The sequence below is a fragment of the Amblyomma americanum genome, chromosome 9 (genome assembly GCF_052857255.1).
Source record: "Amblyomma americanum isolate KBUSLIRL-KWMA chromosome 9, ASM5285725v1, whole genome shotgun sequence".
Taxonomy (NCBI): domain Eukaryota; kingdom Metazoa; phylum Arthropoda; class Arachnida; order Ixodida; family Ixodidae; genus Amblyomma; species Amblyomma americanum.
This window is the reverse complement of record NC_135505.1, coordinates 66,031,403-66,103,491: the sequence shown is the minus strand read 5'-3', so window position 1 is coordinate 66,103,491 and position 72,089 is coordinate 66,031,403. Positions and strand designations below refer to the sequence as shown.

Below are 72,089 nucleotides of genomic sequence, written 5' to 3'. Positions count from 1 at the left end.
ATGGGACCGACAGGCGCAGCGCAGCGAAGAAGCGGACGAGTTCAAGCGGGACAACGAAGAAGCAGACGAAGTGCAGCTGGGTTTTTCGAACGACGCCTGTGAGTGTGCCCGTCGTGTCGCCGGACAACCAAGACCAACCGACCTGTGCTTCAAATAAACGCCTTGACAGATGATTAAAAAAATCGCAGTTATAAATAATGCTTTCAGAGTGAAAGCTCTGCTCTAGCTCTCATAGAAAGCTGAAGGTCCTGTGGCTATGAAATTTCACTTTCCAACAAGGAGAAGTGGAGGCTTGGCTGTGACGTCACGCCACGTGACTCGCTACGCCTCCCATGTTTCATGCTCTGTGGCTTATCCACAGCTGCCCGCGTTGAGCAGAAGGCGCTTGCTCATCTCGCAACTATCGAATCACGTGACTCGATGCGCCTCTTCACAGCTGCGTATGTGGAGCAGACGGCACTCTCGACACTACCAGTAACCATGTGACGCGCAGTTTGCTAAGTACAAACGTGGGGCGTGTGCTTACATTTTACTGTTTACCTTAATAAAACTTTCGCTCGTCTTACTAAGTTCAGCCGGTTTGAACGAGATAAATGTTTGTTTCCACGCGTTATTGTCAACACTTAGAACGCGGATGAGAACTTTGTGGGGCGTTCTTCACTGAAATTATTTTTATCGGTAATTCGGTCTTCCTTGTCGTAGCCGCGCGTAGGCCTACGAGCTGCTGTCGTGCTTCACCTGTTGCTGGATCTCGTACACATGATTTGACTTACGACGTGTCTTTGCGACGGCCCGCTGCAGCAGTTACGCTGTTCTGACTTCACTATGCCAAATATGTGTTGTGCATCCCGCTTTTGTACAAGTATTAAGGTGTGTATTTCGATAATCTGCAACGAACAAGACTTGTTTACTAGGTTATCTTTACTTTTTAAATCTATATGTTTATATTTGGCCCTATGCCAACAAACAATTTTTTCTATTTGATAAAGAAACAGTTATCTTAAGTGCAGTTAAGAGAAAACTTCGACTTGATAAATTTTTATATGTGGTGCATTAGAAACGAAAATTACTCATGATGGGTGATGTTTCTCTTTAGGTATGCGAGGCACATTAGTGCTCAGAGCATACCGTGATGGAAACTTCCTACCGCTGTGAAGCCTCAAGGGGAACAGACACGGCTCCTCTGCCATCTCCGCGCCTTCACCAAGGCCCAGTGCCATTGAAATTCCCCGACTGTCCGGCGTACTTGTCCATTGAGAAATAAAAGTCAGTGTGGAGAAACACTATAAACTCATTAGAAAGTTGGACCAAAAAGGTCTGGTGCAGCCAGTGATGTTTTTGATGATGTTGCCCAAAACTGAGCAGTAGATGAGCAGGTATATATCAAAGCTCAGTTACTGCCTCATCATGCCATTCCAGCTCAAAATTGTGGCAGACCTGACAAAAGAGCTTCTGACGAAAGAAAATGGCCAATATTTTAATAGCTGTGACTGCGTGCAGAATAATTAACTGGTGCAGAAGCACGTCCAGCGGTGTAACGCAAATATTCAACTTAAAAAAAATGCCAAGTGTTGAACGATAATATTGCTGACGGTAGCACAAAAAGAACAGAAAACTGTAAACTCTGAGCAACAAGTAAGAAGGTGGGCTCCATAATGAAATAAACTCAATTTTGGATTGCTGTACACCTGTCATTTGTGCCATAATTTCCAGGAAATCAAGATTGGCGCTTAAACAGCAACGAAAGACACCCTGAAAAATACAGGCTTGTCATCAGGCACATCAAGCTAAAAAGCGTCCAGAGGGTCCACAGAACCAGTCTTTGAAGTCATGTGCTCCTGGTGGTGTTATTCGTAGTAGAAATCGTGAAGGCCAATATTATACTCAAATATAGTGCAAAAAATGGGTGCAGATTCCTACGCGCTTTCAAGTCATGGTCGCATACCGACGACGCGCACCCGCCTCCACCCCGTGACGTCACGGAGCGAGGACTACGGCCTTGAAAGCCTAGAGGGTGGTGGGTGGACCCATGCCGCATGCGGTCATGAATGTGCAAAGGGGAAAGAGGGCGAGCATCAAGCGAAAGGGTCAGGGACTCCCGCGTGAAGAGGGTGTCATGAACGTTTTCATGTTGGGTTAATTTTTAGCCAAGCCTTGGGTTCGTGGTTGTGCCCAATCTCAAGAGGCTGATGTTGCCTGTAATTTAAGCTTCTTTCGTTAAGCGAAGTCTAGGGCAGACCTCGATGCATGATCGCCCTATATCTTTTGTTTGTGGAACCCTTAAATTAGGGCTCAAAAACATTGGACATCGGTCTAGGTGGACGTTGCGTGCTTAGCACGTAATTAAAGAAGGGCTAGGCTTTAACAAACCGAAATCCTTCAGTTGGTAGGTAAGGTTTTCGAGTGTTACCTCTGTTGCGATTGCTTGTTTTAGCGGACCGCTAAAGAGGATTCTCAGCTTGTGTTTTTATCGCGGGAATTCGATGTGTATGCTGCCAGCTTTGTTAGAATCCTCGAACTATACCCTGTTGCGGCAGATTTCCATATTCTATCCAATTAAACGTACCGGACCGCTCCTTTTTTTTTTTGAACTCACCTCCAAAAAGATGAGTCAGGCAACGCGTGAATTGCCTTGCAGCCAGCTTTGTTGCCGCTTGCTCCTCTGCCTTCGGTGGAGTGATACCTAGCCATCGGCGAAAGCAAAGAGTGCACGCGTATTTGTATTTCCGAAGAACTTATTTTGAGCTCTGCAGTATGCAACTGAAACTATTTATTAAAAAAAAACCTGAAAGAAAGTAAAAGCGACAGCGAATACACCACGCCACTGGCTGAAAGGAACTCCATGCTTAGGCAGACGCCTCCTTTTTTCGAAGGTGAGTTAAAAACAAAGGCGGCAGCCGGGGCGTTTGATTCGATTTAATAGGGAAATCAGCCACACAAGACCATAATTTGAAGAATGCTCATAGAGTGTTGATTGAGTTCCCGTGGGAAAAAGACGGTTTCAGATGCCTGTTCTGTGCACCTTTAAGTATTTTATATCGGACTTTCGTAACTTACAGTTTGCATTTGTATATTTCAGTTAATATATTTTTTCGGTTCATCATCTGCAGCTTTGATCACCTCTTCCTTCATCCCCGCCGAATAACCACGCTTGAAGAGGTTTAAATCTCTGCGGAGGAACGAAATGATCCGATATTTCTATCTACTAGGACGGTATTTACCCTAATAGGAGAAAAGTGTGGCGAGCCACCATCCGACCGAAGCAGGTGGCGTTCTGCATGCCGACGATAAAGACGACAGCGCGAAATGGAAGAACGAGCTGATGACAGCAATCTCTCTAAGTAAAAGGTGGCTCAGAAACAGACTCCTTATGGCGCCCTAAGGCACTCATTGTGACATCATGCGAGCGTGTTACTTTCTATCAATAAGCGTATTGGATGCTTACTGCTACGAAGAGTTGAAAGCCGAGCTTAAAAGTAGTAATGGGAGCATCTGACGCTCTCGTAATAAATTTTGTACATACGGGAACTTCCTAGAAGTTCTCAACAGGTCCTGCAATCACGCTTCGAAAGAAACAAAGCTTGTGTAGAATTAATCATCTGGAGAAGTTGTGTAAGTAGGTCTCGGAAGTTATCTGTGAGATACCTCTATCTTGCGGGCGCGGTCAAACGTGCCGATTCGTGAGGAAATGGGCGTAGCAAAAAAAAAAAAAACCGATAAGTTAGCAGTAATTTCCGGCCTCATTTGCCTCCGCACTGCAAAAGCTGCGAAAGCTGCAGCTGCAGACAAGATTTCCGAAAACTGAAGTTTCTGAGGCTCCGATGAGGAGAAAAAGACGAGCGTTTCAAGCTAGAGAAGTTCACTAAGCACGTCTCAGAAGTTATCTACGAGATACCGCTATCTTGTGAGCGCATATCAACAAGTCAAACGTGCCGATGAGTTAGAAAAGGGGCACAAAAATAAAACGTGATGTCTTGGCGAAGATTCTGGCACTTATCTGCCTCAGCATGCTAAAGCTGCGAGAAATCGTTCCCAAAACGTTAGTCACTGAGGCTAAGACAAGGACAAAAAGAGAAGTGGTTGAAGCTTCTCATATCTCTAAAAAGAGTGACAAGTGCTTCTCTTTGCTCTGATTTACACTTTGACAAAAACAGGTCGACTGCTTAGATTGCCTTGATCAGTCTTTCATTCATACCTCATACTGCGAAGCTTCAGCGCGTTTGAGGATTCATGCGTGCTTAGGGGTGCGTCAAGTGCGTGCCTCTCGTTTCCGTTTTTTGCTGCTGGGTTTATAAGTTTTCTGTTCACAGCAAGAACTACCAGTCGGAGGTGTTGGCTGTTGAGTGTGGATCTACTTATCCCGTATTCTCCAGGTTTTTTTAGAAAAATTTGGTTTCTCTGGAAATTACTTTGCACGCGGACGTCCTAGCAATTTAAAACTTGGTAGCCCAGCTTTGTGCAGAAATTTTCCATCGCCTTCGGCACGGATCCTTGAAATTGCCGCGTTGCTTTACCTGCTTTTGCCACCATGACAGCCAGAGACTTGCTCACACTTCATGACCACCTGAGCCTGGTGAGCCGAAATGAACTGGTTGTTTTCCGAACCACGGTTATGCGGAAGTTTTCAAGCGCGGGCATACTGCGCCACGGCAAGATGATTAGCGACATATGAAATTTCCTGGAGGATGACACTTCGTTCAATGAGCGTGGCATACTACCCGTGTGGCGGCTCTGTCGTCTGACTTCGCCAGCAGACTTGAAGTTTGACATCCCTCCATTCTTGGAGCGTCTTTCAGACTCTCTCGGCTTTCATGACTACAGCGTAGGGATGACGTGGGGCACAGCGGCTGGGACTCTCTACGCTTCACAGCTCACCAAGGACGATGAGACTGGACACATGGAGCACAAGGTTGTCTGTGTAGCTCTGTGGTCCGGACTCCCGTTACTGGCAGTTCGAGTGGAGGGCGCCAGCCTTGAAATTCGCTTTAAGGCCGCTCTGAAGACGGCGCTTGTCGGTGATTATTTCACAGTCCTGGATGGGTTTCACGACAGCCTAAATGCTGCGTTTGTTGCTGGACGCACGCATGTGGCACCGTTTGGCGACTATTGGAGCCGAGGACACCATCATTGTGGTGCGTTTCAAGAAGCGGCCGGTGACAGAGAGCAGCTCCCCGCTGACGAGGTTGGCCAAAAGTCGGTAAGCGATTTCCTTTTTTTTTCACTGCGAATAAAAGCTGCATTTTTTTCGGCCGGCGGCGTATTTTTCTAAAGCGCATATACCCATCTTGCTTTTGGGGAACTCATTTCGAGGGTTGCGACACCGTGGTTGCAATTCTAACGGAGGCTGCTTACTTGTTTTCGATAGACGACATGAGAGACCATAAATTATAGGAATCCGCTCGATTTGCACGACGGCATGGAATTAAAAATCAAGGTTAACACTTTAAACACGAAAGGAATTTAAAATGCTAGTGGCGTGCCGCTTATGTGGTCAAGTCAAATGAGGTCAACGTATGAAACGCTACACTCAAATGAGACGCAGTGGTATGTATATTTAAGTGTGGTGCAGGGATGTTTAAAATTTCCTTGCTAAGAGTGGGCGTCCACAATTAGCTTTAGGTACTGGTACTTGAGCATGAAAGCTGTTTTGCTCATGAGCTGCATTGGAACCGCATATATTTCATATCTCATTTCTTTCGCTTGTGCCTGGCCACTGCTCTTTAAGAGATATTCGCAGGGACATAACTGCTGTGCCGGGGTGTCTTTCATTCTTGAGCTTTTCGTTCTGCCTTCCTCTCACATAGCTTTCATTTGCTGGCGCACAAAAAGGTAAATATGTGTTACGAAATTTTAGGCTGCAAGGTAAGATTTATCGGATGTTTTTAATAAACACTGTCCCGCGCTTTCGGGGGATCTCCAGTACCAGCTTTATTTCTGCTCCTCTTTTTTGTTGACATGTGGAGCCGCTAATAATGTGTTTTACCCGCTTTTATTCGGTAAATGTTAAAAGTGGCAGTTGTAGTTTAATTATAATCTTTTCTGAACGGAGGACAAATTGTGAAATTAATAACCAGTTAAATAAATATGTACTAATTAAATAAATAAATAATGTTTTGGTTTGGACAGTGTCCCAAGATCTGTTCTATTATGCTGTAGCTTTAATGGGTTAATGCTGATATATGCGGTATTCTGAATAAATAACCAATCTGAATAAAAAAAATGCGGCGCGGACAGCTCACGTATAAAATGGCTGGTATTTATTGCCTTCGTCGTGGAATATTTCATTGCGTTGCTTTTTTTTCATGTTCGTTGAGTAGGAATCTCTAAGCGTACTTATTAGCTCTTCTGCTCTGGGAAGAGTCTTGATTTTTTTTTCTCCAGCTGCAGTTTCGCATGGGATCATCAAACCAGCGCTGTATTGAATCTACTCCGCAACCAAGAGAACAAAAGCGACCCCGCTCCAGGTAGCACCATCGACCTCTCTACGCACAAACGTCTGCAAGGTGGCATCCCAAAACAAGCAACCTTGGATTCAGTGCCATACTCTCATTTCGCACCGCGTACAACTCAGGAACCGCACAGTTTATAAAAGTCCATCATGGTGTTTCTGGGCCTGGCATGCCGAATGGCAATTTCTGCAAAAAAAATCAATAAACCGCAGGTTCGAAGCGCACATAAATTCATAGAATGACTTTCCGCCTTTCCTTCGCTGACCTGAAGTGGCAAGAATAAATAAATCACCGCTTTCTATAATAGCAAGGTGCCTGGCGCCTATAAGATATAATTTCTTTACCTTGGCCTCCATATTTTTTCTTCAGAAATAAACGCTTTTCTTTTTATTACATGCGGTGACACGTCATGGATCGAAGACTATTTTGTTTTGCAAACACATTTATGGATCTTTAAATAGTTACGCATTTTCACATCGAGGAGCGCAGTCAACGAGTCTCACGGGCGAATGAAGCTTTAGATTGTGAAAGTAATCAACTGCACTTTTATTGCACACATAGAAGCCAGCTTTAGAGAACATGTATCGTGTACATAATGTGTGGCCGCTCTGCGTTTCGGAGCTGTCAGCGTGACATGCAATCATGATTACTGCATGTATGTTTTCGGACCACCAGGTTACCATGGTAATTGTTTAGTTACTTCCCAATGCCGCTCTTAAGTACAGCTTTCGGAATTCTTTTCATTCTGAGGGTGTTAATGGATATAGCATTGTGGTTTCGAATACTGCCCTGTACACGCAACACATTCAAAAAAAGTAAATTTTTCTACGGAATTGTTAGCTCACCTTCCTTTGCTTTAAAACTTAATTCTTTCGGCATCCCCCTGCCTAACCTAATATAATTATCTCTCGTCGAATATTTTCTCTTCGGCTGATAATTCTAATTGCGCACTGATCACATATTTTCCTACTGTAATGTCGATGTTTTATTTGTTTCTTCTTTCTCGCCATTTCTTGAAGTTTTCGCTGCATGTGCCCTTTTCACGGCGATTTATATCGTATATAGGGCAGAACGCCTGTATAGAGCACGCTTTGGGTGTATTTACGTCTAAACAATGGCTGTGGTTTAGCTCAGGTTAAACCAGGAGTGACGCGATAGCTGCAGCTGGCCGAGTGGGACTCGCTCAGTCGAATTGCAAAGACAGTAAAGTAGCTCGTGTAGCGGCCTTGACGAATCAAATAGAAGAGGAAGAGGGAGTCACTCTCTTCCCAGACGCTTCGTTGCCCAAGTTTTCATAGAAAGCCACGCTGGCAGTTACGACTTGGGATGTGCTCGTAACCTGCGCCTCCATCGAGACGTCTTTTCCGGAGGTGGAAGAAGAGGGCGCGATAGAGCCAGCACTCGCGCAGCACAAAGTGGGACGAATTGTCACTGACTCGCATGAGGCGTATAAAGCTACAGAAAATTGTGGGTGGCTCTTGCGGCATTAGATATTCTAAAGAGTAAATGCGACGTACTTGAAAGGAAAGTTCATTTGATTTGAGCACCGGCTCACTCTGGGCTGGAGAGCAACGAACTTGCCCACCAGTTCGCCAGAGATGGAACAACGAGTAGAAGGAGGTGAGTCACAGACAATAAATACTATTAGGGACATTACGAACCATTACAAGACGGAGAGGTGACGTTACCCCGATCCTCACAAATGGCTTAGAAGAGAACAGCAAGCGATCTACAGGCAGATACAGGCAAGATCCTTCCAGCACCTTTACCTGCAACACAGGATGTACCCGGAAAGATGCGAGAAGGAATGTAATTTCTGCAAGACACAGTTAGGCACGTTCCAACACGTCATTGGAGTATGCGATTTCGTCAATGCGATCTCCCCACCTCTTATCTGCCTCACTATCCCAACCCATCCCTCATCATCCCTCTTCGAGCGATGGCAGACCATGCTAACCAGCCCCGCCCTAGAAGACCAGCTCGTGCTCAATTCCAGGGGCCAGGCGGCTAGGGAAGCATATGGGTCCCGTGAAGAGGGATCCACTTCCATCGGCGGCGTCTAGGAAGACGCCGTAATTAGCACGGCTCAATGAAGTTGTTTCTCTCTCTCTCGTCCTGGACGTGGATTCACTCTCTCTTCCTTCTCTCCTCTCCACTCCTCCCCCACTCAGTTTCGCCAGCGCGCCGCACAGCTGGCCGCTCCACCGCACCACGTGATCGACCACGTGATCAACCACGGCGCAGCCATGGTGAAGGCTCTAAATGCTATTGTAATACCAGCTGCGTGGTATGACGTCACTCCGCGCATGCGCACAGCTGGCGGAGTGATGGAGCCACAGCTCAGCACGCAGCCACGCTGACGTGGCGAAGCGGTTGGCAAAATGTAGCTCTCGCTACAAGATACGGGGTATAGAAATATCATTACTTTAAATATGGTCTGGATGTAAACACATTCATTTAGACTCATAGAATTCCATCGTCATTTTTAGCCTGCCTGGCCGTTCCTTCTTTGGGAGCTGCAGAAAAGACAGTTCGGTTGTTCTAGACATGTGTTTTGTCCTCTGTACAATCTTGGTTCTCGCTGTGTTGATCAGATATTATTTATTAATTCTTGCACGTTACTTGAAAAGATGAATCGTTTGCTTTTACTAGTCCTTTACATTTGTAAATTATTTGATCAATCAGAGCGATCTGCTTGCACTTGTGGGAGACTGCTGTGTGGATCGAAAAGAAAAAAAAACTACATTTCAATGGCGCTTTTACAAACAAATACGTTAAAGCTAGCAACGATATCTGTGACAGATGCGCTAAAAATGTAGCACCATTGGAACTAGTTTTAAAGGGATCTTTATCTACTGCTTTGAATGTTAGTGTAACCGGGCCTTGTCGTTCAGCGAAGATGTCAGCGGCAGGTATAAATGGATGCGCACCGGGCTGCCCGCTTGCAGGCAGCGTTCCGAAAGCATTCTTACTCTATTCCACTTTGCTTACGTTTGATTGCTCTGCTCTTCCTTTCCAGTGTGTGCTTGGAGAACGACGCCTGAGGCCATATAGCATTCCCTGTCCTTTATCTACTTGGTCCTTTATCAGTGGTCACTTAGATATACTCGCGGCATTCAGGGGTCTGCGGGAAGAGAACCGGCCTTTCAATGATTGACAACTGCACCTTAAGGCAGCCAGTGGCAAGATCCGTTTGCCTGCTGTGACAGAGCGTTACTATGCACCTCACCAGTGGCCACCATTTTCAACATATCGCAGCCAATGGCAGCCAATGGTGAGGTCGGGTCGCTTCCCAGAGGCGCTTCAAATCTGCGGATATAGCTCCGTGACCAATGGTACAGCATCAAATTAACAAGTGAACAATGGCACTGATATAATGCGGCCCCCGCTGTCTGATAAATGTATGATCACCTATATGACCAAAAACGACAAATCAATACGCTGCCTGTTGAGAAGGGAAAAACACCTTGCCCCAGTCTCCCAAGGCGACGAGAACGACTGGCTGATAAGCACGGTTCAATATAAGGGATCGCAATCATATTTTTTTGTACACAACACAGATCTCAGCGTGAGGCTCAAGACAGAAAGAAGGAATCTGGTATAAAATAGAAGAATGGGCACTTACGAACGTTGCCACGAAAGGTGATGGCAAGCTAAAAGGCACAGCGCCGAAGAAGGCAGCGCAATACTTTCCTTTCTCGAAAGAGACCGGTAACGTTGCTGAATTCTCACCAATATACCCCAAAGGAAGCTACAAATCGCGGATACTTGAGTGATTATACCGCGCATACACACCCAAAACACACCGCCACAAGTAATTGTCTTTCCTGTGCTCATTATGCAAGCGTCTTGCGGTGACAAACGCAGCTCATATGACGAAGCTAAGGACAGATCATGTACGAGAAACAAAGGAAAGACTACATGCTGGCATCAAGCCTGGTAAAAAATCTTCACGGAGCTATCTAAGAATTCCGTGTTATTTATGTGAATGAAATAATGAGGGCAATCTGACGAACTTTTCACTCGTTTAGGAGACAGAAAACAATCACTTTTCTTGGCCACTGGTCTTAGTCTCTAAAGAAATCAAGCACGTGTAAAAACAATCATCCTGCAAAGGCAACAAGTATGTCTCAAAATTTATCTACATTACACTTCTATATTGCGGGCGGTTATACAAGAGTCAAACGAACCACTCCTTTTCCCCGTGGCCCTTGAACAGAATTGATCCCCTCGGAGCTTTATTAATAGCGATAAGAGCCCCCATTTCAAACAAAGATATTATCTCAGAATAAAATGGGACAGAAAAATAAGCGATTATTGCCTATCTAATTTCTAAATGCAGTTACAAGTGTGTGAGCTAACCCTGACAGTTTGCCCCAAAGATCTTGATTTCTGTGGCCACGTTCAGACTTGAAATCAGTTTTGATGTCAGCAAGTATACGCGCACAGGATCTGTCATCAATGCTTCGCGAGTTGTCATCTTGCTGACTGTGCTTTGGGTCGTCGTGTTTCTGAGCCTTTAAGTCCCTCGCTCTTATTCGATACGATGAGTCTAAAATCTTCACTGTTGCGTGCTATTTGACTCTCTCTTAATTTGTCGCCTATAACATAGCTCATTTTTAATAGTCCGCAACAATGAATTTGCAACTCAGCGTCCTAGAGACATTGAATTTGGCAGCCCTTCCGCAGCAAATGCACCGTCTGTGCCACTGATCGACACGCCGCGATGGCTCAGTGGTTAGGGCGTTCGACTACTGATTCGGAGTTCCCGGCTTCGAACCCGACCACGGCGGTTGCGTTTTTATGGAGGAAAAACGCTAAGGCACCCGTGTGCTGTGCGATGTCAGTGCACGTTAAAGATCCCCAGGTGGTCGAAATTATTCCGGAGCCCTCCACTACGGCACCCACTTCTTCCTTTCCTCTTTCACTCCCTTCCTTATCCCTACCTTTACGGCGCGGTTCAGGTGTCCAACGATATATGAGACAGATACTGCACCATTTCCTTTCGCCAAACTCTAGTTATTATTATAACACTGATCACCAAAATCCTCTGCGTCTACAGCGATCACAACCAGGGACATGGCGACAATGCGTGACCGTATGGCCCACTTGAACCAAAGCTGGCTACCCCAGCTTTCAAGTGCGGACAGACTGGGGCCCGATAGGCTAATGAACGACATCAGCAATTTCATGCTGGACGTTATTTCAACGGAAAGCCTAATGCAGAGTGTCCCCCCGACCTAATGTTGGCTCATGCCGTGCATATTTTATAAGTGTGGCAGGCGTGTCTATTAATACAACTTCGAGCCTAAAGGTGGACTCACCCAACACTGTTCGAACGCTTTGCAGTCGTGCTACTCGTTGTTGAGTGCACAGTCAGGGACACGTGGAGTTTTCGGAGAGGTGTGTGCTATGCGCGACTGCTCAGCGAAGAGGAGTTTACGCCGCTCTTCGCACACAAGCTTGTCTTACGCTGTCCTGGGCGAGCAGCGTGACCACATCTCTAGTGAGGCCTAAACAGCTACGGAAATTTGGGCCCTGGACAATGGGATCCAGCCTCTGGAAGCTTATCACCAACCTTTGCTGAAGACAAAAGCTTTGTACTTGCTGCATCCATCGCCCTGTGGTCTGGACTACCGCTGCTTGGAGTTCTAGTGCACGGAACTACCACTGAACGTCGCTTTAGGGTTGTTCTGGACGCGGAGCTAGTCGGCGATTCTTTCATCCTGGTTTATGGTATTCAGAGAAACTTTGTTATTTGGACATCAATTCCGCCTTGGCTAGTGGCCTGCAATGAAGTCACCCGTGTCGCATGTAGGGACTTTTTTGTTGGTACCTGTCCACAAGGCTTGAATGTAACAGTTGCTAGTGTAGTCGCACGGCTGCTGCGCCAGGGCGTCTCGAATATTGAAAGATTGACTTGTACATTGCGCTTGCGTCAGATTGTCTGATCGTTGTTAAGAGATCTGTTGATGTAGGAAGCGAAAATAGGCCCACTTCACGTATATAGTTACCTAAAATGTATCGATCTTTTTGCTTTGGCGACCTGTAGGGATGCATGTATGAATAGTCAACCAACATTTGCACGTGATTGCTTTCTAGTTATGCCATTAAGAGGCAATAAGGCAACGTTAAAGAAATGAAGAATTAAATGAACTGTCTTGCTCAGAAGTGAGGCTGATGGAAGCTAGCCAAAGTGCCATGGTACTTTGTTTGAATGTGGCTAAGCAGTTAACTGTTTGAGGTATTCTTCATCGCAATATAAAATACTGGACACCCCAATTTTCTTGAAATGGTCATTTTTCAAACAGCGGGGCTTGTTTTCACAGAGTGCGCGGGTAGCGAAACATTTCTCAATACAGCACTTGTCATTTTTTTGGCTGATTTGATGCTTACTGCATTCAATTCAACCCAATTATTTATGTATTCAGCAACACCTCATGGTTGTGGGAAAGCGGCAAAACAGTAACAAAAAGGCAGGTGCGATGAAAACCGCGGTCCCGTTGCAAACATCAAAGGCGGTTACAGCAACCTCGCAGTTTGTAACACTGAACAGAAGTACAATTCAAGAATATGACAAAAATAAATAAATTTAAGACATGCACAGTAATCAAGGAATCTCACAATGCAGCTATTAAGACTTTATCGAGATATAACTTTTAAACACTCCTTTTCTAACAAACAGCTTCTTTTTTCATATGACGTGGTTTGCAGAAGTAAAATATGCAAAAAACTGCAGTCACAAATAGGAAGTACAAAAAGTAAAGAATACATAAGAAATTCATGGAAGATATTTTTCATGAAAAGTAAAATGAGCAGGCATTCATTCTAGTCATTGCCGTTTCAATTTTTTGTAGCCACCGCAGACGACAATCTAAAAAGAAGTGTACGATATTCCAGTCCCGCAGAGACCCGCTACAGCGTTCTAGACAGGCCTTTTTATTGGTCTCAGAGCACTGTCTTTTGCTTAAGAGGGGACTAGGCAATTAATAATATATTTAACATTTATGCCTGCAATACAACTGAGTTTAGAACAAAATGTGGAATTTTTCTTGGAATTTTACGCCTGGTTTCTATTTTATGCTAGCTGTAATATTTTCCGAGAAATTACATTTTTCTTCATGATTTAATTCAAGGTGGGTTATATCATTCTTGAGCATTTGATTCTCTGGCAAAGATGGTAATGTTCGACCAATAAAAACAATGTTAATATTTGCGGGTGCTGAACGAAGCCTAGAAGGTTTAACAACAGAAGTTAGATGTATGAGAAAGTTAAAAGGAAGCATGTTCTGTAGGCGCCTGCACGGTCGCACTTAATTCAAATACGCCTCTACTACCGCTTCACTTCTGCTCAAAAAAGCTTTCTTTTTTCTTCTATTATTTTATTCATTGCTGCCAGCCGCCTTTTGGTAGCTAAGGCAGGTGTGGTACTAACATACAGTACTGTACAATGCGATGCAGCAAAGCAAAACAACAATACCAATGAAAGTAGGAAGCGCAGATTCACCAAAAATAAACACGCTGCGTTTCTATAAATGCATGGTAGGAGCATGCGCAAGGGATGGTGAGTTTTTTAATATGCATCTCTGTTCCACTACATACCGAAAATACTGTTTCCATTTATGTACGACCCTAATGTACCAACTGTTTTCGTTCCCGCTCAAAAAGCTTTTTTTTTATGATTATAACGTGAGGATAGGACGCTGGCTATTTTTCACTGCATATGGGCCACTACATAACCGAAAAATCTTGTTCCGTGTATGTGAAACTCTAGCGTAAAACTTACCGATCTTGACGGTGGCTGTGTAGTGAGTAAGAAGATATACGCCACAGCGTTAGATGCGGGTGTAGATAGATAGATAAATTTAATGAAACGAAGGCAAAGAGTTCGGCCAGAAAGATTGATATCGCACTCGCTACTCTGCACTGGAGGAAGGAGAACAGGAGAAGAAAGAGGGTCGTGATGGGTGACGATGTGGTGGCGAGAGATGAGAGATGTGCACACACAATTGATAGCATCACGGAATGATTAAAAGCTATGTCTCAGGGTGATTTCGAAGCACGCGATCATCTCATCTGCTTATCCTGAGCTTTGCTCTATGCTCGACTTTTGTGGAAATCTACAGTGCATGGAAACTGTGAGCCCGCTAATTTGAAGCTGATGGTTCACTTCCCTTTGCAAAAACTGATACGTTTGGAATGCAGCGCATGATAACAATATTGTATATTAAACATATTTTGCATTAATAAATGCAATAAAAGTATGTAGCAAATAGATTCCTCAAATTTTATTTTTAGTATTCGAAACATATTCTTAAAATTTGACAAAAAACGTCATTTAAAGCTTGCTTCGAGCATGTTTAAAATACGTGACAAAATTATGTACGCGATTTTGGCACCTTGTCAGTGTACTGTACTTTCCTAAATATGAAATGAATTAGTCTGCAGTATACTTCACTTTCGACACAACGGACAGTCATTTCAATCATATTTGAAGCACACTTTTAGCTGTCGTAGAAAAATTTAGCCCTCCAAATTTCCTCAAAGAAAATGGCATTTCCGTTTTAGTAATTGATTTTAGGTGTACTTTCGTAAATACAAAATTAATTTGGCCAACGTATACTTCAATCTTAGCATGAGGCTGTCCGCGTATTTGCAGCACATTTAAAACTGCCGTTGAACAATCTAGTGCTCGAAATTGCGTTTTAGGAAATGACATTTGCAAGTTGCTATGTATTTGAACTTTACTGTTGTAAATACGAAATTAGTTTGTCCACAGTATACTTCAAATTTACTAAATGAGCACTTCGCGCAAGTATATCTGCGGCACACTTCTTGCTGTCGTGGAACAATCTAGTGCTCGAAATGATGTTTCGAGGAACTGTGAAAACTCGCTCCTTTTCTGTCGTCCTTTCATTTACGATAACTTCTAGCAGGAAGCCAATCCCCACTTATTTAAATTACAAGTGGACAGCGTGGTAGAATTATGCCGGCAAAGGCGCCATGCCCACCTCCGGGCCTGAACATGCCAGCGAAAAGGACCCTCCCCTAGGCGCCCATGTATTTGTTGGTTGACAGTTCGACTTCTCAGCCATGCCTGACGCAAGTTACGACAAGCAGTTTGGTTCTAGGTGGCCCCCAGATTGTTACGCGACCCATCCGACACTTGTGCGACAATTTGGGGGCTCACAGTCTTTGCACAAGAAACGCTTCACCGGGCAAGATATGTTTTCTCTCGGGCGCATATATATGAGACAAGTCAATTATTGCACTTGTCGGAGCAGTTTATGTTTGCTGAGGTGTATTTCTGCCAGCATTTGCTGTGTGGCGAAATCATTCCCGTTCAAGTCTCGTCACGCGACTTGCATTGTATTAGACTTTTTCATGATGGTATGACCCGTTCAGACATTAATTCTGCTTTTGACAAGTTAATCATTCCCATGCGGTAAATCCGACCAGTACACCTTTCCTTAAGGCCGTGAACATATTTTTAGTGTTTAAATAGTATATACTAGGGTATCTTAATATAATGTATTGTAATTTATTATAACGCATTTAATGTATATTTTAATATATTTTATTGTTTAATAAATATACTAAGCCTGCAGAAAATTTATTTTTGATGCGTTTGTAAGAATGTTCGATATATTGCTCCTAATATACTTAGAAAGCATTTGTATTGAAGGTTAAGCAAACGGGACAAACATGCATAACCAATATGAAAATAATACACGTTCGAAATGCATTTTAAGCACAGACGTTTTTCGCTAAGGGTGGGAGTGTCTTCTAGGGATTCGTGCGGAAACTCGCGGACCTTTAGCAACCTCAAGCAACTCTGCGCCCAAAAATTCATGCACAAAGAAGGGAAGGTAAAATATACACAGCGGGCACAAGCAGAAAATCTCTCACTTAATTTCACTGTTCTTCTTCATGGCGCAAACGTGATGAAATTTGTTACTCTACACAATTTACGCTCCCTCTGTACGCATTGCGCAATGTATTAAAGCTTTAATATCAATCTTTCCTCAATTTGTTTTAGGGTCTAAAGCAGGGGGCATCGCAATAACTTGAATTTTCTGAAAATAATGAAACTCGGACCACATGAGCGAAGGTATTGCGTGCCAAATCCCCAGTCATGAATAAAAAAAACGGAGCCAAATGCTCCGTAAGATGCGCATGGCAGTAGCATTACATTAAAATACTTTCAGTTAGCGGACAAAAACTCTCCGCCTCTCTTGAGCCCACACGTGAGCGAGTTCAGGCGGGATCCTCGCCTCCACATCGGGAAGAAAAACGCAAGGATTCTTTAAACGCTTGTGGACATTTCGCTAAACGGTGGGCGGTGATCAACGTGGTATTATTCCTGATCAGGAAAAGAGCTCCTATGGTGTGTCCTGAGCTACTAACCATGCAACAGCAAAAAAAGAAACTGTCGACACTGTACAACCACCAGTACTGGTCCGTGTTACACGTTCTCTATGCTCTCACAACCATATTTTCAATGACGTACTTACAAAGCGTCCTCCCATCGCGCATCTTTGGTGCTCTCGTTTGGCTCAGTGATGAGAATGCAGTTCTAGTATTTTGTGCAGCGATGAGATAGGGCTGTAGCAAAAAAAATATAACAAAGCTATCTGTCGTCTCTCGTGTGTCATTTGGTGCGCGTCTTCATATGAGCATCCTAAAACTAACGAGGGAGCGTCCACTTTATCTACTGTAATCTCGTTGTGAATGAAATCGAGAAAAACTCCAGACTATATTTTTTGTATATGGCACTTACTGTATTTTATTATTCTTGCTGCACATTCCTCCCGAACAATTTACACACGCAGCCTGACACGCCACCCTCTTTCGCGCCTTGTCGAAGCCTCGCGCATATTTACGGCGCCGCCGCCGATTCACGTGCCGAAACAACATTCGTCGCGGTTTGCAGTGAAAGTTCTCGTGGCGCGTGTGACGACCGGCACTGGTAAAGGTGCGCGCTACAAGCTACATGATGATCAAAGCATCGAACATTTGATCTACCTGGTTAGGTGAGCGCGGTCTTTAAATGCAGCAACGGCAAAAAAAATATTGCTTCTATTCACGGTCGGAATCAAGAAATTCTAATCTGGACAAAACAGATAACCGCCGGAGTGCACAGTCTGATCGTTTTGTCGAAGAAAAGAGTTGGCAAGCTGATTACTTGGCAGTTTGCCGCTTGTGGTGGCGCACCCGCTGCAGTGCAGTCTTCAACTGTTCTTTCAGATTCTGCCAGTGCTTTTTGCAATCTTTAACATTTCCTCGGATTCGATGTCTGGAATTCAGTTTCACTATTAAGGGTGGCCATGCCTCTTCGCGCTTTTTCTAGTCACGGAAAAATTTATTTTGTTGAACAGTGGCGCTCTTCGCTCGCCAACGAGATGAACTAAATACAATTTTTCATCGTCTGTCGAGTGGGGACTTTTCATACGTTTGACAGCAGGCTGGCTGTCAATGCTTGCGGACCGTTCACGTGCACACGAAAGCGCCCCGAGAATCCCGCTGTTTCGCCAGGTGTTTACGTCAGACGGCAGCCGTCGATTGGTCATTGCGAAGTAGTATAGACATCGCGACCGACTTCCGGCTCATGCCCCATCTCTTTCCCGGTCGGCGGCTAAAGTTCCCGCCCTGGTACCAAAGGCACCTACCATCTTCAATGAGTCTGGACTGTAGTTCAGTAGTCTCGATTCGTGCAAGCGCATCACGTCTGAAGGGAAGTCCAGATTTATCTTCGGTTATAATAACAGGAGATTCGGATTTAAGTCTGAACTTAGAGGCTGGCGTTTGTTCAAGCGAGCCCTGGTCCTCCGAATGTGGAGGGAACCTGCATGTACCGCCTTGCTTATGCCGAGGTACCCCTTTGCGACCCCAGCTAACTTTCAGTATTGCCATTTCGGGGGTTTTCGTGGAAACCGAGCCTTTTTGGCTCCCAAATACAATAGCGCAGTCAGCAGCTATTGTATAGCTGCTTGTAGAGCAGCTTTTGTGTGCCATGGGGATGAGGGGTTGAAGAAATAGGGGCTGATCACTGGTCGGTTGCCACCAGTGTTTCACATCACGTGGTTTTGGGCAGATTTTAGAAAGGGCGCAATGCCCTTTTTCCGAAGATCACTGAAGTGGAAGTCAATGACACTGTAGCAAGCCGAGGGAAGGATTAAATCTGTTACCCCACTGAAGTTTTAGAAGTCCTGGTAGAGAGTTTGGCGAATTCCCCCTTGAGCCCTGCGCTCAAATTGTTTTCTCTCTTCTGAGAACAGGATCCTCCATACAGTACTCCAGAGCACATTCCTCCAGTCCCCCTGGTGCAGTGGTCCTCCTCTGTGCTCTTTTGTGCTCCTGTTCTTCAGCATTGACTACCTTGGCAGTACAGTAGCAGGTGCTGGGACACAAAACTGCGGCCAAAAATCGCCGCCCACTATGTTTAACGGCTGTTTTAGGCCGTAATAAAGCAACCTTGTACCGAGATGTCCCATTACGTCCTGAACCGTTACCCCCTATGGCCCAACCCGGCAGCACTGAGTGCCGCTGCGGAGCACGTTTTGTTGGAATCTGTCAACGATGGCGCGTCCTGGGCAGCAGCTGGTACCTCGAGGATTTCTAAGATTGACTTATGGCTGTGTGCGAAGTCCGAGGCAGGCTGCTCAGCCAACGAAGAGCAAATTCTTCTGTATCTGCGATCATGCGGCATGGGATGCGATCGCCAGCTGAGCAAGGGCCACCGCTTCACAGATGAAGGCTACATTCAAAACATATTGTTCAATGAAATATCCCCGATCAGTGAGGCTGGCGTTTTCCGCTGTATATGCCTGCCATCCATGAAAGGTGGATACTACATCTTGCAAGCGATAGCACAGGAAATGACTGGGGACAACAGTTTTCACAGTCCCACCGCGGTGGCTCAGTAGTTACGGCGCTCGGCTGCTGACCCGAAAGACGCAGGTTCGATCCCGGCCGCGGCGGCAGAATTTCTATGAAGGCGAAATTCTAGAGGCCCGTGTACTGTGCGATGTCAGTGCACGTTAAAGAGCCCCAGGTGGTAGAAATTCCCGGAGCCCTTCACTACAGCGTCCCTCACAGCCCGAGTCGCTTTGGGACGTTAAACCCCACTATACCAAACCAAACCAAGTTTTCAAAAGCAATAGTTGTGCTCAAGCGTTTCCGGATAGCTACACGAGCTATAAAAGCACAAGCGTACTCGCAACATGGCAGCTCTGCTAGCATTTCTTTTTCTTTTTCCACAGCATACCGCTGCATAGGTTAATCAAGCATGCGCGTCCATAAAGACGTGCGCGAGAAGCGCTCATTAAGCCATTCTGGCGATACCACGCAGAGCTCTTCATCATGGATATGATGCGAACACACGCATAACGCATCTTCTGGTTCTTCTGCCTCCTAATACATGGTACATACACACATGGGGGCATTGGTCAAGGTGTAGTGGCATAAACAAGGACATTTCCATAGGAGATTACGACAAAATTTTAGCACCATGCGTGAATGCTCTCGTAGCTTCTTTTTCGTTGTCCGCTCCATCGCGCGTTGAAAGCGGCTCACAGCACTTGCCCATTTGGCCTTCTTGCTTGAGAAAGCAAAAAGCATGGTAACGAAGTGTTGGTGCCGCGGTAACATCCCAGGCCTTCCTGCCCATGAATAAAGCATTTCGTGATAGACTGCACACGCATTTAACCACAGTACCTCGTCCGTACCTGTGACAAAGTGATTCGCGCACAGTCTTGATGGTGCCCAATGGCGGCCAAGATTGTCGAGCTGGCGAACGGCTTTTATTGACGCTTCTGCCGCGTTCACACTTGGATATTCGGCGGCGAGAGCGAGCGGAATCCGCTTCCGCGGCAGAGATTCCGCCGAAATACCCAGCGGAAAGGCCGATCGGTCCAGGAACGAATTCTGCCGCCGGAAAAAAATCCGCCGAATATCGTCAGCCAATAGGAAGGCGAGTACCCGCGGCGACAAACATGGCGGCGCCCTTCGATGCAGGACGCCTCGCTTCGGACTGGATTCGTCGCTGTTACTGCATTTTTCAGCACGTTCACAGGCCATAAAAGAGACAGCGGTCTTTCGCTTTGTCTTATCTCGCCCATAAGAAAATGTTTGAGCGATAAATTTGCTTTAATTTTTATTTCGGGTGACGATTCTACCACATTTAGGCTTAAGAGGGCCGTCGAGTGGTTGACAACAATGGTTCCTGTCCTAACCACGACATGGCGCCACTGGGCGTTTAAAAAGTGAGAATGTTAGAAATGTCGTAACGTCCGACAAAATAGCTGCATTTAGCGTACGCAAGCATAAATAAGGTTTTGGTATATAGACAGCATCGATTAACCTCTTGCCACATCTGTATACGCCGTGAGCAGACGACAGACAGACGATGAGCGGCGATGCGGTGGCCGGGAAGTGTGAACGAGACAGCATTTCGGCGGCTGCGGATTCCGCTTCCTCTCGTCACCGAAGGTGCAAGTGTGAACGCGCCATTCGCGTCGAAGGCGGTCCCGGGAATGGTTCGGAAAGCGAAAAAATCCGAGTTTGCTTCCATTTACATAGTGGGCACTGCAACCGTATACAACACATGTCGTAGGCATTGCCAACTGCGTCGCACTGAACACCTGACGGCTGCAACAACGCATCCTGCGCAGGAAGCCGGTTTGTTTACACTTCCACGGCTGGTCTCGAGTGGCGCGCGCGACACTTTCAATATGTTTCGCGACACCGCCGCCAGGAGATATGCGCATGCGCAGTTGTGTCGTGAAAAAGGCGGATTGTCAAACCTGACGCTCTTATTTTTCTCTGCCCTCTACTTCAAGAAACGAAAAGTAAGTAGATAAGAAATAAATGTAATATATGACATACGACAGCCCTAGACGTCGTCAGGCTTCAACTGCCTCTTCCCCTTCCTCCCTCCCTCCCTCCCTCCCTCCCTCCCTCCCTCCCTCCCGCAACCTGTCGCCCCCGGACCGCGTAACAATTGCTCCGTAGAATACCCAACGCTCCTTTCACCTCTGTGTGCTGGGAAATGTCAACTTTCAATAGACCTCTCCCTGCATTCGACACCGGCGCACGTGTCTCATGTCTGGCTCGCAAAGCATGCGCCTTGTAACCGGCATGGGCAGCAGGAGCTCGTCACGTGCAATGCTCGTTTAGGAAAAAAGTTGGCGACTTTGCCCATCGGGCCTTTCCCGTTGCACGTCACGCTGTTTACACCAGGAATAGGTCCCTCCCTGCTGTAAATAAAGTGACGAAAGCTTTGGTTTACTTAACAACCTGTTTCGGCATAAGGTAAAACAATTCCAGAAATGCAATTCTGTCATGATGACAAGTTTCCGACAGGCCTCTTGTGACAACATGCGAAAAAATTGTGAGCGTTTTACGTGATCATGAATCCTTGACCCTGTCTAACCCTGGTACAAGCAAAGTGACGAAAGCTTTGGTTTACATAACAACTTGTTTCGGCATAAGTTAAAGCACAATTCCATAAATACAATTCTCTCATGATGTTTAGTTTCCTACAGACCTCTTGTGACAACAGGGGGAAAAATGTGAGCGTTGCACGTGATCACGAATCCTTGACGCTGTCTAACCCCGGTTTAAGCAAATTGAGGAAAATATTGGTTTACACAACAACCTCTATCATCATAAGTTAAAGCACAATTTCACAAATGCAATTCTGTCATGCTGTTTAGTTCCCGGCAGGCCTCTTGTGAGAACAGGGGGAAAAAAACCTGAGCGTTGCATGTCGTGACGGATTCTTGACACTGACTAACCCTTGTGTAAGCAAAGGGAGGAAAGCTTTGGTTTACACGACAACCCGTATCGTCAAAAGTTAAAGCACAATTCCATAAAATATAATTCTGTCACGATCTTTAGTTTCCGACAGGCCTCTTGTGACAACAGGGGCAAAAACTAGAGCGTTGCACGTGATCACGGATCCTTGACCCTGTCTAACCCTGGTGTAAGCAAAATGAGGAATGCTTTGGTTTGCACAATAAGCTGTATCGTTGTAAGTTAAAGCACAATTCCAGAAATACAATTCTGTGGCGAAGTTTAGTTTCCGACAGGTCTCTTGTGACAAAAAGGAAAGAACGTGAGCGTTCCACGTGATCCCGGATCCTTGACGCTGTCTTCATGCCGGCTTGTTCGCTGGTGTGCTATCTGGCTGGCATGCTTTAAATACAGCGCCACCGGAATGCTGAACCACATTACCAAAGTATGCGATACTATTGTTCAGTAATGTATAATTAATTTTTCACGCGACCACAGGAATAAAACCTGTTACAGGAAGAGTAACCTGCGAACTGGGAAAAGCTACAATGAAATAATACCAATTCGTTCGAGTACTGGCTATGAGGGACAGCGCACTGGAGCCTCTTCGAACTAATTCGACCACCTGGGGTAAATAGCCCGGGCCTTGTTGCATTTCGCGTCCGCTAAAATGCGGACATAGCGGCTGGGTTCTGAGCCGGAATGACATCACTCTGCGCTTTGTGCAAGATTTTGCAGCCCCCCTCTCTCTTTGACTGTGTTTGTGGGACAGTTTCTCTTTGATTTTTATTGCCCGTCCTAACGAAGGCATTGGTGAAGGCACTATCAGTTTTCATCATTTTATCATTCTCAATGTGGTATTTGTACTCGCATCGGCAGGACACTTAGTTTGTCTTTTTTTTATTTCGTCCTCTAACTTATGTCCCTTGACATCCTTTAACCTTGCTTATCGCGAACACTTTTTTACACGTTTTCATAGCGATTTGATGATGAAGATGAATCGTAAAAGCAAGCTGCTTTATGTAACTCACATCATCTCTTATACTGATAAAATACAATAATTATTCCTTAAATGAATACAGCACAGCCTCACCGGACATATGCAAACGCTATTCAAAGGAGGCTCTCAAGCCAGCGGCGTCAGCCGATAGATATGCATCACGGCTGATGCGGTTATTCTGTGGTTAATCCTCTTGAGCTACAGCCACTGGTGCCTTTACATTGGAGCTTGGCATGAATTCGCGTCTCTGTATGGCTTAGAATTCTTCGCTCACTGCACGCGCCAGCTGTAGAATGCCTGCTGTGACACAATCGCACATCAGTTGTGATGCCAGCGCTCGACTTGCTTTCCCACAACACAGCTTTGCGCTGCTTTTCGATTGTTATGATATGTTGCTACTAAAAAAATTCCAAGACAGTGAAGGCAACAGAGCCAATATGTACATCAAATAAAAATACGACAAAGTAGGCACAGCTGCTTGTGAACTGACTCCTAATACCTTTACTCGCGTCTGCATTAAATGTGTGTGCATGTTTTCTTGCGTGTTTGTTTGTATTTGTTATTTTCCCCTTTTTTGCAATTTAGATCTTAGTTTTCGCGCTCGCGTTTGTGCGCATCTGTGTGAATATGTGAGTGCTTCTGTGCGTGTATGTGTTTATTATTCCTACTTCTGTCCTTTTATTTTTCTGTTTGTTAATGTAAGCATGCTGCATCCACCTCTTCCTTTACAATTTCATTAACTCGTCTCATTCAAAGCACCAAGTCCTGTGAATAGCAGGGCTGGCATCTTCGGTGTCACTAAATCCTTACACTCTTGTCTACCTTGACTCCTCAGTCTGCCATCTTGCTGTGTTTTCTCCGACTATTCTGACCTTGCTTCTTGTGCTGTTGTCGCAACGTGATTAACCAACTTGCAGTAAAGAAACTTCTATCAGCTGTGACAACAGAAACATTGACAGACACAAAATATTAAAAGCACCACGTGGCTTGCGCAATAACTTTGTCTCTTACCTCTGTTAATATGTTTATGCATCAGTGCATACGGCAGCTCGCCAGGAGTGCACATGAAAGGGTGCCATATTGTGCAACAGCATCTTGCGATGCTGTTGCATTCAGTCTTAATAAATAGATGGTTTCACTGCCCGTCACATGTGGAGGTACATATTACATTGGGCAGTGGATTATCATTTCCTGTCTTGACGCTTTCATCATTACAAATGCAGTTTTCTAGTGAATGGAGTCCAGCAAAGCAGTGCTGTGAGAGCTTTTGCAGCTTTCACCATTTATTACCTCACCAATATCACTGTCTGAATCTGGCTGTCATTTTGCCTACGGCTTGTATTGATCAAAGTGACTCACTAAAACACGTTCAACCTTGCTGAGCATTTTCCGGTACCTAAATATGACAAAAAAATGCTAGCAAAGTTATTCACGTTAATAATTGTGCTTGCAATCGCGTTAGTGCCAAAGTCCGATAAATAAATTAAAAATTGGCGATGACAAGGCTGCGATTTTCAGTGCATACTGCTAACAGAGCCATAAAGCGTGCTCTGACTACTGTTATTTCAACATGGGGCCCGTCAAACTCGACGATGGCTGCCTGAATGAGCATTTTGGGCCTCAATAAGCTAATGATGTTTTATATTTATTCTCTTATTCTCATTACTTGTGTGAGCCAGATAACCAAAATAAACAATGCAACCACATGAATGTGCTTTGGCGTGCAAGCTGCTAACAGTGGCTGTCAGTTTCGTGTTGATAACTGGTATCGCAGCAGCACTGGCTATGACATGGCTGCGATTGCCAGTGCAGACTGCTAACAGAGCTATAAAGCGTGCCTTGAATACTGTTATTTCAACATGGGACCCGTCAAACTCGAAGATGGCTGCCTGAATGAGCATTTTGGCCCTCAATAAGCTAATGATGTTTCATATTTATTCTCCTCTTCTCATTACTTGTGTGCGCCAGATAACCAAAATAAACAATACAACCACATGAATGTGCTTTGCCGTGCAAGCTGCTAACAGTGGCTGTCAGTTTCGTGTTGATTACTTTTATCGCAGCAGCACTGGCTATGGCATGGCTGCGATTTCCAGTGCAGACTGCTAACAGAGCTATAAAGCGTGCCTTGAATACTGTTCTTTCAACATGGGGCCCGTCAAACTTGATGGTGGCTGCCTGAATGAGCATTTTGAGCCCGCAAAAGATAATCAGAGTTAACAATTGTGTTTCCATTCAGATATACCAGCATTTAAACATGTTTCTGTGCCACTTCTTAAATCGAGCACAATGTGTGCAGGACGTTGCTTATCAGAATTGAGCTTCTATTATAAGGAATACGCCATAAATGGAACTGCTTATTTATTTCAGAGGTCACGGAATGGATGGCTGTCTGTTGCGAACCAACCGGAAAAATTTCGGTAGCCCTAATAAAGGCTGCTCTTTCGTTAAAAGAAGCCGTTATGCTTCGTCGAGTGGCTCAATGTCAGACAGCTCGCTGTCCGAGTCGGTTTCTTCAGTGTCTTCTTCACCTAGCTGGATGATGATGGGTTGAATGTGCTCACTCCCAGACGTGTCAAGTCTGAACTTTGCCTCCAAGTCCATCACGTGCCGAATGCTCTTCGACCAGTCTTCCGCCGCTACGTGCTTGATTTTCTCCCTCAAGATGGCGTCGACCATGGACAGCTTGAAGTTTCTGTTGTCCGCAGCGATGCCATTTTTGACCTTGGCCCACACAAGCTCAATGGGATTAAATTCGCAGTGGTATGGCGGGAGCCTGAGTACAAAGCAACCGGCGCTTACAGCTGCATTGTCTACGATGTAGCGCAGAAAGCGTGACTTTACTGATGCCACCAGCTCAAGCAGCTGCTTCCTTATCATCCTTTCAGCGCAGGTGTTCTTGCTAGTGAGCCACTCCTGGATCTTCTCTTTCTTCCAGGCCGTCGTCGGCAATTTCTCTTCTCGTCGGCTATGGTAAGGTGCATTGTATAAACAATGACGCTACCAGCTGGCAACTTCTGCAGAACGCCATTAAACCAGCCCTCAAAGCGATTGCCATCCATTTCCTCGTGGTAGTCGCCTGTCTTTTGGCCTCGGAATCCATCCAAGCAGCCGTCGACGAAGCCATCCTTGCTGCCGATGTGCGAGACGATCAGGCGCTGAACTTTCCCAGAAGGTTGTTTTAGACCTTAGGCCATTTGCTCAAGCGAACAGGCGTCCGCGCTTCTGCACCACGGTGTCTGTCCACACGATCGACCGAGTGTGTCCCGCCGTCACCCATGTCTCGTCCACGCAGACCTTTCGGCCTTCCGCTCGGTAGCGCTCCACGTCACGGAGGTAGCGATTCCGCCAATCGGTGATGTCATCCCGGTCGATAAGCAGCGAGTTGCGGCTTCTCTTTTCGTGCTTGAAGCCGATCTCGGCAAGCAGGCGAAGTACAGTACACCGCCTGAGTAATGGGAGTTCCATACGCTCCGAGAACTCTATAGTGATCTTCTCGACCGTCGGTATCTCGTTGCGGCGAAAGAAATCGTGCACACATGACCTCAGCGTCAAACGTGAAGCTGTCAAACTTCGCTCTGCGTCTTCTCTTCTCCGCATTGCGTGGGCGCTTTCGCGACGGCGTCGTCAGTTTTCCACCCAAAAAATGCGAAGCTTTAACTTCCACCCTCACCCTGAACACAGTCCTTTCGCTGACACCGAGCATGTCAGCGACAAACTTGCTCGTCTCCTCTACGCTGCGTTCAGGCTCCCTGTTACGCCAAAACGTGTAGCAGTGGAAGATCATGTTGCGTGAATCGCTGTTCAGGATGCGGCCGCTCTTGCTCTTGCCGAGGCTCCTTGGTGGTGTGATCATCGATGCGACACAAGGCTCGTTCGGCAACAAAGGCTCGCGTTCTGATGTCACCTCGCTGGCCTCCATGGCGGAAAAGAGGTACGGAATGCCGTGCGCGAACGTGCGCGAACTCACGAGATTGTAGGTTCGCAACCGCAAAAAAAAGAAACAAGTAGCAATTGAAAAATAAGCCTCACACATTAAAAAAATAAGCTTGCGAAAACACACAAAAAATACATATAAATCCTATGCTATTGAGCCAGACTGTTTAGTAATTACACGCCCGGTGCCGTCGATCTCGCTCCGTAGCAGACGACGCACAGCGTTGTTGAAGGCACGGAGTTAATTTTCTCTCGCGATCCGGCATGTGCTGAAGCATTTGCATCATGATACTTTTACTAAACCACTCATCAAGATACACAAATCTTATTTATACCGACAAATACGCGTTTTAGAAGCAGTCACAATTTTTTGAGCGGGACTATTTCTTTAGTCGCGGAGGCAATTGGCTGCTGCGCTTCGGTCATCTGGGCGGGGCCCCTCCTGTCTTCTAAAGTTGTACCCGACTATAGATAGCAACAATGTTGTGTAATAAGTGCCTGATTGCGGGAAGCTGAGATGATTGCCCGTGCTGGGAACGAAGGAGTTTTTTGTGAGGAAACTTTGATGATAGCACGGTAATTGTTACATTCCCAGCTGCTCAACATCATAGATGGCAAAATTACTTTTGAAGCGTAAATAAATTACATAACTAAGAGCTTTCCTAAAAACCTTAATGAAGCAATTAAGTTGCACTGCAAATTACTGCTCTAATATGGTGATGACATTATATTACAATTACTTCCCAAATGTTATAGGAATTAATTTTGAATTACTGTTTAGTTTCGGCATTTAAAAAGTTGCGGATTGGTCAGATTTCCTGCCAAATTATCAAATTTTTTTGATCCTTGCACCACCACTGAGTTTGGAAGTAAGCGTCGGAAATTTTGCTCCTCTTTGATGAAAGGTAGCCCTAGTCCAAGAAAAGCTGCTTTGATGACGTAGATGAGGTCAACCTGTTGGCGTAATTTGTATAATTGCTCACATCGCACTTTAATCAGAAGCTCAACGTTCAATGCGTAATATGGTTTAGCACTCTTGATTCTGAAGAATTTTTCATCCGCGAAACATTGGAAGTGCATCGACTGCTTGTGTACAATGATAGTCTCCAAAAGGCACCTGGGTGCAGACAAGCTGCCAGTTCTGCTGTTCATTTGACTCGCACTGAAGGCACGTTGGCGGAAATAAACTGCACGTCGCGGTAATGCTGACGCCTATGTTGCCAGTGAGAGGAGCTAGTTTTCGCAAGAACTCCCAAACGAGTGTTTTATATATCATCTGAGACTTTTTCTTAGTCGAGAGGGAAGTACAGAGTCGATCACACTTGTCTAGAGCACTCGAGAGATGCCTTCCGCGGGAAATAAGGAGACATTCTAAAGCATATATTGACTTTCTCTCATAATGCTTCCGCTGGAGAGCCGCCGTATAGATAAGTGAACCGCACAGGCATCAGCGCCTTAACGCTAGCAAAGCAGTTGCGAAAATATTTCAGTTAATTTGCTGCGCAGCACACCGCCCGAGCGCTCTAGACAAGTGGGATCGACTCTGTACTCGCTGGAGCATTGGCAGTATGTCTGTGCATAGGTGCACAATGGCGCCCATGGTCACGGTGCTCACCTGGTTTCCCTGCAGCGCGTCTGTTTGTGCGACCGTACGCAGTGCTGAAAGATGGGTAGCCCTATAGATCTTCTCTTCAGCAAGGCTGTGCTGATGCCTGCGCGCGCATTGCCTTTCCTCCACGAACGCCGCTTCGGTGTAGTGCTGGTTATTGCTGGTCGCGCATTTTTCTTGCTCAGCTCCGGAAATACGGGGCCAAAGCATTATCGATAAAAGTAGGAGAGCGGGTTCAATACTCAGCAAATGTTATTTCGTTAGTAATTATTTACTTGTTGCCATAATATTACCGCTTCAAGCTAATTGATTACATTGCTAAATTACCGCCCAAGGAGAGCAAAGAATTACAGCATAAACGACTGAGAAAATTAAATTAGTTACTGTAATTTCATTACACTGAATAAATTTCTGCCATGTCTGTTAAGCATTAGGGTCGCGCAGTCCTCGATACAGGGGAGATGTCTGCATTTTCAGTGACAGATTGTCACGGATCTCTCCGGAGAACACTCCGACTGAAAGAATGGACTAGGCGACGGGTGTACCCACACAAACGCACATTTAATACACCCTACGTGGCACACACACTTGAATACAACTAACAAAACTAACACAAAACACAGACTATAAATACACACGACCCGGGCACACTGCTACTAGCGTCTACTAATAGTGCTCTACTATTAGGGGATGGCGTTCGTGCTCACGGTTCGTTCGGTGTGGCAGCGGCGTTGTATGGATCCAGTAGGCGGCGTCGAGGCGGCGTTCGCTGTGCTTGGGCTGACGTCGCTGGCGGTGTTCGACGTGCTCGGACTGACGTCGCTGGCTGCGTCGTACAAGCTCCCGGTCCAAGCGCCCGTGGAGGTGATGCCGGTGTTGTTGGCTTTGGTGGCGGCGTCGCTGGCTGCGTCGTATAAGCTCCAGGTCCAAGCGCCCGTGGAGGTGATTCCGGTATTGTTGGCGTTGGGGGCACCACCCGGATGGGTTGCAACAGCGCTGGGGACACCCCTGGCCGTAGTAGGTGGTAGCGTCCTCTGTTGACACCCCGGAACGGGCTCAGGCACGGCAGGCAGTCCACGATGCGTAGTCGTAGAACGCGAGCTCACCGGAGCAGTAGCCGGCGTCGCTCTCTTCCAGCCAGTGTCCCTGACCCGTCGGAGCCTCCGCTTCTCTGCTGTTCCCCCCCGGGCCTCGCTCTCACTCGCCCTTTTATAGCCTCGGTGTTAGTCCACGTAAGCCTTGTCGTCGTATTCTCTTCTCTACCAATCACCTCTCTCCACCTCACCGAATGCTTCTCCACCAATCATCTCTCTCCACCTCAACGAATGCTTCTTCTTCCTCTTCTTTATTCTTCGGTTAATTCGCGTCGTCTTCTTCACACCTTTTTCCTTGAAAATTTAATTTAGGCTCCTTAATATATGTGACAGGGGCCGCCTCTCTCAAGAGTTTTTCCATGAAAAACTGCTCACGTCATACTCTTCTTCAAGCCATCCATGCCAACCGACTGTCTTCTGTGGCTATTCTGGACCCAGCACACATCACACCGCAGAGGTCCACCACACACCAAACGCACACCACTAACACAGTCCACCAAATTGCGTTTCCAGAACACACCACTGCCGCTGTCCGCACAGAGTCCTTAATAAACACGTTCGTGTCCACAACACACTCCCTTGTAAAATCACGTAACACCAACAGCAGCAGCAACAACAACAAGATAAATCCCAGAGACATATTAACACAGCAACATGATATATCCCAGAGACACCCAGAGCTGACCAGTTAGCTCTATCTCTATACAAGTCTAATTTGTGACATATGACCTCAATTTGGCTTGGCCCATCCCAAAACGTCTCCCTCTAGGTTTGGAGTAGGGCTGTAATCCTCTGTCTGCATTCAACTTGGGCTTCTTCAGTACCTCATCCCCTCCTGCGTTTTTCTTCCCACTGAACGTGGACACCTCGGCAGCATCACCTGTCTCCTCGGCCACTACCGAACAAGTTGCCCTGGGGGCGTACCGCCGCACAGGACCTTTTTCTTCATATTTCTACAACATATTTACATGGAAAACCCTCTTAATGCCATCCATCAATACCTATAATCGATATCCTTTTTCTTCCGCGTCACAAGGTACGGGCCCTTCCATTGCATCATTAACTTATCATGATCCATGGGTAGCAACACAAGAACCCTGTCGCCTGGATTCAGATTTCTATGAATGGCTTTCTTTTCATAACATCCCTTGTGGCGTTCACGCGCCTTTTCCAGGCTTTGATGTGCAAACCTGCATGTTTCCTTCAGCCTATCCCGAAACTCAAACACGTATGTGTATGTGGTTTTGAGATCTGATGCAATCTCTTTATTAGCCCACAGCTCCTTGAGTATTGCAAGTGGACTTCTAACGGTTTTCCCATATAGCATCTCGAAAGGCGAGAAACCAAGACTCGTTTGCGGTACTTCGCGGTAAGCGAACAAAAGAGCTGGGAGATATCTATCCCAATCAGTAGGTCTCTCATGGCACATTTTCTTGATCATATTTTTGAGGGTGCCATTGAACCGCTCTACAAGCCCATTACACATGGGATGGTAAGGCGTCGTCAGTAACTGTCTTACTGACAAAAGGCGGTTAACCTCCTTCATTAGCTCCGATGTGACGTTCGAGCCCCGGTCACTCAAAATTTCCCTCGTGAACCCATAACGCGAAAACATTTCCACAAGACACTCCGCCACTCGCATACTGTCAATAGTTCTCAGTGGAATAGCGTCAGGATAACGAGTGGCCACGTCAACCTGCGTAAGCACATATCTATTGCCTTTGGCGGATACTGGAGAGATTGGCCCCACAATGTCAACTGCAACTCGCTGAAACGGTAGGTCGATGGCTGGCATCTTTCCCAGAGGTACGGGACCAACTCTTCCCTTCGGAACTGTGCGCTGGCACACATCACATGAGCGAACAAAGCGCTTAACGTCACTCTGAACACCCGGCCAAAAGAACTCCTCGGTGATCTCAGACACCGTTTTTTCAACACCCTGGTGTCCGGCCATAATGACGTCATCTCCTAAGCGTAGTACGGTCTCTCGCATATCTCTTGGTAACACCAGCTGTTGGACCCGCCTTCTTGAACTAAGTATGCATTCCCTGTGCAGAAGACCATTTACCAATTGATACTCGAATGACGTCCGACTCTTCTTTCTTTTCACTCTTTCAACGACTCATTCGAAGCAAGCCTTCACCTCGGGTCTTCCTTTTGCTTAATTGCAATTTCGCCCGCTGTTACGTTCAGGCACATCGTATCAGAAGCAGAGAGCGGACGCTGCGTTGCTCGGGCTGTCGCTTGAGCTCTTGTCTCCAATGCCGACGAAAAACTGACTGCACCTGTCTGAGCTTTCACGGGCCTTTCCTCCTTTGGATGTTCTCCCACGTCGAGCATCCTCCACTCGGGATCGGAGTCTTCAACACCTCTTGCACCCGTAATGTTCCCCAAGATGAGATCGTAGATGGGTTGGTCTACGCATTTTGCCACTACCTGCCCAGTATGATATGGCGTGGACACTAAAATCCTCGCTTCAGGAAGGTACCTTATTGTGCTGTCTACCAGAGTGACAGCCGATGCTTCCCCTGTAAGATCATCGTCCTTCACCAGGCTTCTACGAACCAAGACTGTAATAGCTCCGCTGTCTCTAAGCACCAATATAGGACGGTCCCCTATTTGCCCAACCACTACTGGCATTGCTGCTTTCGACTTTGGTGTTCCACTCACTGCCTCATTTTCCAGCTGCGTTTGCTCTCCTTTCAGCTGTGGAACTTCGGATGGTGGGACAAGTTCTACCCTAGAGTCGACAACGCATGCAGCTCAGTCCTGCGTTCTGTATCGGCACTCATCCAGAGTATGACCCCTCCTCTTACAACATGGACACACAACCTGTATTTTTTGGGCAGCGCTACTATTTCGACAGTCAGCTGCACGGTGTCCCACCTTGCCGCAGAGAAAACACCTTACTGGCGCCTTAGACGCACCGCCATAAGCTCTTGGTTTTGCCGCATCTTTCTGTAGGACCTTTTGGGTTTCCTCCTTTGCCTTACTCAAATTTCTTAGCCCTTGAGCCTTGAGGAATTGGTCTGCAGTGTCTGCGAACTCTTCCAATGAACACAACTTTCTTTCAGGAATAGCGCCAGCTTTGAGCTGCAACACGCTAAAAATTGCTCTGTGACCAGCTTGTCACGCACACCTTCAAACCTCTTTTCTGTGTTTGACATATCAAGCCACCTATCAAAATAGTTGGTCAGCCTGCAGGAGAACTGCTTCGCGTTTTCCGAATCCTCAGGTTTCGCGGTGCGAAATATCTCACGAAAACCCTCTACCGTAAGCCTGAATCTTTGGAGGAGTGCCTTTTTGACTTTCTCGTAATCCATGGAATCAGCAGCAGGCATCCTTCCAAACACATTCAGCGCCTCTCCGACTAAACACATGCTTAATGCCGTGGCCCATTCACTGCGCTCCCAGCCTTGCCCCAAAGTTATCCGTTCCAATCGTTGCAGATATGCGTCCAGATCATCTCTTTTGTCATCGAAGGGAGCCATCAGCTTCCTTGGACAAATTGTGGCCGGTCTAGGAGATTCTCTACCCGCTAAGGAACGTTGATCACGGTCCGTGATCTCCTCATATCCTCCCCCGACATGCGCCTGTTTCCACAAAATAAACTCCTTCTCCCGTTCTGTCCTTCTTTTCTCCTGTTCTTCTGCCTCGCGAGCTCTTCTCTCTGCCTCGTGAGCTCTTTTCTCTTCTCGCTCTTCCGCCTCGCGAGCTCTTTTCTCTTCTCGTTCTTCCTCCTCGCGAGCTATTTTCTCTTCTCGCTCTTCCGCCTCGCGAGCTCTTCTCTCTGCCTCGCGAGCTCTTTTCGCCTCGCGCTCTTCTGCTTCACGAGCGTTTGCGCGTGCTTGCGCCCTTTCCTCTCTCTGCTTTTTTGCCTCTTCTTTCTCCTCGTCACAGACGCATCGCCTCTTCCTTGCTTAACCCTAGCTTGATCGCCAGCTGTAACGTTTTTGCCAAGTCCATACTTTCTGCCGTCGAGAGATCGGAAAAATCCGAGACAAAGCAAAAAAGAAAAAAGAAATGTATCCTGGCACAGGCTCGCCACTTATCTTTGTCACGGATCTCTCCGGAGAACACTCCGACTGAAAGAATGGACTAGGCGACGGGTATACCCACACAAACGCACATTTAATACACCCTACGTGGCACACACACTAGAATACAACTAAGAAAACTAATACAAAATACAAAGACTATAAATACACACGACCCGGGCACACTGCTTCTAGCGTCTACTACTAGTGTTCAACTATTAGCGGACGGCGTTAGTGCTCACGGTTCGTTCGGTGTGGCTGCGGCGTTGTATGGATCCAGTAGGCGGCGTCGAGGCGGCGTTCGCCGTGCTTGGGCTGGCGTCGCTGGCGGTGTTCGACGTGCTCGGACTGGCGTCGCTGGCTGCGTCGTACAAGCTCCCGGTCCAAGCGCCCGTGGAGGTGATGCCGGTGTTGTTTGCTTTGGTGGCGGCGTCGCTGGCTGCGTCGTATAAGCTCCAGGTCCAAGCGCCCGTGGAGGTGATGCCGGTGTTGTTGGCGTTGGGGGCACCACCCGGATGGGTTGCAACAGCGCTGGGGACACCCCTGGCCGTAGCAGGTGGTAGCGTCCTCTGTTGACACCCCGGAACGGGCTCAGGCACGGCAGGAGTCCACGATGCGGAGTCGTAGAACGCAAGCTCACCGGAGCAGTAACCGGCGTCGCTCTCTTCCAGCCAAAGTGTCCCTGACCCGCCGGAGCCTCCGCTTCTCTGCTGTTCCCCCCGGGCCTCGCTATCGCTCGCCCTTTTATAGCCTCGGTGTTAGTCCACGTAAGCCTTGTCGTCGTCTTCTCTTCTCCACCAATCACCTATCTCAACCTCACCGAATGTTTCTCCACCATTCATCTCTACCCGCCGTTGTGGCTCAGTGGTTAGGGCGCTCGACTACTGATCCGGAGTTCCCGGGTTCGAACCCGACCGCGGTGGCTGCGTTTTTATGGAGGAAAAACGCTAAGGCGCCCGTGTGCTGTGCGATGTCAGTGCACGTTAAAGATCCCCAGGTGGTCGAAATTATTCCGGAGCCCTCCACAACGGCACATCTCGCTTTTTTTCTTCTTTCACTCCCTCCTTTACCCTTCCCTTACGGCGCGGTTCAGGTGTCCAACGATATATGAGACATATACTGCGCCATTTCCTTTCCACCCAAAACCAATTATTATTATTATTATTCATCTCTCTCCACCTCAACGAATGCTTATTCTTCATCTTTATTTTTATTCTTCGGTTAATTCGCGTCGTCTTCTCCACACCTTTTTCCTTTAAAATTTAATTTAGGCTCCTTAATATATGTGACGCAGATGTGCCGAGGACTTGCGAGCGCCTGCACAGTATGTATCACTGGCGGGGCTATATTTTTACACCATTGTTTGTTTGTTTTTTCTACGAGGGTTGGCCGTGCGAGAATGTCGCCGGGACGCTGATCCATCCATTCGGCTTGAGAAGTGAATCATCACTGCGGGAGGCCACGGCAACAAGATAGTGGTCAGAAACCAAAAATAAATAGCAGGTTGTCGAAAGCCTCATCATAGTTTCGGCATACGCCAGGATGTGCACCAGCTTGTCGACTAGTTATGCAGGCTGCTTTTAGGACCAAGTCGAAGGCAGAGGCTTCCAGACGAGCTCCACTTGACGTGCGAAGTAAAAACCCCATTCTAGCACCACTGTATAGCTATATTGCTGAGGGGTGAAAGCTACGAGCGCTCGCCGTGAGCCTAACCGCCTTTCTGTCTTCCTTGAGAGCGCATGATAAGAGCGTGCCTGTGATATCCTTGCGCCTCGGCATCGTTGCTTCTATTGCATAGCCACAGAAAGCTGTTCCCCAGTACAGGTTAGTCTGGAGACTCAGCGATGCACTTGAGCCAGCGGCTGCGCGTCCTGGCCAATTCTTTCCCGATTACACTCGATGTTCCTCGCTTGGTGTTAGTTGGGGTCGTTTTTGCAATCGTGTGCGAAGCAACTTTGTTGCTGAAAGCAACGAAAGCATTGGTGTTCACGTATATCACCTGCTATACTAATGCTCGTTGAACCGAAATGCCTAGTTTTCGCGACGGTGCAAATGAATTAGGTAGCCTTCATTGTTGAGGCTGTAATCGAATGATTGCTAAGAAAAGGACCATACCAGCCGATATGGCAGGAAGCGGCAAGACATCCAGAGAGGCAATGTTTAACAGTTCCTCAAGACGTCTTACCGTATGACTGGTATTAGCCGCGGCATCGAGCAGAGTCGGGACATTTCAGCCCAGTGGTGAAGCCTACTGAGGGTGGGTGTTCGCTCGCGTCGTCTGCTCACCAGCGGTGGTTACGTGCGGGTGTACTGCACACAATCCTGGTCAGTGTCTCCTTGCGTTGGATAGCTGGTCATGCCTGGATCGAGGGAAATTATCTGGTTCATCAACGAGCCCTTGAAATCAACATCCGGGCGCCTCTGATGCCCTGGCCAAATCCAACGTGAGTGGAAGACGCCGCAACATACAAAAAGTCAAATAGCTGAACACTACCAGTAAACCTGAAAAAATGACACGATTTTACCCGAGCATAACCCGTCACTGAACACTGAACAAGCACACGTCCTCGGCAAATTTCAAACACACTCCTCACTCCGCTAATTCTCTACAACTTCAGATGGCGTGACACAGCTCGGTGTCCCAACCGTCCAGAGATCAGGGCAGACACAGAGCATATTATCTATACTCAAGTAACGACGCCATTATCTTTTCTTATTTCCGTTACCCTTCCCCTCCTTCCTGCAGCGCATGGCTTCACTCGGGCTCGGCAGATAATCATCAGCGGATTTTGGCGGAGCGAGCGTTCTTCCCTGGGCCTTAGTGCCGGTCTCAGATGAAGTTTTGAAGCGACAGCTACATTGAGCACGAACTCGCAGGTTCGCCGTGCTTGCATTCCTAGCGTGGTCGCACCGCACCACTTGACCAACCACGTGACTGGTCACGTGACCAACCGCGTGAAGAATCACGTGGCAACAACTAGCCAGATCAACCAGGCTAACCTGAACTTGCAAAGAAGATTAACCAAGGCTAAACAAGCTATCACTACGTATGTCCTGGCATAGCCGAGCTAACCCACTCACAATTTTTTGTCCTTCCTTCCTTCCTTGCTTCGTTCCTTCCTTCCTACCTTGCTTGCTGCATTGTTTCCGTCCTTCCTTCGTGCTTTTTGTCTGCCTCTAACAAAATAAATGTCAAAAGACAATCACCTCACGGCATCGCAAACATTGTCACGATAGCGTTAGAATCCGTATCTAACCATAACGAACTGTCTGCCGCCGCCCATGCAACTAAATGCAGTATCCCAGAGATTTTTTTTATCGGTTATGTTTGCGATCAGACATCTTCAGGCATACGAGTCCGCTAGAAGACTGCTGCCACGAAGAATGCTGTTTGAACAGAATGTTTTGTGCCCCCCTTAATACAACAATTTATTTGAATAATTTTTCTTCTTGCTGTATTAAATGGTATGGATAGCTACATGCAATGCGTTTATATAAAATGATTTGTGTTACACCTGAACGAAACTTTCTATCTGTCACATCAGAGCTGTGAGCAAATGTTGCCGCAGAGAAGTGTGAAAACGTTTGCAGATTCACGTCATGCCCAGCACTTAAAAGTGACAGCAAATACTATTACTTCGTCAGATTAGGTAAATATTCCACATTGTCAGCCTGGTACCGGTGCTATTCTGCTCAGAGCTAGTGCCTTCTCCCAAGCAAGCCCTTTGTCCTGAAAAAAAGAATCGGGAAGAATATGTGCAGCATATATTGCAGCTAATCTGTGGAGCGGAATGTAATTGTATTGAATAATATACTCGCCTAACTGTCTCTGTTTTCATCTCGCGCAGCGGTGCTTAATTGGCGAAGAGTATTTAATGTTTATAATCGCAAGCATACGATGACAGCTTGTTCGTTTTCAAAAAGAGATTAAGATAGCAGGTTTTATTTCCTGCACCAAGATGTCAGGAATTGACAAAACATGTTTTACAGAATATTGAACTTATTGTCCGTTTTTAGCGTAATAAAGGAATCTTCATTCCCTCATGCTTATTGTGCAAACTTTACTCTATTCATGCCCAGTCTGATGCAGTGTCTTCGCAGACACTAATTCGTAGTTGGCATTTCAACGTAAAAAAAAAGCACTCGATGAGATTCTAAATTGCAATTCCCCTTAACATGGCTTAATTTGGTACCGTTTTCTACAAGTGAAGCGCCTGTTTACAGTCATTCGCGCAGCGCCATACTATTAGGTTCACTCATTTGACTGCCAAATCAATCACCTCATACTGAATTCGACGAACTTAATGAGTGCGCCTGGAACACACTTCACACTGTAGTCTTGGTCACTCAGGTTTCCTGTGTGGCGAAAAATCCTGTAGTGTGGCGAGGGCTATATTTTCAGAGAATATATTGGGGCAGTGCCAGCATTGTTAAGCTAGTGTGATGTGCACTCATCGTCTTTGACACAGCTGCCGTGGAGTATGCTGTCAGTGCTGAATTTGATCCGATTATTCCTCGACTCAGATACGCTTGCGGTCTAGACCATGTCTTACTTCTTAAGGCAGGTTCAGCAAGGAATATACGGGCACATCTGTGCAGGCTTAGAAGATGCTAGCCAAGACCTTAATATAATCCTCGCTCTTTTAGCGCCGTCAGTGGTTCCTTGCCGCTCTTCAACCGCTGCTCCAGCGTATTTCTCTGGAGACCACATTTGGCTAGCATGAGGTTCACAAACATCTCAGGAAAGGTCATTACCTATGGCGTAGTTTGGTCCTGCATGCGCAATCCGTGCGAATGCGTGTGTCCTTTCTTGTGCGTGACTGTTTCTTTTTGCTTCCCGACGAGATTCTTGCTAATTCATTCTCTCTGGCATTCGCTGCTCGGAAGAAGAATTACTGCGCACTTAACCTTAAGGGTAATCCTCGTTAGCCTCTCATTCTCAGCGCGCGTGCAAGACTGTGCTCAAGCTTGTCTTTCCATTTGACCGGACACCTTCCTTATAGCATGAGTCTCTCCCGTCTCCCATCGGGAAGTAAATATAGCGGCGCCCTAATGGTCTGGCCTGGCGGACCTTCCGCCAACTTCCTCAAATTAACGCCAGGCAGGAAAAACGCTCCGAAACTCTAATCTTTGACTTTCCCAGCCTATGGGAGCACAGGCGTCTCGCTCTTCGCCGAGTGTTGTCAGCTACATTTAAATCGTGGACGTGGCAGTCTTCCGCTATTCTTAAAATCTTTGCGCCTAGTTCTTTATACCGTGTAACTATAAAAAATGACGCGCGGCATTTCCCGCGTTTTGAAGCAAAAAGCTTCACTACGTCAGTCTTCGAGCCGTCAGCGGGGCCGCAAGTTTGACCTTCAGTGTAGCTATAGTTCCAACCATGAGCACAACTGGTGGTAGTCGGGTTCGACACCAAGGTGGACCATAATGTCAGCGTAAATGTCAAGGTAACAGGTCAGGGTTAAAATGTCAAATTCGAGAAAATTGGTGTAATAGCCGCTGGTGCCACTGCCGTAGCTGACGTCATATAAAAGGGGAGGAGCAAGAAGTCGAGGAGTATATAAGCGCGTGCATGCGCGACGCCTGGGGCGATGGAGGAAGATGAACATCCTTCGATGTCTTTCGACAGGAAGCTTTTCGATAAGTGATAAATGGTTTTTTTTCTTCCCTTCGGCACTGGATTGAACCTTGCACCTTGCGCCATTTGGAGAGTATTAAAATCAAATGAAGCGGTCCAAACAGTAAACAGGTGAATGCATAAATAAAATTTGATGCTTCATTATGTACAAGAATTATCCGTTTATTATAAAAATTATTGGCTACGGACCACAACAATCAAAATTTATCGACTCCTATATTCTACGCATGCCTGTCAAAAAGAAAAGTTCCGCGCTGCCTACGTCCTCATATCGAAACTACGTCTCCAGTTTCTGAATGCAGGACTTACTAACAGCCGAGAAAAGGAGGACAAACTGCGAACTCTGTACACTGCGTGAATTTTAAGTTGACGAAGCCAGACTCATGCTGGCTGACTTCGAGTCGGGTGTACATAGCGTTTGTCTTTTGTTGATTGTTTGTTATGTGCAATTTGCTGTGTCAAAGCCAGGCAATAAAGAAAAAAAAAGTGAACGTGTTTTGTTGCTTTAATCTACAAAAGAACTTGTACGCGTGGCGTTCGCTCAGCGAACTGAGCTTAACAAAAGTTTTCAAAATTCATTTAGCTCTCTCTTCAGCACTCTACCCACGCGCAGGGCAGCTAGTTGCCGTTCTTCTCTCTAGTCGTTGATGTTGTACCTGTTTATGGTTTATGTTGGTTTAACGCCCAAAATAAACTCAGACTATGAGAGACGCCGTAGAGAAGGACTCCGGAAATTTCGATCACCAGGGGTATTTAACGTGCACTGGCATCCCACAGTCCACGGGCCTCTAAAATTTCGTCTTCCTCGAAAACCTTTTCAATAATGGCACGTAGGTCAGCGCTCCGTCCTGCTCCCTTTACATTCGTACGGTGCAGCCCATCAAAAGAAATTTAATTTTCCCTGCCCGCCCCTGCTTTGAACGTTATTCTCAGGCATAACAAAATTCAACTTTATTTTTCTATTCGGCTCTGAATAATTTTCAGTGCGAGAGTTTCTTTGACCAGTAAAATGTAATGCTTCTGATATCATAATTTGTTTTTGTTTTTTTCAACAATGCACCTATAGTGCAGTAAACTTTTCGCGAGAAAAAAGAAAAACACATCCCCAAGTGATTTATAACGCTTCCCTTGAGAGAAATTCCCAGTTATTAATTTTAAGTTTAAAGGGGGCACGAAAGGCAGGCGGCTTCTTGAAATCAAGTCCCGAAAAGATATAAAAGCTACCGGAAAAACCTGATGTTTTGATAAACTTCGATCTGAACATGGCCCCCAATGGAAGACTGCTTCTTTATACAGATGACCGATATGGTGTTGCTAAGGCACACACGCATTTTAAACAACCCCGAAAAACAAGACCGAAGCATGAAATATTTTTCTGTTCTCTATTTTTTCTCACGCCAAAGTGCACCCCCGGCTAGATTATAGACAGTGGGTACCAATTTATCTCCATAATTTGCGCCCAAGACGTAATACTTGCGCTTATCCTCTTCCTGCGGGCAATAAAGCTCACCCAGCTAAGGTCCATTAGGCGAGAACGCTACTGTGTCCTCTTCTAATAAAATGGTCTATGATTAGGGATGAAGAAATCGAGTCCCGATACCATGTCTTGCAGAAGCAAAAGAGGACAATAAAGAAACGATGTTCCATCGGAATCGCGGACCACGAAGTGAACTCAAGCGTCTCGGTCTGCGCAACGCAGATGTCGTGTGTTCCATCATCCTGTCAAAATGTTCAACTCTTGATATTCTTATTTATATTCTTATATATTCGCATTCTGGTTGATCGGAGTGGCTTTTGGCGTGGAATTTGCTTTGTTCGCCAAGTTCTGATCGGCCTACTATGTGAGAATTTAAATAACTTAGGGAATAACTATGCGCGACTTTGTCGAGATCCTAGCGTCGCTGGACCGGTGTTGAAACGAAGCAATTGTTGAAATTCGCGAAAATGATACAAGGAAAAAGCCGTCTTGCGCGCTACTACGCGAGTCCGGTGCTTCTTCAAGCGCGGCACAGTGTGAACGCTGAAGGCGACTGGCGCAAGCTTTTTGTCTTTGTTTGCACGAAGTTATTCTCGGGACGTTGTCCGTGTGATAAGCGTCTGAAAATGGCCCCCTGCGTTCAACTTACGATCCCAAGCACACGGAATATCGCGCCCAAACGTATGCTGAGAGCACGATAAAATGAGGACGAGTTGCATAATAATTGGTTTTCGGGGAAAGGAAATGGCGCAGTATCTGTCTCGTATATCGTTGGACACCTGAACCGCGCCGTAAGGGATGGGATAAAGTAGGGAGTGAAAGAAGAAAGGAAGAAGGAGGTGCCGTAGTGGAGGGCTCCGGGATAATTTCGACCACCTGGGGATCTTTAACGTGCACTGACATTGCACAGCACACGGGCGCATTAGCGTTTTTCCTCCATAAAAACGCAGCCGCCGCGGTCAGGTTCGAATCCTGGAACTCCGGATCTGTAGTCGAGCGCCCTAACCACTGAGCCACCGCGGCGCTTACGAGTTGCAGGCGTTACTTGATTTTTGCACAGTTCACCACACGACTAAACAGCAACGGTGCGAAGTCAGAGGCACAAACCAACTTATTAGATTTGATGCAGAAATGCAATGTAATAACCCAAGGGGCCAAATGAGCTAGGCGTAATAATCCTCGAGCTCAGCGGTCGCCGAACTTGTCTTGCTCCTCGATCGGCTCCTGCCCGTCGCTTTCGCACCTATTTGACTGCAATAACCTTGTGGAAACTTATGCCGCTTCCTTTCTTCTGCATTGCGACTCAACCAATCGCACCACTTGTCGGAACGCCATGAAATGTGCCCAAAAACACGCAAGCGTGGCACACCCAATGCGAAAGGTCCCGCTTTTTGCCTTCACCACGAATGTAACTGCTGATGCGAGCACCGCCGCATCTGTTTTACGTCACGGCCAGACGCTTGTCTATAACAGAAAGATCTCAGCACTAATTTTTGTTCGCAGAAGAACTCAAGGTGCCTTCATTTGGCTGCACCGGCTCCACTAGTTCCAGCACTGATCTCCACTAGGGGGGCTGGATGCCGCATCTGGCGCCAGAAAGTGAAGGCACCGGAATTTGGGCGGCGTGTCGCGGAAGTCACCCTTTGGCAGTGCACGAAATCGGGCTTCAGCAGAGTTTTTCAGTATTAGTTTTCGTTTTCCACTTACCACCCTGTATTTTCGACGTTCTCGTCTTTTTCCATGGCAATGGCTACCTGTTGCACCGTGAACTGCATGAGGAGAGCAGCAAAGTCCTCGGGAAAAACGTTTCAAAAAGAAGGGTCCATTGCATCGCTATGGGGCGACACTAGCAGACGACAGAACATCGCTGCGCACAGTACGTACCGAGCCGCGTCTGCTCAGCTCTCTGTCGTCCCGTTGCGCTAGCGTCGCCAACACTGCTCTTTTTTGTAGTGGCACGTTGTCCCGCCCTAAGCCCAAGTTATACCATCAATGGGGGATAATTTTAAAAAAGGGTTGGTGGAAACTTTCACTAGGCAGCCGACTTTGCAGTGACAATTTTACAGAAGTTTGTTTAGACCGAACCGGAGTGAGGCCACAATTTGGTGGGGTGTCGTCGGTGTTCTATTGGTTCACAGTAGCGCGTACAAAAGGTATATGGTACTGCTTTTTCGGCGGAGTGTATCAAGTACGTACTGTTTCGTACTGTAGCAAATTATGCCTTAATGGGCTGTTATTCATGTGATGATTGGTGCAGTTCACTTAAAACAGCGCTTGTCACATGCGCTGCTGCATGCATTCGTCTTTCTCGTACGTACGTCAGTGGTTTCTCTCGTGCTGTGTAGGGGAAACGTGGCTGTGCTATTGAGTTAGATTAAAAGCACGTCTGGAAGGTAAATGGCACACTAAAGCGATAAACATCACCTGCCGTCAATGAGAAGAGACAGCGGCAGCTGCTGGGTAACGACTGGCTCTTCGGTCGTCTGGATTTCCGCGCCATTACGTTTTCTTTGCTACACGAAAATTTGTTTTTAAGGTGACCTAAACTTATCGTCATTCCACTACTTCCACTAATTACGCTCGAAAGACAAGAACCAGATCAGAAAAAAGTGTTTAATGCATGTACCCCTTTGTCGCGGCATGGCGAGACCTGCATGCCTGTTTTCTTCGGTTTCTCTGAAATTACAGGGTTCCCCAAACAATGCACACATTTCTCGCGTTGAGCTTGCTTATTCCTTTGATATTACAGTACACGTTACACAAAAACAACGCGAAAAACTGAGGACGGAAGCGCGAAAGACGCCAATTTTTGCATTGAAATACACAGCAGACACCGATCTTCCGGGACATGCAACCGAACTTCCGGTGGCTTCACTTGCGCCCACTTCGGAAAGCGGGAATGCGGCATCCAGCAACCTAGTGGAGATCAGTGAGTTCAAGGGGTGCAGCACCGTCGGCCTCGTTTTTCCGCGGTCGCGCGCGCCCTCTACACTTTTTTTCCTCGTTTTTTCAAGGTGCAGGCCTACTTCGGCACTAGTTCTCGGTCGCGGTGCACTCACCGGAGAGGCGGTGTTGAGAAGTGCAGCAATGGCGTACGTGCAACCCAACGCCGAGCAGACGACGCTTCACATCGGGCTACAAGGCGTTGAAAGGAGTTCGTCTCCTTCATAACCCGGACGGTTCTCTCATGCAGAACAAAATGGTTACTTAGATGAGGCATTCGGTAAGTGCTGTTGCAAGCTGGCGCTTAACACGTGGCTAGCGGTCACGAGGGTTTTGTTTGTGGCCGTGGCCACATGATCGACGAATACGGCCTCGTCGCTCTGCTGAAGTCCCATGTGTTGGTTGTTTTTTCTGAGGGATCGTGTTGGGCTGTGTAGACTTCATAAATGTTGGTGTGCACTTTTGCAGACGGGCAGCGCGTGACGCTGCGGTTTGCGGCCCAAGAGGAGAATGTACCCCCTCCGGCGCAACCGCCGATACCGGTTTCTGCCAGTGGCTGCGACGATGAAACGCTGACACCTCTTTCTTCAGCGGCATTGGCGTCTGCTGACGGCAAGCAGAACTGTGGAGAGCCCGCAAGACGAAGTTCGTTCTGAAGAAGTACATGGAGATGAAGGACTTCGTCGGTAAAACCAGGGCACTTCGGTGTGTAATCCTTTGTATCCAAAATTACCTGCAGCATACCATAATTGCGTTTCGTTTTTTCTATACGTAAACACCGACAATATGTGCAAAAAGAATTGTACAGTAGAGCTGGGAAGTTTTTCTCAGATTTAACGTTCCAACAAGGTACTGCAGTGTTTTCAATTCCTCACTGCATTTTGAAGCTCATAAAACACTTTTCATCAATCAGTGAATGCTTTAAATATGTAGCAGCTGAAATGCACATACTCTGATAGAAGAAAACCCGGTAGCCACACACTTCTTAAGAGAGTTCTAGATAAAAGGTTGTGCAGCCCTAGCTTGCAAGTCATTTCAATCATAGTGCTACAGCGAAAGAAAAGTCGAACCACTTTATATAGTTTTTTTTCTGCTCTCAACTGTGCTTTATTTTTGTATTCAGGACAAGAAAACAACTTTGGATAAAGCTCTGTGAGCTCATGAATAAGGAATTTCAATGTCATATGTCTGCAATACAAGTCGAAAACAAATGGAAGTCCCTGGACCGGCAAACAAAAAGTCCAAAAAAGATAACAGTTCGTCTGGACAACCTTGTCAGCAGCGAACACGAGGAGTAAGTTGGAATTATTTCTCGAGCTGTCTAGTGGCTTGAGCATCTCTCATAGCCGGAGTCGCTTTGGGACTTTTAACCCCATAAACCTGTTCAATGGTTCTGATCATTTGTGCATCACAAAGAGAACTTGCCACCATACTGGAGAAGGAGCACAGCGTGAACCCACGATTGCTTTTGAAACCTGGTAAAGCAATTCTCTCAAATAGAAGCACGAAGCGAGTGAAAATTTCATACTTTATGTAAAGCTCGGGAATTGTTGCCGCATTTTTACGTATACACTTCAACAGCACCAGCACTACAGGAGGACAATCTCCAGAGGACCTGTCGGTGCCAGTTTAGGGTGGTATAGCGCCGAAGAGGATACGGCACAGCAGGACCCAACTTGGTCCTCTTTTAGAGGCACTCCAGAAAATGGCGGATACAAAAGCAAAACAAGAGGAAGCAAAAACCAAGGCTGTGGAAGCCGGAGAAAAGCGGGAAGAGGCAAAAGCAAGGAGGCATGATGATCGCATGAAGAGATTTGATCACCTCATAGAATTAGCCAAGCACCAAGGGTCAAATGGACATTAAAGTTCTTGCACCAGCACTGCAAGCTCAATTTATTTTCGCACGAATGTTCCTCATATATATACATTCCTCATTCCGATGGCATTAAATCTCTGATCGAAGCGTATGAACAAAGCAGAAAGGAGGAAACCCCTACCCCACGTGTTTTAGAAATACTGGCAAAAATCGTACTCGAATATAACAACTTCGAATTTAACAATGAACACTATTTGCAAATTAATGGCACAGCCATGGGTACAAGGATGGCACCAACCTACGCCAATATCTTCATGCATATTATTGAATACAAATTTCTGAAAGATTGCCCCATTAAGCCCACCCTATACAAACGCTACTTGGATGACATCTTTTTAATATGGACTGACACAGAGCAAGAACTCATACGTTTTATTGAAAACTTCAAACTCGTCCACCCCAACATATCTTTCACTTACACGTACTCCAACACCAAAATTAACTTTCTAGATGTTGAGATTTCGGTAAACAAAGGCTCACTTACCACCGGTGTATATAGAAAACCGACGGACCGCCAACAATACCTACACTTCCAAAGCTGCCATCCTCGTCACTCTAAAACAAGCATCCCATACTCTCAGGCACATCGATTTAAAAGAATACGTTCCCAAGACGAGGACTTCGTAAAAAATTCCAAACGCATGCGAGAAGTCCTCATTAAGCAACGATACCCCCCCGCCATTGTCGACGATGCCATTGAAAAGGCATCTAAACTCAACCGAGAGCAAATACTGGAGGGATGTCGCTACAACGACGAAACAGACCACCGGGCAAATTTCGTAATTACCTTCACCAGTAACCCGCCTAACGTAAACAAAATCCTCAGAAAACATTTCAACATCCTCGAACAAAGCGAGCGCCTCACCAAAATTTTCACTGCTCCCCCTCACGTGATCTACAGACGACCAAAAAACATTAAAAATATTCTTGTACACTCAAAAACAAATAGCCAGCCGGTTTTGGGGTGCCGGCCCTGTGGAAAAAGTAGATGCCAGGTCTGCAAACACATACAAACATCAAGCTGTGCAGTAGGCACAGCTTCAGGCTTCAAATGGGAAATTAATGGCAACTTTGATTGTGATTCCTGCAACGTAATATACCTCCTAGAATGCAGTGTGTGCAGTATGCAGTATATGGGACAGACCGTCAACCCTCTACGAATTCGCTTTAATAACCACCGCGCGCATATCTTATCCCTACCCAACCTTCCCTTGTCAAAACACATTAATGAGCGAAACCACCCATTTGATGCAATTAAGTTAACAGTCCTACAGGGTGGGTTCCACAACAAGCGGGAAAGAGAACAACGCGAGTCGTACTTCATTTACAAATTTGAAACAATTCCTCACGGCATTAATGAAAGTCCAGGTGTATTGTCCTCCATCCGCCCCTTGCAGGGCCGTTGCTGACATTACGAGAGCCAGCTTGACATACCTCGGTCGTTTCTTGCCAGCGACATCTTTTTCAAGCTCACACAAATTTCTTCATTCCCTACCCCATCCTGCCCCTATCTTCCCAGTTCGATTACCTTGACGACGGGGTGCAATTGAAGAACCCTTGCCTAAGTGCTCACGCCATTCACATTTACCTCCCACACCACACTTGGCCGAACTCGGATGTTTTTCCACTTTTTTCTTTTGTGGGTGTTTTCAAGCACAGTGCACGTGTGTGTAGTTAAGCTCACGGCGCCGCTGATTCTACCTTGACTCGGGCTGCGGAAATGGTTCCAGATGACGGAAGTCTCCTGTCCTGTCTGCATTTTATTTTGTTTATTTGTTTACTTTTTCTGGCCAGGTCACGCGAGTGCAAGCATCTCCAATTGATATATGTTGGACAATTCCGCCACCGTCTCTTTCTGTACACCTTACTCGCTTAAATGCTCCCGCCATTGTCATTTAGCCGCCACACGACACTGGCATGAGCTCGGATGTTTTACTGCTGTGTGTCTGGGTGTTTTCATGCACAGTGCACGTGCGTTTAGTTAAGCTCACGGCGCCGCTGATTCAGCCTTGGCTCTGGCTGCCGAAGTGGTTCCAGATGACGGAAGCGCTCCGGCCCTGTCTGCATTTTGTTCTGTTTATTTGTTTACTCTTTATGGTCGGGGCACGCGAGTGCACGCGTCTTTAACTTTTGTGTGTAGGGCGATCCCGCCACCGTCTGCTCCTGTCCACCTTACACGCCGCCGCTCTGTTGCCTTGATGGGTAGCCATTATCCCCTCCCGCTACGTGTTTTTTTTTTTCCCTCGTCCGGGGTCGGCTCCCCTCGGCTTCGGGGTGGGCGGCGGGGGACAACGCGTTTTTCTTTTTTATTTGTTCCCCCTTTTTTCCCTTTCTATCTGTATCTTTTCTAGTATTCTTTGCCTCCGTTTGTTTCTTTTGTTCATGTGTCGTACATGTGTGCCAGTGCCAACTCCTTAAGAGGAGGAAGAAGACCCATGTAACCTCAGTCTTGAGAAAGGACAGGCTCTGTCCGAAACGTCGACTCAAAATAAATCTATGGCTAAATGAAGCGTTTTCAACTTTGAATTTTTGCCTCTAGCAACCAAAAACGTTTATCTTTCTATACTGGATATATATATATATATATTGTTGGCAGCGATGGCGTAGAGGTAGAACATCCGCCTCGCGTGCAAGAGGACCGGGGCTCAAATCCTGGTGCAGCGCAATTCTCCACCGGGTTTAAAAAAAAAAAGAAAAATCCGCGTGTCGATGGAATTGCATAACCAGGCCTGGAGTGCGGCCTTATCTCGGTGACCAGAACCGACAACGCACTCTCTCACCAGAGCAGGATTTGGCCACCCTGGTGTAGTACTTGGCCACAACCTTCTATGATCAAACCAATTAACCCTCGGCCCTCAGTCCCCAGCGGCTGCAGAGCAACTGACCACGGCGGCGGTCAGACCTGTGACGCAGCGGAGGGTGCTAAGAATCTCTGGCTCCGGACAGGCCGCCATTGGAATCTGAACCTGGCAACGTTTAACGCTAGAACTTTAGCTAGTGAGGCTAGCCTAGCAGTGCTGTTCGAGGAACTAGCGGGAATTAAATGGGATGTGATAGGGCTTAGCGAAGTTAGGAGGACAGGTGAGGCGTATACAGTACTAAAGGACGGACACATACTGTGCCATTGCGGGTTAAAGGATAGACGAGAACTAGGTGTGGGTTTCTTCATTAATAAGGATATAGCTGGCAACGTAGAGGAGCTCTACAGTATTAACGAGAGGGTAGCAGCAATAGTAATTAGGCTGAATAGGAGGTACAAGCTGAAAGTGGTGCAGGCCTACGCGCCCACATCCAGCCATGATGACCAGACCGTTGAAAGCTTCTATGAGGACGTAGAATCAGCAATGAATAGAGTAAAATCGCAGTACACTGTACTGATGGGCGACTTCAATGCGAAGGTGGGCAAGAAGCAGGCTGACGACCACGCGGTAGGTGACTATGGGATAGGCTCTAGAAATAGCAGGGGAGAGTTATTAGTCGAATTCGCGGATAGAAATAATTTACGGATCATGAATACCTTCTTCCGCAAACGAGAAAGCAGGAAGTGGACCTAGAAGAGCCCCAATGGTGAGATTAAAAATGAAATCGACTTCATACTATGCGCTAAACCTGGCATCATTCAGGATGTGGCCGCCCTCGGAAGGGTGCGTTGCAGCGACCATAGAATGGTAAGGTCTAGAATTAGCTTAGACTTGAAGAGGGAACGGAAGAAGCTAGCGAAGAAGAAGGCCATTAACGAGTTAGCCGTAAGAGGTAAAGCACAGGAGTTTAGGATAGCGCTGCAAAACAGATACTCGGCTTTAACTGAGGAAGATGATCTTGATGTTCATTCAATGCACGATAACCTGACATCAATAATTACGGAGTGCGCAGTAGAAGTAGGCGGTAGGACAGTTCGAAAAGATACCGGGAAGCTATCTCAGGTAACGAAAGATCTGATTAAGAAGCGCCAAAACATGAAGGCATCTAACACTACCGATAGAATAGAACTAACGGAGCTATCAAAGTTAATAAATAAGCGCAAGGTAGCCGACATAAGGAAGTTTAATATGGAGAGAATCGAGCATGCTATAAAGAACGGAGGTAGCCTAAAAACAGTGAAGAGGAAACTAGGCATAGGTAAAAACCAGATGTATGCATTAAGAGACAAGCAGGGCAATGTCATTAGCAATATGGATAAGATAGTTAACGTAGCCGAAGAGTTCTACACTGAGCTGTACAGTAGCCAATGTAATCAGAGCGCCAATGAGAAAGACAGCAGTGCACAGCAATGCGTCATCCCGTCAGTAACGAAAGATGAAGAAAGCCTTAGAAGCAATGAAAAGGGGAAAAGCAGCTGGGGAGGATCAGGTAACAGCAGATCTGTTGAAGGATGGAGGGGACATCGTGCTAGAAAAACTAGCCACCCTGTATACGCAATGCCTTATGACCTCGACGGTACCAGAAGCTTGGAAGAATGCAAACATTATCTTAATTCATAAGAAGGGAGACGCCAAGGACTTGAAAAATTACAGGCCGATCAGCTTACTATCCGTTGCCTACAAAGCATTTACTAAGGTAATCGCTAATAGAGTCAGGGCAACGTTAGACTTTAATCAACCAAATGATCAGGCAGGCTTTCGTAAAGGATATTCCACAATAGATCATATTCACACTATCAATCAGGTGATAGAGAAATGCGCAGAATATAACCAACCTCTATATATAGCTTTCATTGATTACGAGAAAGCATTCGACTCAGTGGAAACCTCAGCAGTCATACAGGCATTGCGTAATGAGGGGGTAGAAGAGCCTTATGTCAAAATACTGGAAGATATATATAGCAACTGCACAGCTACTTAAGTCCTCCATAAAGTCAGCAATAAAATTCCAAGGCAAGGAGACACGATATCGCCAATGCTGTTCACCGCATGTTTGCAGGAGGTATTTCGAGGCCTGAATTGGGAACAGTTGGGAATAAGAATAAATGGAGAATACCTAAATAATCTGAGATTTGCTGATGACATTGCCTTGCTGAGTCACTCAGGAGGTGAACTGCAAATCATGATCAACGAGTTAGACAGGCAGAGCAGATCGATGGGTCTAAAAATTAACATGCAGAAAACCAAGGTAATGTTCAACAGTCTAGCAAGGGAACAACAGTTCACAATTGGCAGCGAGAGCCTAGAAATTGTGCCGGAATACGTCTACTTAGGGCAGGTAGTGACAGCTGATCCGGATCATGAGAGGGAGATAACTAGAAGGATAAGAATGGGGTCGAGCGCATATGGCAAATTCTCGCAGATCATGAGTGGCAGTTTACCAATTTCCCTCAAGAGGAAAGTGTACAACAGCATAATCTTACCGGTACTCACCTACGGGGCAGAAACGTGGAGGCTAACGAAAAGAGTTCAGCTTAAGTTAAGGACAACGCAGCGAGCCATGGAAAGAAAAATGATAGGTGTAACGTTAAGAGATCGGAAGCGGGCAGAGTGGGTGAGGGAACAAACACGGGTTAATGACATCCTAGTCGAAATCAAGAGAAATAAATGGGCTTGGGCAGGGCATGTGATCCGAAGGCAAGATAACCGCTGGTCTTTAAGGGTAACGGAGTGGGTTCCAAGAGAAAGTAAGCGTAGCAGAGGGCGGCAGAAGGTTAGATGGGCGGATGAGATTAAGAAGTTTGCAGGCAAAGGGTGGATGCAGCTGGCAAAGGATAGGGTTAATTGGAGAGACATGGGAGAGGCCTTTGCCCTGCAGTGGGTGTAGTAAGGCTGATGATGATGATGATGATATATATATATATTGTGACGAAGAAGACGAAGTTGGCAGTGGCCCGAGACGGAGCGCTCGCGCTAGGCCAGCGGTCATTAAACCACCTCATTGGCATCAGTCATCTCGCCTCATACTTCGGCTGGCCGTCACGTAACATTTGGTGTGAGGTGCGGAGGTGTAGGAAAACTGCTCTCATTGTCCCTGATTGGAGTCATGAGCAATGACATCAAGAGGTGTGCACTGTCCCTGAGTATGTAATTTTCCCCGCATTTGAGAGCTGCACGCGTGAAAAACGGGCTCTCTCTCTCAAGACCCGGGCGTAATGTACTGAGCCTGGGAATCCTATGAACATGTCTAGGAATTTGTTCTAATCATCGCAGATTCCTTGGAGATTGATCGAAGGCCACTTCTTCCGATTGAAGTAGGACTGAGGCGATTCACTTTGTGGTCAATATATATATGTGCGGCCCGTCAATGCAGCCGATGGCATTCCCGGGGCCCTTTCCACCGGTCTTGGCGAGAACACCGGCCTTGATGCGGCTCATTTCTGCTCTACTGGGCCAGCATATCGCTTCACCGCTAATCGTGTGCAGAATGTGAATGACCCGCGTCACGCACGCGTGCACAGACGACTCGGCGACATCGAGCTTGTCGCCTATCGCGTACATCGACATTTGTGACCCGATGTACGCCAGCGTAATGAGGCACGTCTTTTCTGACGATATTTGTTGACGGCCTTGCACAGCGCTTGGGTAAGAAGGCCGAAAACCGGAACTTGCCACTCAACCAGTCAAACATTTCCCTGGATAGCCTGAACAGCCTCCTAAACTCGTACTCATGGTACCTGTTGACAACGTCCTCGTACCCAGGCACACGATTGGCATCTTGACGCACCAACGCGCAGGCGGCCAAAATGCAGACGTTGTCGAACTCCTCGTCGCTGTCGCTGCCATCAAAGTCGAAATCTTCGTCGCTGTCAGAGTCTAGCAGTTCAATGCCAGCTTCGAGGAGCGCTATCACGGCCGCGTTCTGGCACGCAACACTTTACACACCGCGCACGTCGCGAACGTAAACACAGAGCTGCTAGGCCTATATGCGCTACAGGTTTCAGGCCTAGACTTGCGTCTTCATTTTGGATGTAGCCGTCGTGCGCTAGTGCTGCGGCTGCGCCTGCACTCGCTGCACTCTCGCAGCACCGCTTGGCACCGTTGCGGCACTTTTCAGAACTAGTGCAGCCAGTGCAAGCTTAATCGAAGAGAATACTTTCGTATCGCGGTGGAATTTACGCACCTGGAGGGGAATAGAAGTTAGCTCCTTTTTGTGGTAGTTAAGTGCTGCCATCTATTGACACAAAAAGTTCAAATCCAAGTTGACTGGTAGTTAGTGAGCCCTCCTAAGGCAGAGATTAAGCCTTAACTCCGCTCCAATTTTTATATTTATTCAGACGAAACTTTATATCGCCAGGGGTGATCACACATTTTTTTTGACAAAGCTGTCAGATGAGCTCCGAGCATTTCTCAAACACTATCTCTTGCATGAAGTTTTCCATAAATTAATACTTCTTCATGCAAAAATTAATTGTACAGGTCAAGCAATTCGCAGCGAGCTAAAAATGAACGCAAACCCTTCCCGCGAACGCACAATGATTGAAGGCTAAAACTGTTAAAGACAGCGCGAACATAACAATAGCAAGCTGCACTATAAACACGAATGCTGCGATATAGAGGTAACTTCTCTGTTTGAGAGCAAAACGCAGAGTGGAGCAGACTAGCTGCAGTCTTCCAGAGCGCTGCGCATCAAATAAACTGGGCATTACTAATTATCTGGTATTCTCTCTTGTACTTTGCGAGGTACGAGCGTATGCGATAGGCCAGCGACGCTGACAGTGCCACAACAAACGCCACGAGAAGCAACACAAATCTCAGTCGATGTCTTCTCAGCTTGGCCGCTGGCATAGGTGTGGACGTCGATGAAGGCCTCTGTGCTGACTGCGGCGGCGGACCGCTCGCGTTGGTACCCTTGTTTTCAAGTACGACAGCGAAGGGTCCATCGCGTGGCGCCACCATCAATCCAGGCACAACAAGGAGCAGCGGAGGCTCCCGCGTTGTCTTCGCAGATGTCATCAGCTCGGCCACAACGACGTCACTGCTGCCGTTGCGGCTCCCATTCTTTCCTGGCGAGCAACGGCAGATCAAAGGAGCTTGAGGAGACGGTTCGCGCAGATGCCGAGCGCCGTGGGCGTTGACGGTGTCTAAGAACTGGCCCAGGTGAGGAGACTCAGTCGAAATTGTACTCAGTACCTGCACGAGAGAACCCAGGGAGAAAGAATAATAACAGCTCTTTGCTAATACAGATGGGAACCTGAGAATTCAAATATAGACAAGCGAAGCGGTACATGCGCATTCGCGGGATGTAAAATGAGGGAGTTCATCTTATGCGGTCGATGATATTTGAAGGCGCCCTACTAGTAGGTAGAATCAAATTGGGCTGTGCTAGCCGACTATGGAAGCTGGCAATGTGCAAAAAGAAAAAAAAACGCTCATAGCGCAGAATAGGTTAGACTGAAGTCTTGTAATGAGCCGTTTTTATTTCGTGGATTCAGTCCAGTGTCGGGGTCCTCAGAAGCCAAACTCCATGACCAATACAGACCTGTGACGTGTTTTTGCACAAGAATTATGCATAATAGATAAGAAAGCAAAAAAAAAGGGACAACCTAACGAAGCTCACAACACAAACACTGGCCGGTAGGAGAGACATATGCCAGCGCTTGCACTACATGGTTTTTAACAGGACAGCGTTAATCAAGGAGCTCGTGTCGCAGGGAATCCGGCGTCTTCACCATCGGCGTTGTCGAGCATGAGCGAAGAATGCAGAACTAAATCCGCATAGAAGCACCTTAGGAGGCAGGCGGCCTAGCTAGGTACCGTCACGTTGTGGCCTGATCATAACCTGCCCATTGGGTTGTGAGAAAACTGCCCACCGCTTAACGGCTGCACCACTGCGCCAAGATTGGCATGAAGACACTCAGTGATCTATGAATGTTAACTACAGAATGACCACTAAGGAATATGTGGGCATTAACCCACCAACGCTATCGCGTCGTACCCTTAAAGCGGAGCTTAAGTATACCCCCCCCCCCCCCCCTCCCGTACATTTTTTAACGCTATAGCGTTATAGGACCCGTTACGCAGAAGAACCGGCGGCGTCGTTGTGAGCGAGAAATAACGAGTATGTCTCTGGAAGGTACTGCCCCGAGAACAAGATAGAAGGCAAGTGGGCTACATAGGTCCCGTGACATTGCGGAGTCATTACGACCTGCCCGCCGGATAGCCAGCCAGCGAAGCGCCCAACGTGGAAGGTGTCAGTTATTGAATGGTCACTCCACGGAATAGCAACCTGGGCCCACCGCTGGCAGTGCCTGCCATCGCAGGGCACTGGCTCATCACTTAACCGCTGCACCACTGCGCCAGGAGTGGTATGGCGACACCAAGCGATATATGAATGTTAACTAGGAAATGGTCATTTATGCATATATGGCGCTAATCAATTAAAGGTATTGCGTCATACCCTTAAGGCCAATTAGTTTTCCAATACACTTTTTATTTCTTTGTCCCTGTCTTTCGTGTTTTTTTTTAAGTCGCTGGTAATCAGGTTCAGATCGGCCGTGGAGAAAGTGCACTAACGGAAAGTGTAATACAACTGTTGCTAGCAAAATGTGCTAACTTTGCTCGTGCAGAAGGTGCCGACTCTGCTGGCACATTTTCTATTGCAGATTTGTTTGCTGCAATGATAACCGCTTTTGAGGCCTGCCGTGAACTGTCAATGAAGCTTAATCTGTAAGAGTGTATGGCGCCCTCGCTGTTTACTTTCTCAACTAAAAATTTATTCCAAGGTAAAATTTTAGCCACAGTGGACGCTCTGTGGCTATCGTGAACGCCTTTAGACCCAAATACACGGTTTCGATAATGATTGTGGCGGTTGCATTTCGATGGAGGCTCGATCGTAGAGTCCCGTGTACTATACGTTGTCTGTGCACGTTAAAAAACTCCAGGCTGGAGAAATTATCCGGAGCCTTCCACTACAGCCTCCTTGGAAGCCTGAGGCCCTTTGGGACGTTGAACCCCGTAAAAACAAGAAACCTTCATGGTGAGGTTTTAACATGTTCTGAACTAGAATAATATTAATAATTATTCGTAAAAAAACGCCGAGTTTTCAGCCTTTAAATGACATTTCGATTCAACTTGGTATTGGAACCTGATTTAAAAATAAAATTGTATGTTATACTTCCTCAAATTCATATTTTTATAATAAAAACTGACGTTTATTTTTTATCGTACTTATATTTAGACTGCACGCCTAGTTCACAGAAATTTCCAACCCGGTCTTTTAATGTACTAATCTCCCAAGATTCCTTTAATTTACTCACTACATGTTTTCGAGCTCAAGAATCTCACCAACAACAATCAGCATAAACATTGATGATCCCACTACGCAGTCCTTTGGTTTTGAAGTGTATAGACAGAAATCCTGGAGGCGATACTTAAGCTCCGCCTTATGAGTATGTCGCGATGGTGTGAATGGGCTAATGCTTATATATGCAAAAATGTAACACTCTAGGCGAAGTATTGCTGCTGTTAAGCGATGCGTCACAAACCTGCAATTTACCAGCGCACATGGCCATTAAATCTAGCGCCTCCACATTTCTTGCTCTCACCCGCAACTACATTGAGTTAATATTTCTTTTTTCCAGTTGCTGTACTTTTTAGATTACTTCTGTTCTTTCCGTCCCTAATAGGTACACTGTAATATTTTTATTTCCATTATGCCTAATCTTTTTCATTAAGCCAATGAATTGTATTATACTGTTTTTATCGCCTGCTTTTTTATTTACTCTCCGGTGCTTGAATATTTTAACTAGACTGTTTATTGTTTATTTGCTTGTTATTAATATTCCTTGTACATGTTCTTACACTGACCCCCACCCCTATGTTATACCCTCGAAGGAGGGCCTTTAGGGGTATGCTGAATAAATAAATAAATAAACAAATAAATAAATAAATAAATAAATAAATAAATGATCAGGTGCTGCCACCGGTGGAGCTGCTAAGACGGAGGTTGCTCTTCCCGAGCTTCCTCTCGCAACCAATCATCTGAACTGCTAACTGCCACGGTGGGTAGTTTGCTAACAATCCAGTGGTCAGGCTGTGATGACATCAAAAGGTCAGTGACCTAGGTTGCCCCCATAGGAATTATCCTCGCAAGAGTGGCAGATCGGGCTAGTTGGTATTTTTCCATAATGCGATACAGCGCGAATAAAGACGGGGACGACAGCGCTGTGGTGTCTTGTCTCGCTTCGTTCAGCGCTGTGGTGTCTTGTCTCGCTTCGTCCCCGTCTTTATTCGCGCTGTATCGCATTATGAAATTATCCTCTCAGGATTTTTTCGCGCATTTTTCGTTCACGGCCAACGACGCCGACACAAACGCTGACTACGACGCCGACGGCGACGTTGACTTTTCTGCGACATGAGGCGCGTACTGCGTCGGGTTGAAAAATTGTCAGACTTCGATTTGGCTAAGCGCTTTGAAAAAATAGGAGAAAGCTTCCGTTGAATTTAGCCACTTATCAAAGGGAATAAATTTACTGCAGTGCTATGCGCGGCCGACTGACGTACCTTCGTCGATCGTCCGGGTGTGCGATGTCGGTAGGGTGAAAAGGCTTTCACGGGGGACGCTGCGTTAGTCGTGTGCCGATGACGCTGGACAAGGACCGGCGGGGCCAGCAGGGTGTCCGCCACTTGCTTTCTCCAGGCATCGCTTACCTGGTCACCGTTAGGCACTCCATCATCAAGCTTGAGCGGCAGCTCACCGCCGTAGTTTAAATGGTAGTAGTCTTCGCCTGCGCCGACGTCTGTTTCATCAGTGTGGTCGTCGTCTCCGCCGACCAGGAAAGACCGGACCCGTCCCGTGAGTAGCTGCTTCCAGAGCTCGTGTCTTTGATCGGGCTTGGGTGATTCCTAAGAGCGGAAATTTGCTCTATTCACAATTTTCCGCTCCTCGGTAGCTTCCTAGCGAACTTAATACAGTGCCCCTTCCACTAATAGCAAACAGGCAAAATCCTCAAAAGCTTAGTGCCGTATAAAACTCATCTAGTTACCATGGACTTCCGTGCTTTTACTGGGGAATGTGTAGAAGTCATTCGTTGCTGTTTCTATTTTTTTACATGCTTAAAAAGAATCTTCGTGCATTTATTCTGGGTGTTCCCGGTTAAGAGCAGCACTCGCACATTTACTGCATCCAGCTGTCAAGTCAGGATTGAATGCAAGTCTAACTCCTCCCTTCTTGCAACCATAGAGTTGCACAGAGTTTATACCAACGCTAATTCTACTAGCTCACATATGATATATAAGATCTCGAAGGAAATACAAGTGTTGTTAATCGCTATTCATGACAATAACCAATGCGTAGCTTATGTCGCAAGCGACGGTGACTCAATAGTTTAGCTTCTGGTGCGAGCTAGCCCAGGATAATAGGTCTGGTGACAGACCACGAGCAAGATGATTCCATTGTGATTTTCAAAGCACGAATAGTTTTTTTCATATTCTTCTAATTAATAATAATGAATGCCAAAAGAGCGAAAGGCACTTTCGCACTAAGGCCGCCCATAACGGTTTAAGGTGCAGCTCGCATAACTTGATGCTGTACGATATAACAAATTTTTTTTTAGAAAACCATGCACGCAGACACAGGACAATTTGGTCAGCATGCGTTGCCATCCAGCAATTCAGGGCATGACAGCTTAGTTCAGTTGTTTAAGTCCTGTATCTCAGCCAAAAATATATAAATTGAGTTAAGCAGTGCACCCCAAAAACCGCTATCTTTAGGGATGTTCCGTCCGAAGATTCGAAATAAACGACGAACCAAGAAAGTTTAATTCATCATGCCTCATTGCGAGTTAAACTTTTCCCAGATATTAAAATGTTAAATGCCTGGTAAATCGGGAGAAGGTTGTCGTATTCCTCCGAGTTATCATTTCAGCATGCGACGTTACCACAACGTATAATCAGCTCCTTTCCTGGCCCCCGCTTAATTCGTCAGAAAAAATAAAAGTATGTCAGTTTCCCTCTTGAATAAACAAAGAAATGGCAATGCACCTATGCTGAGGTCCTAAATCATGCAGTCGCGTCTCGAAAATGATTTAAGAGCCAGCAAACTTACTACCGCGAGCGAAAGAGGCGCGAACAATGGGCCGGCTACACGCTCCGCTGTTCGAGTTTCTTGTCATTGCGCTTTTGCTTCGGTGAAGCAGAAACACGGTAGAGCCTTCCGTGATGCATTCCAGAACGACTCTCTCTTTTTCATTCCACCCAGGTAAAAGCGCGATGAAAAGAAATTCGAACAGCGGTGCGTGAAGGCGCCGTGTTGTTCGCGTTTCTTTTGATCGTCATAGTAGTTCTCGATAGTCAAGTTTATTTCAACTTTTGTCTTACAAAACCTGTGGGTGACGAAAAAAAAGCTGTTCGCAATGACCGCTTGACAAGCTTCGTCACCCGTAGAAGTTGGCAGCATTAGCAGACACAGTTACTCATGAGAGCCTTTATACCTTGTTAGAGAAAGAAGAAAAAAAAGAGAAATGACAGGTAAAACATTCTACAGAGTAACAAAATACAACCTAGTCAATGAACAGTTCCCTAAGTGCAGAACAAGTCACTTTTGTTAAATTGCTGTAGAGAGGTGTGTTCAAACATTTCGGAAGAATATATTTTAACATCGCACCACCGTAGTTTGTTTTGCATCTGGGTATTGCAAACATTCCATGGTCTCTAGTTGCATGGGGTGTGGCATATGGTACAAGAGGAACAAAAAAGGGTTATTTCGTGCCCTGATTTTTTTATAAAAGCAGGCAAACCTGTAGTCAAATAGCTTATTAACCGGAAAATTTTATATCTTTGTCTTATGGGGCGAGTCGGGGCGTCAAAGGAAGCATTTGTAATGATCCGTAGCATTTTTTTCTGTAGTCTAAAAAGTTTTTGTATATTTGACGCGGTAGTATTTCCCCATACCAATTAACAATAAGCTATATATGCGAAGAACATAGCGTAATAAACGTCGAGCTTCGTTGTCGCGGGCAAAATATGTTTATTATGAGCGATGATGCCTATGAATTTAGACAGGGTGAGGAATATCTTGCTAACGTCGGTATTCCATGACATTGTGGGAGTAAAATCTACCCCAAGGAAGGTTAAGGCCTCGACGTATTGTAGTTCAGTGCCGCTGAAAAGGATTGGTGGAGGATTCGCGACTACCTTGCCCTTGGAATGAAATACTAATGCCTATGTTTTCTCTCGGTTTACTGATAATGAATTCAATGAAGACCATTCCCTCAAGTTATCCAGTGCTGTGTTCGCGGTGCCTGTCAGTTGTTTCATGTCTGAGGAGGAGCAGAATAAACTGGTGTTGTCGGCATAAATAATATATTTTATCTCTTTGCTTATGTTGATTATGTCGTTTATATATTTATTAAAAAGTATAGGACCTAGAAGACTGCCCTGGGGCACACCGTTTGAAATTTGTAGAACTTCAGATTGGCAATTATTGATGGAAACATATTTTGATCGCGAGCACATGTATGATTTGAAAAGATTAAGGGCATGACCGCGTCTACCGTAATGTTCATGCTTTACAAACAGAGTATTATAATTAAGCGTATCAAATGCTTTACTAAAGTCTACGAAAATTTATAATGTAAGCTTCTGGGATTCAAAATTGCTTAATATATATACTCCTTTTGATCAAGCAATGCCTGTTCTGTTTATCTATGTTTGGTGAACCCGTACTGGCAGTCATTTATGATAGAGTGTTTTTGTAGAACATTGTGAACACGGAAATGAATTAAACTTTCAAGCCCCTTAGAGAACAAGGGCAAAACGGATATTGGCCTTTACTTACATTATTTCTGTATCCCTTTTTAAAAACTGTCGGTAGAAAGTACAATCATATATATGCGTCAGACATGGCACAATTTCATGTAAGACATATTTTATTGGATGGGTTTGGATATTGCAAGAGTCTAGGCTTGGCGTGGGGGGGTCCTTCAGGGGTTTTAGATTAATGTACACCACATTTTCATTAGTCGGTTCAAAAAACAAGGATTGTGAAATTTTGTTACTCAAAAATATCGAACAGGCAGGGTTGTGAGAGCGAGTCCCAACAGAGGTAAAAAATTCGTTAAAAGCATTGGCCAAGCACGATCCACTTAGTCCCGTACCTTCAAATTTCAGGGTTGTAATTTTGTTTGGACGAGTAATTCTGTTTAACAGCAGATTAGGACGTTTCCATTTTTCTTTAAGATTACTGGAGAGTTCCCTGAAAAATAGGTTATTGTAGTAAGTAGGCCTAGCTGACCTAATTTCATTGTTCAAACGATTGCGCAATTCTTTAAATTGAACCAAAATTGTGGTATCCTTAGTTCTAACGAATTTAGCGAACATCCTGTGTTTGTTTTTCACGAGTCGTACAAGTCGTGCGGACATTCAAGGTTTGCGAGCCTTTTTGGCATCTTGACTTCAGTGACAGGAAAACATTCTTGATACACGGGTAAAAAAAGCCTTAAGAAAGTATTATAAGCAGTATCGGAGTGAGCGCTAGCGAAAACAGAACCCCGATTCACCAGTTGTATGCGACTTCTAAACGTATCGAGGTTCTTTTGTGAAATGAACTGGCGGCTATAAATTGACGCATTTGTTGGAAGAGGTTGTTTCTCAATGCGCAAGAAAATAGGAAGGTGGTTACCAATGTCTACTGCAAGACGTCCCACAGTGAAAGGTGCACTATATTTCATAATGAAAAGGTTGATAGTGAAAGAAGATTTAGGAGTTATGCGTGTAGGTCTATTATTGACATTTTGGAAGCCTGCGGCTTGCATTATGGTCATGAATTCTTGTTGTACAGAATTATTAGTGTTCATGACTATATTCAAATCGCCTCCTATACAGGACAGGTAATGACTACAAAAAAATGTTATTTCCCTATCAAAAATTCGAAAGAATTCGATTAAATTGCCTTGTGGTGGGCGATAGACAACGGTAAAGATTTGTCGGGCAGATTGAACTGTAAGCATCTCGATATTCTTGTCGTTCACACAGTGGTTTGATAAGACCTGGTACTAGTAGTTTTCCTTTGCCAGAAGGGCAACGTCACCCCCCCCCCCCCCCCCACACACAAACACACACACTTTTCGAGCTGCGAGTAAGAGAGAATGTATCGTATCCGGGAATCCGAATAACATTGGTATCTAAACGATACCATGTTTCAGCGATCATGATTATGTCAAATGAACACGTAAGACTTGTCAAAAAATTAGTTAGTTCATCTGCCTTATTTAGAGAAGACTGCATGTTGAAATGTAGGACTTGTAGGCATTTATCGCGGTCGATTTTTCTTAGATAGTAGTTAAATTCACATGGTGTGAGGAGTGGCGTCTCTTCCATACAAGCGAAGGAATCGGGTAAAAGTGGGTGTGACGATCGATGGAATTCACTAAGTCATTTTCGAAAAATCATCCTGTAGATATAGCCGGATCGCTTTGGATTCATCCGCCTGGCGTGCGTAGATAGCACCATTTCTTGTGCACACGTGTTTCCAGGCTATCTCCTGTTTCTTTGCCCATGCAGCTCCAAGCAATTTGTTGTTTTCTGGTGTTAGGTGCTCATTTACATATATTGAATGCGCGCCTTCAAGTCTCACGTCCTTAACAGTCAGTCGCAGTTTTTTCGCTTTTTGCAGCATGACATCACGTTTTGCTTTGGACTTGAATCTGACCACGATGTTTGATTTGCCAGAGCTGGGAGTGGGAACACGGTGCGCCGCTTCAACATCCAAGCTAGTTATAGGTTCCTTAACTGCATTCCCAAGTGTTGACAGAATCAAATCGATGTTTTCATCCTCTTTTTCTGGGACACCTTTGATTTATATGTTCATGTTTCGAGAGTATTGTTCAGTTTGCACTTGTCGTATCTATAGGTCCCGAGATTTTTTGCCGAGAGATGCATACAAGTCATACACCGTGTATGCATTTACTTTAAAGCAGAAATGAGACGTGGCTTAAATGTCAAACATAGAAAAAAAAGCGGGCATTCAACCTTACCCACCTGGGCGAGCTGGGCCAGGATGCCGTTGAGGTAGTTTCGCCAATGGCGAGCGTGGCTTTCGCTTTCCATTCCGGTGGCCACCAAAGCCAACGTGAGGACTAGGAGACGTCGCATGTGACTAGGTGTGGCTCGTATCATACGTGCGTCGGGCCTTTCAATGGCGACTGTAGCAAAAGAAAGGCGCCAGCGCAATCAGGGCCACCCAGCCGCTTAGTTCTGCTTCATCTTCTTTTTCCTAAATGATCGCCTGAGGCTACGCTCACCGGTTTCTTCTTCGCCCTCAACACATAGCAGAATGGAGTGGTATAAGGGCTTCTAGATTTCCTGCAATTGATACCTCTAAGAACGATAGTTTCAAAAATTCAAAACCGAAGGTGAGATGTAACAAGAAAACAAAGATAATTTTTCGAGGCATTGTATCTTTCCCAGCTAAGCTATCCCATCCCCAACGTCTTCTAATATCTCGATAATATTACTATCAAGGCTCGCATTTACACTCGTTTTGTCTTCCTTGCTTCAAGGGTCAAATAAATTCTCGAAATGAACACTACAAGGCACAATTTTTCCAGCTAATTCCTACTTCGTTTCTTCCTTCCTACTGAGAAATTTCACTCGCTCTCTTTTAAAGTCTAGGCTGATTGTGTAATTCAGGTCGTCATGTTAGCTCCATTTGAACTTGCTTACCACATCTTCAGCTGCGATATTCAGGGATGGACGAAAATCATGTCTTTGCTACTCCCTTTACTTCGACTCTCACATGTGCAGCTACTATAACAACGTTTAGAGATGTTTACGACATGCAGTAAACTCACGTTACTAAGCCTTTTATGGCGCCGGATGATATGTCCGATTTAAAGGAATTTATGTGCTGCGCACACATGACTCAAAGATTACCTCGTGTACAGCCGACGACACACCTGTCTAGAGAGCTCTATAGAGCTCTAGCAAAGCTTCCTGCTGCTTGCTCGTTTCTCTAGTGTCATCGTACCTTCTCAGAGGAGTCACACTATATGCCTGCTGTTGTATATTAGCGTGCTATTGGTGAACACTAACAAAGTCAGGTTGCACTTAACATAAATACCCCTTACAGAAGAATACAAGACAGTGGTCAACACATCTCAGTGAACAGAGCCCAGTACGCAACATATAGTGGTCGTAGGCTCAAATCTCATTGGTAGGATTTAGTTATAGGAAAACAAAAATACATGAATCGCCGACCAAAGGCCAGTGTCAATAAACGACGTTTCGGCTTCCTTACGGAAGCCTTGTTCACTGAAGGCTTTACTAAAAAACCGGCTCTTAAATACGTTTCAATAATCGTCCGAGGCATCCTGCATACACTGGCGGGAGATTGCCGTCATTGCGATTAAGTGTTTCTTTAGTCGTTTGTATCGCCAGCGACTCAAGATATTGGCGTGTAAGCCTGTTTCTTTCTTTCGCGATAATAGAGGCCTCATTCCATCAGATACGATGTTCTGCTGATACGGCATGCTCCGCAAGAGCGTTGGCAACTACTTTTTGGTTTTCTACGTCCTTCTTGTGCGCTTTCAGGCGCCTTAGAAAATTCCCGCTTTCGCCTATGTATACATAATCACACTCAGCACAAGGGATCCGGTACACCATGCCAGGAAATTTTTCCTTTTCCAGCTTTTCCTTCACATTCACAAGTTCGTGCCGTAACTTATGAACTTTTCTTTTATTGCCTACCAAAAAATTTTATGCAACATTACTCTACTAGTTTCTCATAACCAACACCAAAAATAACAAAATATCCTCCTATGCTTTTTTTTTGCTTTCAATTACAGTTGGCTTCCCTAATACGAAACTTAATCGTCATTAGGTGTGAGTGAAAAATTGTCGACACAGACTGGTGACGCACCAGAGCCCAAAGCTGAACGTACACCCAGTGTTGGCGGCAACGCGTTACAAGTAACGGCGTTACAGGTAACGCGTTGCTTTTTTCGGCAACTTATAACTTACTTGTTACCTTTCCGGAATCGTAACTGGTAACGTACTTGAGTTAACATTTTTCGGTAACGTTAGGTGTCACGTTACTACTTATTTTTTTTGCCATTGTCCCCCTCCGCCGCCATTGCAGAAAAAAAAAGCACAGAAAGTGATGTTCCAAAAACAACAAAATCTAAAGGTGCTCTTGACGATCCTTGTTTCATGTCAGAAAACACCTGCCTATGAGGACGTGCCGAAACCAAAAAAATAACAGCAGATACTCATAAAGCACGAAACACGTGTACGAACACGAATTCACACACTTGCCTCTAGCTACCACCCCTTGCCAAACCACTCACACACACAACTCTTTTGAATAGTGTAACACGCCGAGCATTTTGGAACATCACATTTTTCAGAATTACTGTAAATTTGTTGAGGGTTCAGTGACATTTGCTTTTTGAAGTTAGAATTGACGATGGAATGTCATTTTGTGTTTAACGTAACATTCAGAAAATTGGTCCACAATGTGCCACAGTTAAAAGCCATCCATTGTAAATCTATAGGCAACTTTAGGCCGCCATAACAATGATAAGATTCTGCACATTAGTGCAAAGTATTCGAGTTAAATCAGGATTTCGGGTAAAATCCTAGTCTGGGCTTGAGGTGTTATGCGAAATATGAGCTTTATAAAATTGTTATCTTGAATTCTTGCAGGGAAGAAGCATTAATTAAAATTTATGTCATGGAGTAACGGAAAAGTAATCATTAAAGTTCTGATTACATTGGCTAGTGTATAGATTTGTGAAGAACTCTGCGGCTACTGTAACTACCTCTGTTCTTTAAGCATGCTCGATTCTCTCCATTTAAAGTTCCTTAATCCGGCTATCTTGCGCTTATTTATTAACTTTGTAGCTGCGCCAGTTGTATTCTGTCCGCAGGGTTAGACGCTTTCATGGTTCGCCGTTTCTAAATCACATTTTTCGTCTCCTGAGTTAGCTTGCCGGTATCCTGTCGAAATATCTTACCGCCTATTTCTACTGCGCACTCCGTAATGGTAGCTATCGTTTATTCTTTGAACATTAAGATCGTATTCCTCAGATAGAGAATAATAGCTGTTTAGCCTCGGTATCCTGGATTCTTCTGCGTTCCCTCTTGCCGCTAACTTCCTAATGGGCTTAGACTTCACTAGTTTCTCACGCTACCTCTTCAGGTGTTAGCTAATTCGAGACCCTACCATTCTGTGGTCGCTACAACGCACCTTTCTGAGGACCTCGATATCCTACACAATACCAATGTGAGTGCATAGTATGAAGTCTGTTTCATTTTCACTCTCACCATTGGGGCTCTTCCACGTCCAGTTCCTGTTTTTTCGTTTCTGGTAGAATGTATTCATGATCCGTAAATTATTTTTCTCTGCAAAATCTAGTGATAAGAACCCCTGCTATTCCTGGAGCCTACGCCATAGTCGCCTATCGCCTGGTTATCGGCCTCCTTCTTGCCTGCCTTCGCATGGAAGTTGCTCATTAATACAGAGTACTGTGATTTTACTTTTTTCATTGCCGATTCCACGCCTGCATAGAAGCTTTCAAGAGTTTGGTCATTATGGCTGCATCTAGGCACGCAGGTCTGCAGCGCCTTCAGCTGTACCTCTATAAACCTGATTATAATAGCTGCCACCCTCTCGTTAGTACTGTAGAACTCGTCTATGTTGCCAGCGGTACCCTGGTTGACGAGGAATCCTACACCTAGTTCTGGTCTATCCGCTAACCCACAATAGCACAGTATGGCCGGCCAAATGTTTAACTGGCGTGCGCGACGGCCGCTTTTTCTGTGCTCCTGCGCGTTGCGACGAAGCAACTGGCGGAAAGCACGGGTTTAATGAGCCTGTGCTTATATTTGATATATTCTCAAGTTTGCTCCGTCATAAGCTGCAGGACCACGCAAAACGCAGCCGCCACGAACGCCAGCTAAAGATTAGGACGGCTGTATATGCCCGCCCCTAAGTACTGTATGCGCCTCATCTGCCCTCCTACCTCATTAAATAGCCCTGTTACGTCCCATTTAATACCCGCTATTTCCTCGACCAGCATTCGCAGGCTAACCTTACTGGATATGGTTCTAGAGTGAAATATTGCCAGGTTCAGTTTGCAATGGCGACCTGCCCGGAGCCAGATATTCGTGCATCCTCCGCTTCCTCACAGGTTTTGTCGCTTGGTCCTGACGGCCGAGGGTTAATTCATTTGTTCATAGAAGGTTGCGGCCAAGCACGTCACCACGGTGGCCAAATCCTGCTCTGATGAGGGAGGGCGTTGTCGGTTCTGGTCACCGAGATCGGGCCGCACCCCAGGCTATAGTTATGCGATTCCACCGACACGCGTAGTTTTTTTTAAGCCGGTGGAGAATTGCGTGGCACCCGGATTCGAACACCCGGTCCACGTTCTCTCGAGGCGGATGCCCTAGCTCTACGCCACTACTGCGCCTTTTGTCCATGACATTCATGCAGTCTTTGGAAATTTAGTGATGTGCGGTGCTGATACTATCTACAGGCAGGTGGCGCAGTTCGCCGCTGTGGATTGCAACGATGATATATCAACATAACTTTGGGGTTGTGATTCCGCGAAGGAAATGATGCGGGCGCCTGCCTCTCGGAACCTCTGGCAGCGTAAATCCGACGGCCATATCTTAGGGCACTGTATTGAAGCCCACCTAATTGTGGAGCCCACAGCTGCTGACCTTCATCCAGGAACTGACGGTCGCAAACCATTCTTTGTGGACACAGTCACCTGCTGCATATCATCTGCAGCTGACAGTGGCGTCGTCACTGTTTGGCCAAACTAGATGCTACATCAGCGCTTGTTTCTTTTGTGACGGCCGGACCGCCGACTCAGAGTGGAAAGTGCGGATGGGTGCGGCTCGATGCGCTCGTCGAGAGCCCATTTTCGGCTCGACGCACGAAGGGAGGGAAAATAATTTTTCTTCGCCCTGGAGAATCAATTTTATCGGTATTTCTTACCTGATATGCCACTGTAACATTTAACGGTGAACTATTAATTACAATAAGGTGACAAAATGCCCCCCAATAGGGGACTACTGTTCACTACCTAAATGCTCCGTGCCCAGCTGTCATCTGAAGTCCGCCCCGTAATGCTTGCAGTCCTGAAAAAGCATTTTTTTAGCTTCAAAAACACTCAGTCATTCCTGGCGGCGTCAGTTGTGAGCTTTCTTGAGGAGGCCGCTCTGTAAGCAGCAGCTGACAGGTAGGACAAAGCTGCATATGGAAGCACTTCTGTAGTGAGGCAGCATTATTAAACTAACATCACAGAACGACTGAGGAAGGAACACACAAGTTCTACTCGAAAAGAAAAAGTTCTTCGGAGTAAAGAGCAAAAAAAGTTCGGCACAAGGATTTCACTTCGTGCGGAAAACAGTAACTTTTCACCACGTTCCAGAAAACGAAGAACACACAGGGAAAATGTAGCCTGTTCCACCGAACTGACACATCAGAGGCCTGGGAAGCGGTCCAAGTTTGAGAAGTCGTCTTCGTTGTAGGTTGTGGGTCCGCAATGTTCTTCATCGGACAATAGGTCATTCAAAAGATATCTTACTTTGTCCAAACAAATGCACCTGAGAGCTTGGTTTCGTGCTTTGTCACAAATGTTCTGAATTTTTAATCTTCTCATTCTGGTTATTGCTTTCATTTTTTTTGCAGCTTTCACCGCTACGTCGCCGTCACGCGGCAACTCACCGTTTCTTGGCGCTTTCGCCGATCTTCCGCCTTGTACTATAAAGCCTTGATTCTCGTTATCCTTTTCAGCGCTTCGTTCCGGGTGGAGCTCACAGCCGGCAGGGCCTTCCTGACAGCAGGCGCTGGATCTTTTCATCAATTCCTCCATGAGACATCGGGCAAAATTCAAGCATTCATGTAGTCTGCCTTGTGAAATCTTATCCATGGTGAGCTGTTCCTTGGCGCCCACATTGATGAGTGCTCTCTTGACAGCTGAGTAGTTGGCGTCAATCTAATGGAGACGCAGTTTCTTACCTTTCGCAGTTGTTTTCGGCCGTACCGCAGACGCTGGGCGTATTATGCCTGGAAACACAATGTTCATAAGGTCGCAGAACACCACGCCGTCTGTCAGATCCGGGACGCCGTCTATGTCACTATGAAGGCTCTTCTCTATCAGGTCGAACAACTGCTGCCTGCTGACAGAGTTGACGGGCAAAGAGACTTTCGCAATGCACGATTCATGAATGCCGTAGAAGGAAGGAAGGAAGGCCTCAAACCTTACTGGATACAGGAAGGTTTTGACGTGAAAAGGAGTGGTAATAGTATGTAATCTGAGCGATTGGAAAAGGGAAGGAAAGGGGTCCAGTTAACTTGGAGATCAAAGACGGGACAATTGCTTAATGTGCATAATAGTACACAGTGCCTGTAATGTTGCAATGTCGTACTGATTGAGGGCGGGAAAAAGAAATTAGAATGGGAGTCGCTGCGTTTCTTGAAGAAAATTTTGCACAGCAGAGCGCACACTCCTGTCGCTTCGTACAAGCAAAGAAGCGCCAATGGAAAGAACAACCGCGGAAGACACAGGCAAGCCCAGTTGATGAAATGGAATCTGCAAAATACTCTTCCTCAAATGAGAAAAGCGGCGGCAGAACAGCAGGAAGTGATCTATTGTCTCAGGTTCGGCACAAAAAGGGCACAGTGGGGAAGCTGCCAGGCCAGATCTGTGAAGGTAGAAATTTAGAAGGGGAACCCGGCAACGCAAGCGCGTGAAAGAGACCTCTAGTCTGCGTGAGCGCCAGTCTTTGCTACTCCAAGGATGCAGAAGATGCTGATATTCGGGAGATGATGTAAGAGCCGAGGCAGCAAATTCCTGAAATATTGTCTAGCTGCGAAACCTCACCGCAGCTGTGTATGCACATGATGGCAGGACAGCAACAATTGGGCCGCTAAGAGAGGCTCTTGCTAAGGAATCTGCAACCTCATTTAAGTGAAAGCCCATGTGACCGGGTACCCAAAGCAACCTTACCGAATTTAGATGGAGCGGAATCAGGAACTTAAAGAGGCGTAACGGCCGAGAGTCAGTGGGTGAGGATAAGGAAGAGCAAATGGACAGAGAGTCTGTCATAACCACTACCTGGGAAACTGTAGATTCTAATTTTCGTAAGGCTAAGATTACTGCTAATAATTCAGCCAGAAAAATTGGAGTGAAGTCAGGAAGACGGAGAGAAAAAGACCAATCCAGTGAAGGCGAAAAAATTCCCACACCTGCCTTTTCGCGATCTTGCAAGGCATCAGTAGCAATAAGAACATGAGAGGGAAAGGACCTTAGGTGGTCCTGCAATAGACCCTGAAGAAGTGGGAAGGGCTGCAGCTTTGCATTCGATGGGAAAATATCATCGAATTCAATCTGGACAGATGAGGAGTTGTTAAATATTTGGCGGACATCTGTGAAATGAATATTTATGCGATCAAGGAGGGACTGCACGTAACGTATCTGCGGGGTATGAAATCGAGACCAGGCAGCACTAAAAAAGCCGGAAGGTTGACTAAGAAATATTATACTGGAAGCGTGAAGAGGTGAGTCGCATAATTTTAAAAATGTTTGAACTGTTAAAAGGCGAAACCTAGCTGATAACGAAGGCATTCGCGCCTCAAGGTGCAGAACAGCATTGGCGACATATTTTGGAAGCCCCAGACAAAGGCGCAACGCCTCACGCTCCAAAAGCACAAGAGGGCAAAGTTTATAGGCAGGAGCTCCTAAGAATAAAACACACCCGAACTCCAAAATTGGGTGGACGTATATTTTATAAATCATCAGAAGCGTATGCCTTCTCATGCCTGACCTAGCACTACAAAGCCTGCGCAGGATGCCAATGGCCCGAACTCCTTTTGCAGAAACTTGCTCAATGTGGGGCCGCCAGGAGAGAGTAGAGTCGTATATTACACCGAGATACTTCACCGTCTGAACTTGAGGTATTAAGTTATTTCTATAGACCAGGCAGATATTTACTGGAACAGAAACTGGAAATACTAACAATGCGCATTTCTTCACATTAAGGGACAGATGAATTCTTCCTAGCCAGTTGTCAAGAACATTGAGGTAATTTTGTAGGGTTTGATAAAGAGTGTTAATGTCACTTGCTGATGCAAAAAATGCAATATCGTCGGCGTACACATAAGTTTTCACATTTTGAACGCATGGAATTGAGCTTAGAAAAATGTTAAAAAGAACAGGTGAGAGAACTGATCCTTGCGGAACACCTCTGGTCTGTGGAAATCTCCTTGAGGAAACACCATTTTGGCAGCAGTAAAATTCTCTATTTTCCAAAAAAACAGATATCCAGGCTACAAAATAGCTTGAGAAGTTGAGTTCCTGTAATCTTAGTAATAGAGTCGAGTGCTCCACGCTGTCGTATGCTTTACTGACATCCAAGGTGACAAGCGCAGCAAACTCTTTTCTATTGCGAGCTAATTTAATACGACTCTCAAGGTCAGTATGAGCACACCAAATTGAACAACCCGGCCTGAAACCAATTTGGCATGGATTCAATACAGCATTTTCTGAAATGAATGACATGACACGGCTGAGAAGGACCCTTTCCACCAATTTCACAAGGTTTGATGTTAACGAAATAGGGCGTATATTGTCTAAAGTTAAGCCCTCCCCTTGCTTTTTAAGCAATGGAACTATTTCAGCAAGACGCCACTCATGCGGTATCCAAGGACCTTTAATAGAATGGTTAATTAGAGCCAACAGGTCTGCAGGAGATTCATTGAACAATATTTTGATCATAGATGAAGTGACCCTATCGGGGCCAGGAGCCGCTGGGGATAAGCGCAGAACAATTTGCGACAGCTCAGGCATAGAGACCTCAGTGAAATCACTTGAGGTGCATGTGAATATAGTAGGAGAAGGTAAAGCAGATGTAAAGCGAAGCTCTAGGCCACACGCAATATCCTCTAAGGCCTTTGCGATGTCAGCAGGGGACTGAACAAAGGATTCAATGTTGGCAGCCGGAGGAATCACCTTGTTGCGCCTCAGGAAATTAAATAAAGCTCGTTTATTTCCTGATTGGGAAAGGAAATCATAATGATTTGTATTATACTCCTCCTTTGCACGGGCGACAGTGCGCTTAAATGTTGCTGCAACATACTTATAATCCAGCCAATTTTTTGGGCTTTGATTGACAAGTTTCTTCCAAGCTGCTTTTCGTCGTCTATATTCACGCGTGCACTCAGCATTCCACCAATTGTTCGCGATTGCACCCTTTGTGCACTTAAGCAAAAATTCAGACTTTTGCCTTGCATGGTCCGGTATCGAGCATAGATGTGCAGCCTTGCTTTCGGCACTTCTCTGAGCGCGAGTGTCTGAAGTGATTT

General features: G+C 46.0%; 1 protein-coding gene and 2 pseudogenes across 1 annotated transcript; 1 reads left to right on the top strand and 2 right to left on the bottom strand.

Moving 5' to 3' along the window:
- Positions 1–26,432: 26,432 nt before the first annotated feature.
- Positions 26,433–27,100, bottom strand: LOC144105324 (uncharacterized; annotated as a pseudogene).
- Positions 27,101–44,122: 17,022 nt separating this feature from the next.
- Positions 44,123–45,842, top strand: LOC144103401 (uncharacterized; annotated as a pseudogene).
- Positions 45,843–53,404: 7,562 nt separating this feature from the next.
- On the bottom strand, positions 53,405–62,947 carry LOC144105413 (uncharacterized). Its single transcript, XM_077638531.1, has 3 exons — positions 62,756–62,947; positions 57,281–57,622; positions 53,405–53,908 (listed from the first exon to the last, which is right to left on the bottom strand). Exons 1-3 carry the CDS (start codon positions 62,891–62,893, stop codon positions 53,405–53,407), a joined length of 984 nt encoding a protein of 327 aa, XP_077494657.1. The 5' UTR covers positions 62,894–62,947.
- Positions 62,948–72,089: the final 9,142 nt, after the last annotated feature.

Coding starts and splice junctions, on each gene's coding strand:
- LOC144105413 (XM_077638531.1), bottom strand. CDS start 62,893: ATGATACGAGCCACACCTAGTCACATGCGACGTCTCCTAGTCCTCACG. Junction 57,623..62,755: donor TCCTGGCCCAGCTCGCCCAG/GTGGGTAAGGTT, acceptor TTCCGCTCTTAG/GAATCACCCAAGCCCGATCA. Junction 53,909..57,280: donor CACCCGGACGATCGACGAAG/GTACGTCAGTCG, acceptor TCTCTCGTGCAG/GTACTGAGTACAATTTCGAC.